We start from the raw sequence: 72,089 nt of genomic DNA, 5'->3' as shown, positions 1-72,089 counted from the left end.
ATATCAAAGTCCATTTATACACATGCATATTGTGCCTTAATCGAGCCTTCGAGGCTTTAGAAACACTTTAGAAACAGTTCGCGACTAAATTGGAAACATTTGAAACATTGAGGAAAAAGTTAGAAAAATTTAAACTGCAGGGGTCACACAGTCTTGTGACTCACATGGTTGAGACACATGCCCGTGTTTCAGGTTGTGTAACATTCGAAATAAGGACACACAGCCGTGTCCTAGCTCGTGTAACTCTCTGACTTAGGTTACACGGCCAAGCACGCCCGTGTGCCAGGCCGTGTAACACTTGAAATGCAGGCTTTGAAACCTACAAGGGACACACGGCCATGTCGCATGGCCGTGTGTCACACACGGCTGAGACACATGCCCATGTCTTAGGTCATGTGGACAAGAAATAGGCCAAATTCAAACCATTTCTTTAACCCATTCAAAGCATTCACTTACAAGCCATTTGCACTTTTAACCAAAGCATCAAATTTGCATATTAAGACAAATTCAATAGGTCATTTATCCATACAACCAATATCCGAAAGACACCTCAAACATAAATCATCAAATCAACCTAAACATGTGCAGATTTACCATTTATCAACTAATTTATTTCCATGCCAAAACATATCACAATTGATACATATCAACCATACCATATTAGATTCATGCCGTATCAAAATAACCTTACCATTTGAACCATTTCTCACATACATCAAAACCATCTAAATAACACAAATCTAGCCATTTCCAAATGGTACCAACAACCAACATATATTCATACCATATTTCAATCATGCACATCTATTCAAAAACTTTCTAAAGCATACCATAACTTGACCATGTTGAGGTCAATTCATCACCTGTCACTTTGGTCATTTAAATATGCATTAACACATTATCAAAATAACACATATCAACAAGGCATCAAAAGTACCAACTTTACATCAACCAAAATGACATATATATGCCAAACTCATCAATTACCATAAACCACAAGTCTACCTATACATGCCATTATAACCTTGATCAAGACATCAAAATCTACCAATATAATCACTGGATAGTGTGATAGATCTCCGGCGAGTTTCCAACTTGGTCGAGCTTTCGATAATCTGTAAAGTAAAAGAAAATAAATACGTAAGCAATGAATGCTTAGTAAGCTCGTATAAACTTTAAACATAACATTTCATTTTAACCATGAACTTTATAAATCATGAATAAACCTATATCAATGCTTTAAGATTTACCAAACTACATAACCATCATCTCACAAATGAATAGGTTCATTAACTTCCCGAATTTATTCCATTAAACTTAATAGGATCTTATAAGTTGAATTTCATAATCATCAACCTTTTCCTAAAACAATGAACCATCTCATTTACTTACTTGCTATTTCATTATTTAGCATAAACTTAATTACGTTATCAATTCACAAATTAATGTATTTATTCATGACATAAGTAAACTTGCGTATAGCATAAATAACTTTCTTCTTACAAGTAAGTCCTTTAACTCAACCTCCTTTTATTTCATCATTTTACATCTCTACTCTGAACTTACCATTTCATTATCTATCCTCACCCATTTCATTTGCGTAACACACAAGACATAAGCATGCACATCAACCATAGCCACAAGCTAGTGCGTTTAAGCATAACTCTTTAGAAATCAACTACATGATAAGCCATTTCATAAGAATTTATTACTTTGATCCTTACCACCCTTCCATGAACTTAAGCATATTACCATTTGAACACTTACCATTTCAATGCATAACTTTATAAGTAAACATAATACAATTCAACCAATAGCTTGGCACAAGCCTAAGCATCATCAACAACACATGTTAAAGCATCAACTCAAAATCACTTGAAATAACATAAGGTAAGTCATACACATGAACAACATCATTTGAAATCATCAATTTCATGAACATAAACATACTTGCATTGAACATTACCTTTTCATTCCTTTTCATAGTTTTCATGATATCAATCATTTGAATGCTTACCTTTCCTTCCCTTTTCATACCCATTGAACCACTTAGAATAATTTCGGATATACGAGAAAGCTCACACAAAGTGTGCTAAACATATGGTCGAAACCATTCCTTTTACTTTTCCTTTTCCTTTACATAAATGCTCATACGAGCCATAAATGGACCTCCTCACACAGGCTGACGATCGAAATGTAGCTACACGATGCTGCTCACAAAAGTTATCGAGGATTCACAATAAGTGTCAGAACTTAGCCACCGGTAGGATATTCAGGACCAACAACTGAAACATGGTAACCCTAATGGCATGTCATTTGTATCCTATATATTCCTAAGGTTTAAACGGGGCTCTATAGTCGTCGTAATGTCGTGGGATTTCCTTAGTTTTATGACATGATAAATTGCATAGTATTATATATATTGATTCATTTACATTATAACAACACATTAAACGTTCAATTTAATCAGCATTAAATGATAATAGTTCATACGAACTTACCTAGCTAAATTGAAAAAAAAGTCAAAGTATAGGGGTTTTTGGTAATTTTCCATTCTCCTCGATTTTTCCACTCGATCTTGATCTAAATTAATAATTTCATTCAATTTATTAATTTAGACAGTAAAACAATTTATTTTATTTAATTTAGTCATTTTTGACATTATTACAAAATTGCCCTCAATTTTTCATTTTTATTCAATTTAGTCCCTGAGCCTAAAACACATTGGAGTGTTTTTCGAAAACCATGTTTTCATTAAAAACCCTTCTTGAAATTTCAAACTTCTTACCATTTAAAACTTGTATGAAACCTCAGTTTGCGTTTGTTTATTTTCAATCGAGATTTATTAAAAAGTTATTACCTTCAAAACCTTATTGTTGTGGAAGCTTAAGTTAAATCAAATGATTTACAAAAACGTGATATTAAAAAAAATTGAGGTGCGGAAACGTAGTGTCAGAAAATAGTTATTGTTTTGGAAAATCGTGTTCTACTTCTAGCAGTTATAAATCACAATCACATCAAATCACAAATTTAAAATCTAGAAACTAAAGAGGCCTTATTACAACCCGAATCAAAATCAAAGTGCTTTAGTAAATGAGCAAAAGAGAATAAAACATGTGCAGTTGTGTGGCCCTCTCCGAGTCCCTCACAGCTTCGATCCGTCTAACGCTGGGGATTACTTGAAAGGTTAAAAACGGGTTGAGTTTACGAAAACTTAGTGTGTAATCCCCTTATTAAAGAAATAGAATCAATCTAAGCCTCAGCCATTTAACAGTAACCGAATCAGTGTGGGCCTTAGCCCATTACGGTAACAGCAGCAAATGGCTATAGCCCCCATCAGCCTCGGTTGGGCCTGAGCCCATATCAAATGGCACATATTACATATATCTGGGCCTAAGCCCATCTCAATATCAGAATCAGTATATGCAATGCATAAATACCCATACCAACCCTGCACTCCATTTCCTGTCCAACCCTACACTCCTGTAGGGATGAAATTAACCCACCAATCCCTACACTCCTTATGTAGCATCGGTTGTGGCACTAACCAATATTGCAGCAGAGCTACCAATCACATAATCGACTAAAAACCATCGGTGGGTCCACAGTCGTCTCATTCGACCCGTGTGACCTTCATATATCAATCAATTCCTCTAATACAAGATCCCAACCCCATGAAGTATGTCGTGTATGTAGAAAGCCATGCTCAGAATCAGTCATGCGAATCACAGACAAATCAATCATTTAACCACGAGGGGCAAAATAGTCTTTTACCCATCAGGGAATTACGATCATTTTATCCTACAGGGGTATTACGGACATTTTTCCTTACAGAGGTATTACGGTCATTTTACCCTACAAGGGTATTACGGTCATTTTCCCTACAGGGGTATTACGTTCATTTTACCCTACAGGGGTATTACGGTTATTATACCTATTTTAGGGTTTCAATACCAATAACGACCTTCCCAAAGGTCTACAGTCACCTCGAGCGACACAGATAATTCACACGGTCAAAATAATGTAAGTGGGCCTAAAGCCCAATATTCGGCCCAAGTGGGCCCACACGCTCGTGTGGCCCATTTGGCCCAAATTCAATCATGACTATGCTAACTACATAGCGAATCCAGTTCTTGCCACTCTCGTAGTTTTTATCCGTGTAGGACCAGCGAGCCTAGTGGGCCCACATGGTCCATTTTAACCCATCGAGACCCATAACGACCTAAGAGCACGAGAACACTCGTGCTGGCCTTTACATTCTAACACCCATATTTGTGGGCTCGGTTCACCACACGAGCGTTTGCCCACCCATGTGGCCTCAATCGCCGTATTTCTAGCTTTTCAGCTTTTACTGATTTGCAGTAGAGACAGTGTGAGTACACACACTCTTTCGGCTTTACGACAGTAATGTTTTACGGTATACAGTTACACACCTAATTACGTAGAGTACTGGAAATCCACACGCGCCAAAACCTTCACTAGATCGGTCAACTAAGATTTTCCTACTTGATCTAGAGCTCGGTATAGCCACCCTTCCACATCCTAGCGAAAAATCCCGAACAACCGACACCTTACGCCGCTTAAACTTGGGAGTGGAGGCTGTGCACTCAAACTCAGCCAGTACCTTTGCCATCACTTTATTACTAGCACCCTCTTCATCCATCTAAAGTTATGCGATTATTCCCCTTAGATCGCTGGTTGAAAACGATCACCCGTTGCTTGCCGAATATCTTTAGACGAATGACGATAGAAACGTTTCGAAATGCTTCAGTATTTATTGAGTACTCCTTTACTCCTCGCGGAATTCTATAACCCAAAGAACACAATCGGCAACAAGAAAATCAAGAGGAGAAATAAGTATTCGACTTAATACAAAAAGAAAAAGTGATGATAGAATCGATTAGAACGAAAAATAGGTGTATTCAACGAATCACAATAGAGAGAGGAGATGATAAAATGAAAGTACTTGAAAGGCCTAAGATGTGTTTGACAAGGATTGTGAAAGAATGAGAAGCAGAGAAGAAAGTGAAGAAAGGTGGGGAGAAGATTCGACTTAAAAGAGAGTCCGAAAGGAGAAGAATTAGAGAGGAAAGGGAGAAGCACTATTCAGTTTTGAGAAACAGAGAAGTAGAAAGAATGGAAGAAGAAAGATGATTTGAAAAATATGGAAAAGTGAATTCGACAATACTAACCATTTTTCCCCAAACGGCCAATTCGACAAAACTTCAACAACCAAAAACGGAGAACAGAAAACTATTTTCGGTACTTAAGAATTTAGAGCAACCGACCAAAAGAAAAATGACCAAAAATTAAACCAAAATGAGAGGAGAAAGCTCATAGTCGAGTTTCCCATACACCAACATACCAATCGGCACAACCTTCTACAACTCAAACTCCTCATTTCACTCCACAATCCACTCCTAAAAATCCTCCCTGATATCCTCCACATATCACTCCAACCTCTTATCTATCAGAATTTTATTGCAACACAACCACTAGTCGAAGTAAGCTACAAAATTAATACCCTATTGCGCAACCTAGGACTTGAAACCTCAGACCTCACAGTTACACAACACGTCACCTTGCCATTACACCACAAGCTCCTTTTTGTGTCACATTTTATCTTCAATTAACAAAAAAGTCTAAAGCCAAAGTCCAGGTTCCTTTAAAAGAAAACCTAAAATAAATTGTAAGAGCCAATACTTGAACCCAGGCTCCCTTGTAACCTTATTGACGCCACAACCACTAGACCACATGCTTCATTGTGTCATTTTTTTAACACAATAATTTAGAAGGCCTACAACCAAGCATCCAGGGTTTTATTCACTTAAAACCAAAATTTTTGCTAAAGCCCAAGTTTGAACCCAAGACTTTTCCAACTCCTTTGAGGACCCTTAACCATTAAAGCAAACATACTTTTGTGTCATTTCTTAGCTCACATAAACTTTTATGCTCAGCTTCCTAAACATTCCCTTGCTCAAGGCCCAATACTTCTAAGCCCAAATTCCAGGGCGCCACAAAATTAACCATTTTTATTACAAATCATTGTATTTTTACTATTTTAATAATTTAGTCCCTAATCAGTAAATTCATCAAAATTACTTAACAAAATACTTTTAAATATCAATCAACATTTCAAATTCATCATTTAACATTTAAAATCACAAATATTTATCAATGGAAACATTCAATATCTTTAACAATTTCAAAATTGAAGGTACAGGCTAGCTGGGCCTAGTTGCAACAATCTCAAAAACATAAAATTATTAGAAACCGGACTACAATGACATACCATGCTAGGTCTTCAAGTTGCCGAAATTCCAAGGTTTAAAAATGGCTTCTTTCTCCATTAACATTTGGTGAAGAAGAAATGTAAAAGATGATAAAGCATTTTGGTTTAATTTAATTTAATTTAAGTATCAAATTACCATTTTAACATTGGTTAATAATGAAATAAAACATCAAATTCATGTCCATTTTAGTCCACTAACTCCTTAAATGGTTCAATTACCATTTAAGTCCCCTTTACCTTTTTCATTAAGCCATTTAATCACTCAAATCAAATAGTGATCAAATTTTTATCTTTTACAATTTCGTCCTTAACTATCTAAACATTTAAATTTCTTAATGAAACTTTCATACAACCTTAATGACACTCCATAAATATTTATAAAAATATTTATGGCTAGGTTTATAAAAATGGTGTCCCGATGCCTCATTATCTAAAACCACTAGACTTTAGGGTCTTACCACTTGAACTTAATTCATCATTTGAATAGTACAAATTACCATATCAAAAACCTTTTAAAAATCATAATTGACTCATAAATATTCATAAATAATATTTATGAACTTATTCGTTGGATTTGTGGCCCCAAAACCACTGTTTTCGACACCATTAAAAAATGGGCTGTTACAATTTAGGTCGGGCCAGGCCGAGCTCGGGCTAAAAATGCCTTACCCGAGGACCAACCTATTTTTTAAGCGAGCTTTATTTTTTTGCTCAAACCCATTTTTTGAGCCTATGTTTTTGCCCAAACATTCCTACTTTTCGGGCAAGCCTTCAGGCCGGGCCATGAACAGGTCTACTTGTGAGCATGTGGCAAGAGTTATTATCTGGTAATAAAGGCTATGGCCTTCTTTTTTTAACAAAAAAAATCCTATTTTTTGGTTACTCAATTATGTTTTATTTTGATTACTTAATTTCAAAAAATTTTATTTTTATTATTAATGTTTTTAAAAATTAAAATTTTAGTGATCTACCGTTTAAATATTTAACAAAAAATTAACGTGGACTTTAATTTTAATTTCAATTTTTAAAAATTCAACAAATATTGTCTTCAATGTTTACAAATTGTCATTTAATTTTAATTCTAAAAATTCAATAAATTTAGTTATGAACATTTACAAGATTTGTCAATTTAGTTCTAATTTAAAAGTTAAAAAAATGGAAAATATTTAAAAATTTAGTTTTGGATAAAAATAATAATAAAATCAATATAAATTTACTTTAATTCAAAAGTTGATAATAAATTTTTTTGAAAGAAATTCAGATTGGGCTTATTATTAATAATAAAGCATAACAACCAAAACAAAGGACCAGAACCAAAACTAAGCAAACCGAAACCAAAGAAACCAAAAGTGTAAACGGAGAAACAAAACAAACCAAAACCAGAGTCCCAAACAAAATTAAAGGTCCAAAAAAAGAACAATCTAGAGTAAATGCCACCAACAATTTGCCCAATTAGAAGCTTTTGGCACTAGTCCCAACTATTTGTAGTAATTTTGCTTTGTTGATAGTTCCCATCCTGAAAGAAGAGTGTTAGACAAAACATATCTATCAATAGTGTTCCTTACTCTCCCCCTTCTCCCTCGTCACCTCGGAGAACCTTAGTCTGGTTCTCACTCCCTTTCCATAGCCATTGTCCACTCTACATAAGCAGGGACTCCCACCACTGGGTAAAATGGCTCGCCTCGCTTTAAAGTTTTCGTAGCTAAAATATGGGCTAAGACATTAGCCGATTTGGGTGCATATTTGAAATCGACGTGTCGGTATCTATATGCTAACATCTGAATATCTCTTATATGCGTTCCAATTTTTTATTTATTTACTCTTTGGAACTGACATATCTTTATAATTGCTTATACATCGCCATCCACTATTACCTCCGACCACCCATTTTCCAAACCCATTTGAGTTGCGTGGGCACATACGAGGGCTTTGGCAAAAAAAACGAAGAGTCCCCTTTGTGAATATCTGAATAAGAGAGCAATACATGTCCCTTGGCATTTTGCTCAACTATACTCGATGTCGACATAAAATGACAATTGCCGTCTGCTTCATCAAAATGAACTTTAATGACCAAACTAGAAGGACCACTCCATTTCACCTCTCTTAATCCCTGTGTAAGTTTCATTTTATCTCTTCCCTCTAGTTTAGTACAATACTGGGTAATGAACTGAGCAATATCCCGACCAGTACTAATTTTTCGATCATGAATTTTGACATTTCTGTCACTCTAGATTTCCTAAAGTGCAACACAGACTACTCACCTCTATTGATTCAAGCATACTCTGAATACCTAGGTGAGCCACTCAAAGAAATATATTTCTGGTTTATTCAAAAAAATTGATAATCCCAATTCTAAACAGACTTTGACCGATACAAGACAACCTCAAAATAAGTGGTCCAAATTCTCAACGCCTCTTCCACATTGGGGACAATTTACAATAGATACCAATTTCCTAACTTTCATATTTACTAGAATAGGTAAAAAGTTCCAAGAAATCCTCCACTGTGTAATTTTAATTTTAAAAGGGAGGTTTAGGCTCCACAGTTGTTTACAGAAGGTCCTTTAGTTGGTCTGTAAAGCATTAGCATTAGGATTACAAGGAAAATTTTGTAATAGTTTATAGGCACTACGTACCGAAAACTCCCCTAAGGCTCACCACGCCATACAACCAGATCATCGTGAACTTCCATCGCCAAAGGAATACGAAGGATCCTGGTAGCATCCACTTCCGGGAAGGTATTGACTACTAACTCATTTTTCCATGTTTTAGTATCAACATTTATAAGGTTTGCCACTTTCAAGTTTTGCATTCACGGAATCAAACAAGATAATCTATAGTTATCAACCCCCAGGACCCAAGCGTCCTCATTAATAGAAATTTTAGTACCTGAGCCTACCCTCTAATAAAGCCCCTCACACAGAGCTCCTTTCGCGGCCCAAATGCTTTTCCACGTATAAGAAGGCATATTACCTAAACTCGCATCAATGAAAATGGTATTAGAAAAATATTTAGCTTTACGAACATGAAAAATTCACAAATTCAGGGATTAAATGAACCTCCATCCTTGTTTTGCCAATAATGCAACATGAAAATAAGCCATACTCCGAAAACCCATCCCCTCTTCTTCTTTCAACTGATACATATGCTTCCATTTGGACCAATGTATCCCCCTCTTTCCATATCCTTTCTGCCACCAAAACCTCACCATTAAACTTTCAATTAGTCATGGAGGAGGGGCCATTTTAGTTAGTCAGGGAGGAGGGGCTCGAGAAGCCTTCTTCTAAGCTATGAATGATTGGTTTGCCGAGTTCATTCACACGAATCTGGTTGTTAGACCTCCACTCCCTCATGATTCTCAAGTTCTCCATGTATCTTTCTAGCCGCAGGTATAGTTATAAGAGAAAGACCACCAATTGATAAGATTAGAAAACAAGAGGCTAAAGAGTTTCAGGCTACTAAAGACGATGATACCGAGAAAGCTAAATTTTGGCTCAAAAATACTATCAGAGTTTTCGATGAATTATCTTGTACACTAGAAGAATGCATGAAGTGTGTTGTTTCACTTCTCAGAGACTCAGCTTATCATTGGTGGAAGACCCTCATGTCAATGGTACCGAGTGAGAGAATTACTTGGGATTTATTTCAGGAGGAGTTTCGTAAAAAGTATATTAGTCAGATGTTTATAGATCAAAAAAGAAAATAGTTTCTTGAGCTAAAACAAGGTAAGATGACCGTGACCGAGTATGAACATGAATTTGTTAGACTTAGTAAATATACTCGGGAATTTGTGTTCACCGAAGCCAATATGTGTAAGAGATTTGAAGATGGGCTTAATGATGATATCCGACTATTAGTGGGTGTTTTAGAAATCAGAGGGTTTGTTGTTCTGGTTGAAAAAGCCTGTAAGGCAAAAGATTTGTTAAAAGAAAAAGAGAAGGGCAAAGTTGAAATTGAAATGCAAGACACGAAAAAAAGGAAAATGAGCAGATCATTTCAGTCTACGTCCAAGAGGCCTAGAGAGTTCTCTAGTGGATCAAATTTTTCAGCTAGGTATTCTAGCAGAAACCGTGGCAGAAGATTTGAGGGTCCAAGAGCTCAGACTACTACAATCGGAAGTACGGGTAGTACTCGACCACCTAGGCCAGAATGTGCCCAATGCGGTAGACGTCATCCTGGAGAGTGCAGAGCAAATGAAAATGCTTGCTTTAGATGTGGTGCACCAGATCATTATATTCGGGATTGTCCCGAAATAGTTAAAAGAGAAGTAATACCGAGTGCGAGATTGAGAAATGCTCTTACTAGAGGCAGACCACAGAGGAATCTAGGAGTTGGAGCAAGTAACAGGGGTAGGCCCAGAGACTCAACTGCTAGACCAGATGTTAGAGCACCCGCAAGGACATACGCTATCCGTGCTCGTGAAGAGGCATCCTCCCCTGATGTGATTACGGGTACATTTTCTCTCTATGATACTAATGTTATTGCTTTTATTGATCCGGGTTTGACTCATTCTTATGTTTGTATGAGATTGATGCCTAGTATGAACATGCCTATAGAATCTATTGAATTTGTAATTAAAGTATCAAATCCATTAGGCTAGTATGTGTTAGTAGACAAAGTATGTAAGGGTTGCCCTTTGATGATTAAAGGTTACTGTTTTCCGGCCGATCTCATGCTATTGCCATTTGATGAGTCTGATGTGATTCTTATGGATTGATTGACTGCCCATGATGTGATAGTGAATTGCGGAAAGAAATACATTGAGTTGAAATGTGAAAATGGTGATATAGTCCGGGTTGATTCAGATGAGTCAGATGGTTCTTTTGCTATGATTTCTGTTATGTCTACTCAGAAATGTTTGAGAAAATGGTGTGAAGTTTATCTTTCTTTTGTATTGAACACTAGAGATCCAGAGTTAAAAATTGAGTCAGTGCCAGTGGTACGTGAATATTTAGATGTGTTTCCGGAAGAATTGTCAGGTTTGCCTCCTATTAGAGAAGTTGAATTTGGTATTGAGTTGATTCTAGGTACAACTCCTATTTCTATTGCTCCTTATAGAATGGCCCCGTTGGAATTGAAAGCTCAGTTGCAGGAATTAATTGATAAAGGTTTTGCGAGGCCTAGTTGCTCTTCGTGGGGTGCACCAATGCTTTTTGTGAAAAAGAAAGACAGTTCGATGAGATTATGCATAGATTATCAGCAACTTAACAAGGTAACCATAAAGAACAAATATCCACTACCTAGAATTAATGATTAGTTTGACCAATTGAAGGGAGCTACTGTGTTTTCCAAGATAGATTTGAGATCTGGTTATTATCAGTTGAGGGTTAAAGAGTCAGATGTTCTAAAGACTGCTTTCTAGACTAGGTATGGTCACTATGAGTTTCTTGTGATGCCATTTGGTTTGACTAATGCTCCTGCTGTTTTCATGGACTTAATGAATCAAATTTTCAGACCTTACTTGGATAAATTTGTAGTTGTGTTCATTGATGATATTCTAATTTATTCTCGTGATGAGATTGAATATGCCGAGCATTTGAGAACCGTTTTATAGATTTTGAGAGATAATAAGCTTTATGCCAAGTTTAATAAAAGTGAGTTCTGGCTTCAGGAAGTTGGATTCCTTGGACACATTGTCTCAGGTGATGGTATTAAAGTTGATCCGAGTAAAATTTCAGTAATTATTAATTGGAAACCTCCTAGAAATGTATCAGAGGTTAGAAGCTTACTTGTATTAGCTGGTTATTACAGACGATTTGTAAAGGGATTTGTAAAGAGATTTTCCATGATAGCTACCCCGTTGACAAGGTTGTTGCAGAAGAAAGATGTCTAGCTTGAATGGATTGAAAAGTGTCAGCAGAGTTTTGACAAGTTAAAGGCATTGTTGACTGAAGCTCCTATTTTAGTACAACCAGAACCGGGTAAAGAATTTGTGATTTATAGTGATGCATCCTTGAAGGGATTGGGTTGTGTACTTATGCAAGAAGATAAAGTCATTGCATATGCTTCCAGACAGTTAAAGCCAAATGAGAAAAACTATCCGACGCATGACTTAGAGCTGGATGCCATAGTATTTACGTTGAAGATTTGGAGACATCATTTGTATGGTGAGAACTGCTGAATATTTACTGATCATAAAAGCTTGAAATAATTAACGACTCAAAACGATTTGAACTTGAGGCAAAGAAGATGGCTAGATTTGATTAAAGATTATGAGTTAGTGATCAACTACCACCCGGGTAAGGAAAATGTTGTTGCTGATGCCTTAAGTAGAAAATCTTTATTTGCATTGAGAGCTTTGAATACCAGTTTGACTTTATCTAATGACGGTTCCATTTTAGCTGAGTTGATGGCTAAACCGATGTTTCTCGAAGAAATCTATGAAGCTCAAAAAAATGGCAGTGAGTTGCAAGCTAAAAGAGCTCAATGCGAGTCGGGTGTAGAGTTTGATTTTCAAATCGGTTCTGATGGTTGTTTGATGTTTAGAGATAGAGTATGTGTGCCAAAGAATGATGAGCTTATTCGAAAGATCTTACAAGAAGCACATAGCAGTTCTTGGTCTATTCATCTAGGTAGTACAAAGATGTATAATGATCTGAAGAAAATGTACTGGTGGGTAGGAAAGAAAAGAGATTTTTAGAATTTGTTTCTAGATGCTTGATCTATCAACAGGTGAAGGCTGAACATCAGGTACCTTCAGGTTTATTGCAGCCTGTGTTAGTTCCTGAGTGGAAATGGGACCGAGTTACCATGGATTTTGTAGTAGGGTTGCCATTGACACCAAAAAAGAAAGATGCAGTATGGGTTATGATTGATAAGTTAACGAAGTAAGCTCATTTTATTCCAGTTCTTATGGATTATTCACTTGACAAGTTGGGTGAATTGTATGTTTCAGAGATAGTCAGATTACATGGAGTACCGTTATCGATTATCTCAGGCAGAGATCCGAGATTTACTTTGCGGTTTTAGAGGAAATTACAGAAAACTTTGGGTACAAAATTGAACTTTAGTACATCTTTCCATCCTCAGACCGATGGTCAATCAAAGAGAGTTATTCAGCTACTTGAAGATATGCTCATATGTTGTGTTTTAGAATTTCAAGGCAGTTAGGAGAAATATTTGCCGTTGGTAAAGTTTGCCTATAATAATAGTTATCAGTCGAGTTTGAAGATAGCTCCTTATGAAGCTTTGTATGGACGTAAGTGTCGTACGCCTTTGTATTGGACAGAGTTTAAGGAAAATTAGATTTACGAGGTTGATTTAGTCAAAGAAACGTAAGAGAAAGTAAAAGCTATCAGAGATTGTTTAAACGCAGATTCAGATAGACAGAAGTCTTATGCAGATTTAAAAAGAAGAGATAGAGTATCAAGTTGGTGACAAAGTGTTTTTGAAAGTATCCCCGTGGAAGAAAACTTTCAGATTTGGCAAGAAAGGCAAACTAAGCCCACGTTTCATTGGACCATTCGAGGTGACTGAAAGAATCAGACCCTTAGCATAACGATTAGCTTTGCCAACTAAGTTAGAGAAGATTCATAATGTATTCCATGTGTCTATGTTACGCCATTATCGTTCTGATTCATCACATGTGATTTTATGGACAGAGGTTGAGATTCAGCCAAACATGACTTATGTTGAAGAACCGGTAAAAAATTTAGATAGAGAGATCAAGCAAATAAGAAACAAAATTATTGCACTTGTGATTGTGTTATGGAATAGGCATGGGGTTGATGAGTCTACATGGGAGCCCGAAGAGGCTATGCGAAAACAATACCCAAGTCTCTTCACAGGTAAGATTTTCGGGGACGAAAATCCCTAAAAGGGGGGAGAAATGTAACATCTCGATTTTAGGCCTAGGCAAAATAGTGGTTTCGAGACCACAAATCTGATGAGGAAAAAAATATTTTTACTATACTTTTATGGCCTACAATTTCACGGAATGATTTCGTGAAAATTTCGTTCAAAAATTTTGACGTTTGGGCACTCAATTTAGTCAAAAGGACTAAATTGTAAAAAGTGTAAAAGTTGAGTTCTACATGTTAGTGGTGTCCAATTGATATGAAATTTTAAATTGGAGGTCTTTATATGGTAATTAGACCATTGTTAAGTTATGGAAAAAAATGGACATGAGATAAGTGAAATATGATTTTTTTTAGTAATGGCATTTTAGTCATTTAGTAAATAAATGACTTAAAAAGGGAAAAAGATGTGAAAATTTTGTGTTCATCATCTTTGCTTGCTGCTGAAATTTGAAAGAAGCCATAGCTAGGGTTTCTTCACTTTCTCAAGCTCATAGTAAGTGATTCCAAGTCCCGCTTTTAATGTTCTTTACGTTTTTGGAATCCCGATAGCTTAATTTAGCTTATTCTAGCAATAATTTAACCTAGGGTTTATATTTGGAAAAATACCCATAGTTGAAATATGTTTATTTTGATGTTTTATGATAGAATATGAAGCTAGAAATTATGTTAAACAACTTTTGCTAGTCAATTTTAAGTGAAAATGAGTAAATTGACATAATCGGTAAAATACCTAATGTTCATAAGTGTTAGAGTAAGAATTTGATGTTGTCATAGAAGGGAAAAATGTTCAGCATGTTATAAAACATAAGAATAAAAGATGAAGTTTAATTTTCGAGTTTTGGGGCAAAAGTGTAATTATGTAAAAATTTAGGGGAAAAATCGTAATTTTACCAAAGTTAGAGTCAGGGCTGTTTTGGTAAATGTGAGTATTAAATAAACTAAATTTTCTATTATAGATCAAGAAGAACGGAATCCAAGGTTAGACAAAGGAAAGAATAAGGTTGAAGACTAAGTGGGTGGATTTGGCTATATTTTGTACCGAGGTAAGTTTACGGTAAATAAATGCAATATTTCAATAATTATTATTAATGCTGCTATTTTCCAGCAATTATGTATTTGTTTTAAGAAATTATTTAATGTTGACTCAAGTATGAGACGACAGAGAATTAGTATTAAAAAGTCCCGTTGAAACATTAGGAATGTAGCGGATACAAATGTCATGACATTTGGCTAAAGAGATCCCATGTAAGACCATGTCTGGGACATGGCATTGGCATCATTGAGGTTATGAGAGGTCCTATGTAAGACCATGTCTGGGACATGGCATTGGCACCAAGATGAGAGGTCCCCCGTAAGACCATGTCTGGGACATGGCTTTGGCATGTTATTATCAGAAAAGAGACCCAAGTATCCTTATTATTCCAATGTGGCTCAACGGGCTAGTAAACAAATTATGTTCCATGAAAGTTCAGGTAAAAGCATAAAAAGCAAATTCAGGTGAGTTATAAGATTTAAGAACATATTATGTTATCAATTGAGAACCAACATTTCAGCAAGAGAAGAGTAAGTTATAATCATGAGTTATCTAAGTAAACAAGCAAGAGAATGAGTAAGAGATTAAGTAAAGAGGAAATTAGGGATCATGTTACTTAAGTATAATTATTTGTGTTAAGTGTTGTTATTTATTTACTTGTAAACTTATTAAGCTTTATGCTTACTTCTTTTATTTTTCTTTCTTTTATAGTATTGCAAAGCTATTTCAGGGATCCTAAAGACGTCGAAGAGCGTCCACACTATCAACCACAACAACTCGGTATTTTATGATGATCAATGTTGAACTATGGCATGTATAGGGACTTAGTCATTTTGAATGTATGTCCTTATGATATTGCTAAAGGATGATGTGTAAATATGTGATAATGTTTAGCTATTAAAATGGCTAAGTAAGAATATGTTTGGTATTATGAATGCCTAAGTGATAGTTTATACCTAGAAATTGTGAAAGAGTAAAAATTTGCAATGAAACAAATTTCAGGCAGCAGCAGTGACGTGAATTTGAAAAATCACCAAGGATAGTATAAAATGAATTAGTGGGTGAATGATATATAGAGTTAAAGCTTATTGAGTCTATTTTCATAGAAAAATAACGTTGCAGAAAAAAGAATTTTATATTCTAAGATATGTGGATTTTAGTTATATATGGTCAGAAATGTTTTTGGAGTCCCCTGTTCTGATTTTAGAAAATCATTAAAAATTTTACAAAAATATTTATGAATTTTAATTTATATGTATAGATTCCTTAATGAGTCTTTTTTTTTTGTAAAAACAAGTGAGAACACCATATTAAAATCATAAAATGAGAAAATTGAATTTTAGTGACGAGAGGTCAGGACAGTTGAACAGTGAAACATGGAAGACTTTAACTAATAAACTATACTAATTGGCTGAATCAAAAATTCTGAAAAATTTATGGTAAGAAGATATATGAGTCTAGTTTCAGGGAAAATTTATGGATATAATTTCAAAATTTTTAGCTCGAGTTATAATTAATTTAGTAACTACTACGCGATTGGAAAGCTTTGTTGTAAATAGTGAAATTAATTTTAAAAGCAAATTTTTATGCCTCAAACTAGTAAGTTAAGTCAAGTAACGCCTCGTGCTCGACTCTGGCAACGGTCTCAGGTAAGGGGTGTTACAGTACTCCACCCTTCCATTTTCATTTTAACCCAGTCTTTAAGATTTTGGAACAATACTTTCTTCCTCCCCCCACCATATTAGGAAGCCATAAATATTTCTCCGGGTTTAGGGAAACCACATTCCAAACATGCCCAAAACTCTCGCCTTATCCTCTTCCGATGTGTTTGTACTAAAAAGACAATGGATTTATTATAATTCACACATTGACCTAAGCAGTTATCGTATTCTTTTAGAATGTCTTTCAAAATTGTTGCACATCAGTCGCTTCGCCAAATAAAATACAATCATCAACGAATAGCAAATGTGATATTTGGGGGCCCCTCCTACTAGCCTTAGCTCCTCTCAACAAACCCCATCCCATAGCCAATCTCATCAATGCCAAAAGCCCCTTACTACAAAAGAGAAAAAGAAAAAGGCTAAGTGGATCACCTTCTTGAAGGCCTCTTGTTGGCTAGAAAACTGTCCCACTACTCCCATTAATGTTTACCTAGACGAAACCTAAGATATACACTTTATTATAAGATCACCCAACCCTTGTCGAAACCCATTCGTAGCATTACTACCTTGAGAAGACCCCACTCCACCCTATTATATGCTTTGCACATATCCAACTTCAGAGCCATATAGCCTTTTTTACCCGTTCTCTTCTAGCGATAAGTGCGCAAAATCTCATAAGTAAGGAGCACATTCTCAGAAATAAATCACCCAGGCACAAATGCACTTTGGGCATTATTAATGCAATTTCTGATAACACTCTGAAGACGATTTGCTAATACTTTCGCCACAATTTTATAAATGACCGTGCATAAACTAATAGGTCTAAAATTCACAAGATTAGTAGGATTCAAAATTTTAGGAAGGAGAACAATATCAGTAATATTTGCCTGATCAAAATCCATACCATCATTCAAGATACTCAAGCTGAACTTAATAAACATTGCTCCCAACAACGTGCTAGTACCTTTGGAAGAACATGGCCAGAAAACCATCTATTCCTGGCACCTTGGTTGGATTGATATCCTTCACTACCTCATATACCTCCTTTTCTGTGTATTTGGCCGTTAGAGTCACATTAATTTTCAAAGAAATACTCGCCTCTATTCTAGACAAAATGTGAGAAGGATCACCAATCCCATCCGATGAGAACAAAGTTTGAAAATATCTAGTTACAATTCCCATTTTCTCCTTTTCATCGTAGACCTCCCTACCATCCCCACACTTCAACCTACTAATTGTATTCATGCTCCTACGAATAGAAGCAAATTTATGAAAGAAAGCTATATTTTTCTCCCCCAAACATAACTAGTTAGTACAAGCCCTTTGTTCCCAATAAGCTTCATCTTTATCAATCTTCATGTTAAGTTGAACCTTAGTATCTATAAAATCGGCCAAAATGTCGTCATCCCTGTCTAGCTCCATCATACTCTCCAACTTCCTCGTAAGATCCCATTTCATATCATTCGAACTATCCTTAATACCTTTTGCCCATTCCTTCAAACTATTTCGCAATCTATCTAGTTTTTCAAAATTTGATCCAAAAGAAGACTCCCATATCCTTTTAATTTCCCATTCTAATGATTCTTCCATCGTCCACTAGGCTTCAAACCTAAATCTCGATTCACCTAACAGATTCCTCTTATGATTCGTATTCAAAGTAACGGGCAATGGTTCAAGAAGGAATAAGGATGACGGATTCGACCATTTGGAAATAGAAACAACCATTTGTCATTTGGAACCTCTCTTTCTAATCTCTCATTATTGTTCATCTCTAGCAGGTTCCCTTTTTCCTATGTAATCCATGGCCCTGAATATCCAAAATCCATTAACTGACACTCTCAAAGAACATCTCGGAAGACCTCCATTTTCCTCTCCTTTCTTGGCATGCCTTTAACCTTTTCAAAATAGTACATGATTTCATTGAAATAGCCACACACCAACAAAGGAAAGTTTTTATTTTTCTCCAATCTCCAAAGTAAGTGCCATGAACCATTTCTGTCACTAGTGAAAGTTTATCCATAAAACCTAGTGAATCTCCATTCTTTTTCCTCACTATCTACGTTTACCAACACATTTGTATGATTCTTTGAAAAGCTTCTTAGATTGACTAAAATATCACCTTTCCACGCTAAGTAAAGGCCACCTCTAGAACCTTCTGCCCCAAATTCAATCCCACACATTAAGCCACACCTCCTCTTTATTTTTCCATACGCTTACCATCAAATTTTGTCTTCATAAAGAAAACCATCTATGAATTATATTGCTTCAACACATGTCGAAACCTTTGAAAGGCCCGTGAGCTCTCCAGACCACGAGCGTTCCAACATATGGTTTTCATTGCGCCCGGTTAACTTGCCTTTTCGCAGCCGCTGATCCTTATTGAGTAGGAGCTAAAATGTGCTCTAAAGTAACCATCACTACATCATAAGAATCAAACACATAGACCCCAATGAATCAAATCTCCTTTTTTCCATTACACTATAAACCTTACTTAGATTTTTCATAACATCGTTTCCCATTCTCTTCTGTTTACTCTTTCTAGGATTTTGAGACCTACCCTCCTTTGGACTATCAAACCATCATGGTCCATAGGCCCTAAATCAACATCCTGAAATTGGTGGAATTCTATGATCCCCAAAATCCCTAAAATTATGCCCAAAATTAGTAGCTTCAATATCTATCGAAACCTTCACAAATCCCCCCTCACATTTGTTTGACAATTTTCCACAATAACCTGGCTGGACGTAACATCCATACTAACCATGCCCTCCGTCCTATCCACCTTGTCGACATCTCCCACATATAAGCATTGCGTCATCGACTTCTTTGTAGAAGCACTAAATTCCAAACATTCTTTCCTTAACAAGTTTGATTCAGCTTTAAGCGCCAATGAATATGGGAGTTCATCTTCCGATTTATCCCTTGTACCAGTTGGAATCCTATCACATTCCTTTAAACCATGGCCCATTCGTCCACACCAAAAGTAAAAAGTCGGTAGATTCTCATATTTAAAAGAAACCAAAGTTTTTCTTGATTACTAGTTGAGATAAAGATCCCTCTTCGTAACGATTTCTGCACATCCAATTGAACACTCAGCCAACAAAAATCTCCTTTTACTTCCAATCTGATCACCCCTCCAAAAATCGACCTGATTGCATGTATGAGATATTTTTTTATCACATTTCAGCGGACACGACCTAATCTTAATCCAATACGGAGATAGAACAAGTCTGATCTTACTCCGTTCAATAGGATTTGCCAATCGGTCAAATATAACAAGTTGCATTTGAAAAATCTAAGGTCGACCCTCCAAAATTGTCTCCAAATCATCCTCGTTCTCAAACGAAATCAAGAATAAATTTTGACCAACCACTTGCATCTCAAACTTCTTCCTCGTCTTCCAAATACTCTTGAGTTAAGCATGAAAACTTTCTAGATTATAGGATTTCCTTGTCCATACAGTGCAAGTTAACGTCGGATTGTCACTCGACACCACCAATGAACTCTTCACAGTCAACTAAATAAGCTCTTCCTCCAGGAGGGAGATCTCATCCCTCCCCATTTCCGAAAAAGTCACCATCCTACTCCAACCTAATCACAACAATTATTGTTTCTTTAGGACACTAAAAGAGATCACTCTTGACTATAAGTTGATAATATTTTAATTCTCCTAATTCTCATTATAAAAGGTTGTTACTATAGTTGTTACCTGTTGGAAATAACAAGGTTTACTTTTTTTTTCAAAAAAAAAAGTTTATATATATTTAATTTTGGTTGTTAAATAAAATATAATTTAAAAATCAGTTTCAGACCAAATAAATTAAATTACACGTGGCATATCCTTTTGCACAGGACATAGATACAGAACACGACGAATTATTGGTTAAAAGTATCAAAATATATTTAATAAATTAAATTACAAAAATTATCCCACGTGTAATTTAATAATAAGGGTAGATATTTATTGATCAGGTAAATTTCCACGATTAAAAGAGCAAAAAAGGTTGAAAAAGATGAATGAACTAAGCTTTTAGAGAAACAAGTGGAAGAAAATAGTGGAAGTACACTTTTCTAGCTTTGACCAAATAATTAATACCGATTTCCACGTGCAATTTATTATATTATTTTTATCTAGAAATGAAAAATTTTAAATATATATTTTTTAATTTTTAGAATTAGAATTAAATTAATAAATTTTGTAAATATTCAGGATAATTTTTATTGATATTTTTTAGAATTAGAACAATATAACAAATTTTGTAAACATTGAAGGTAAATTTATTAAAATTTTAAATTTAATATTAAATTGATAAAATATGTAAATATTAAGGTGGTAAATTTATTATTAGGTAAATAGAAAAAAGGCCCAAATCAACTTTCTGTTAACTAAATAACTGTGAGGAATTAAAATTTTAAATTTTAAATTTATTAATGATGTTGAAAATTTTTAAAGTTAGGTGACTAAAATAGGTCATTTTTCAATATATATATAACTGTTATCATAAACATGAGATCGAAAATAAGTAAAAAATTAGAAAAAATTACGTTGCACCCTAGAAAGATATTTATCTTTCGCATAGATCTTAATTTGCACTCATAAGTCATTACCCATTCTTTTATTTGAAAGCAATAATCAGTACATAAAAACGACACAAGTAAGAGATGTTGTGGCTTATCCATTTAAATGAAATAAAGTCTTTATTGTGAATAGTGAGAGTGATTAAGCATCAGTGTTCCAAGAGTAACAAGTAACCTTCTTGTATTCAACCAAACATGGACCCTCGGGCTTAACATTCCACAAGCAATAAGTACAAGTATCTCTCTCTGATGTATAAATGTCGAACCAATGCATTCTTCCATCCCATTGCATGCTGTAGTAAAACAAAGTAGTCCCAAACAAGTTTGGGCGAAACTTGAACTCATAATAGTTGCGGAAAGCCAGAAGGTGAACACCGAGATCATCGTCCTTCGATTTGCAATGGACGGTGCACATTCACCAAATTGATACATGAAAGAATCTCTTTTTGGTCATATCTGTCTAGATATTCTACTAGAGGCGTCATTTTTAGTATTCTAGCAATTTGGCAAAATCAAATAACAACCAATTGAATCAAAATAAATCCCAATCAAATAATCGATTAATTAATCAATTACGTCATACAAGATATTAATGAAAGCACACAAACTCATTCTCATCACAAACAAACATTTCATCAAACAAATGACAAAAGAAAATATAAAAACGAGATAGAGTGGAGAAAATTCTCATTGATGGAATCTGGTTGGTTGTGAAGTCTTGAATTGTCTTCAAATGCAATGTTTGATCGAAAAAAAGGAATTTAATACGAAGACTAAAATAAAATAAAGAAAAAGAAACTAATACAAAATTATTTAAAAAGAAAACCTAACCTAAAACTAATCTACTTACTAACTACTAACTACTCTATTGAACTCTACTGAACATCTATTGAACTCCCCTTAATTTTGACTAAAATGTAGATTATATAGTTAGGAATTCAAGGGCCAAAGTGCCCCTCAATTTAATATAGAAACTAGGGTTTAGAGATGAAAAATGAACCCTAATTCCACTTAAAATTGAAGTCAACACGCACAGGAAATCGTCGTGACGTCAGGTGTTTCCTCGTTGCAATGTGGAGTCTTTTTTGCCTCTTCCTTACATCTTTCTTTAGTGTCGCAACTTCCATGGCCTATTCTCACCACATCAGTAGTAGTTTAATCCTAGAAGTTGCATCTTTATATCCTGATCCATCCTCCATAACCACATAATTCTTATTAGCTATAAAATACTATAAAAACTACTAAAAATTATACTTTGAGTACTTAGACTCTAAAAACATAAATTATTAATAAAATGACTCGATTTTACTTAGAAACATGCTAACATAAGTGTAAAAGGAATAGAAAAAATGATATATTGATCGCACCCTAGTGTGCGTACACCAAGGCTATAAATGTAACAATTCGATTTCCAAAGGTATAAAAAATTACAGGTTTGAGACATCACTTTCATAAATCGAGTCCGTAAATATTAAATAAAAAATATTTACGAAGTTTTTATATAAGTAAAGAGAAATTTGAATAGTCAATTTAGCTAAAATTGTGATTAATTAAGGCATAGGTACTAAATTGTAAAGTCCAATCGCTATAGATTTTTAATTAGGAAGTGACATGGAAACTTAAATTAAAATTAACCAAAGGTCCAAATAAAAAATTAAACCATGTTTAAATATAAAGTAGTGGATGGTAGTGTTAATAATTGATTAATTAAGAAAAATTTGATTTATTTAACATAAAACATGATTTATTAGTTACTTACAACTTAACCCATTTATAAAAGACAAAATTTTGGTGGAATGAGAGATAACTTCATCCCTTCCAACTGGACACCAGAACAAAATAAAGAGCTTGATGCCATTTTAGGTTTTTGGAAGCTTTTGGTTCTTTATTCAAGTAAGACTCTAGTCATTTTTATTTGATTTTTATAGATTTTTTTATATTGGAAGCTTGATTAAACTAACCCAAGGATCAATTTGAGGAATTAGTGAAGTTTTGATGAGATGAAATTTTTGAAAATTGAAAGTTTTAGGTGTTAAATTAATAGAAACTAAGTTTAGTTTAAGAAACTAACTATATTGTAAAGCATGATTGATAGTTTTGTATATTAGGGACAAAATTGAATAAAATGTAAATTTTATAGTAGGAATAAGAAATAGAATATCCCTAATGAGTAACTGTGAAATCAGATTTCAATCCAGAGAGTTAAATTGAAAGTTATGTTAGTCATAATTTTAGGGGCTAAGTTGAATAAATTGCAAAACTTGTATAAATTGTTAGTTGATCTCGAATTGGTTATTTGATAGAAATTGTTGATTGATAGAACTATATGTTTTGTAGTTATTTGTAGCAAACGTTGGTCTGAATCCGTTGAGAGGGAAAGGATAATCCAAAGTCGCTGATGACTAGCTCAAAATTCCGGTTTGTATTTCTATAATTCAGGAACCATTTATTTTCTGCATAATCATGACATCTTTGTACTATCTGGAATTTGAGGTGAGTTATTGATGATTTGCTGAGCTAATTTGATGTGATTAAGTTTGATTATCAAGATAGAGACTAAATTGAATAGAACCAAAATTTTATGATTTGATGGATATTTGAAAATTGGTATGATATTGAGTTAAAGCATATTGTGTTATATGATAAATTGAGAATAAAAAAATGTGAATTGATATAATTGTAATGGATCAAAAATTGGTTACCCTATTAGTTGTTCGGACCAAGTCAGATGTAGTTGGCATGTAATAGGGTCGGGATATTGATTGAAAATTGTAATGCGATTTGTGCAAGTGTACACAGTCGTTCAAGTAATAAGTAAGTACAATGAGATATTGTAATAACCCAAACCCATCTCCGTCGTCGGATTAGGGTTACGAAGTATTACAAAGCAATTAGAAACATTTGAGCATTTTATGAATCAATATAATAATCACATTACAAACCATTTGCACTCATGCACAACGTCCCTAAATCAAGCCCTCGAGGCTCTAAAAATAACCTAGAAAGAATTTGGGACAAATTTGAAATAATTTGGAAAGTTTAGTAAAAATATGCAAAATTTGTAAAACAGGGATTACACGGCCGTGTGGTCAGGCTGTGTGCCTCACACGGGTGAGACACACGCCCGTGTCTCAAGCCGTGTACCAATTGAACTAGGGATACACGGCCGTGTCCTAGCTTGCGTCTTCACCCGTGTAACTCTTTGAGTAGGGTCATACGCTCGTGTGCCAGGCCATGTAACTCTCTGAGTTACCCCATACGCCCGTATGCTAGGCCGTGTGTTAGGTCATATAACTCACTGACTTGTACCCTAAAGAACTCATCAGGTGACACACGGCCGTGTCGCCAAGCCGTATCTCTGTTGGATCGCCGACACCCCTACGGCGCAGCAGAAAAATTTAATAATCGGCGACCCTAACCACGGATCCATGTGTGAGGAACGAATCGGGGTGAAAAGGGTTACGAAATTACCTAATGCTATTCTGAGTATACAACAACTTCTCAACAACGTGTAGTCTGATCTACAGTCGAACTAAGCCGCAATCTATCGAGACTTCGACCTCTACGTGATCCACCCAGTTGACTACGAACGGAAGAAATCCCTAAAACAGTTTTGAGAGTGAATTTTCTTTGACGGGTGCTAGACCAAAACAAAGAAAAACGGGATACTTATATCCTTATTATTTATTTTTTAGGGTTTTTATTTATGAATTAAAATAAATATAATAATATTTTAAATCGAAAATTATAATTACATTAATTATAATATAATTTCGGTAAACCATATATTTATTTGAATTCATATGCTAACCTCATTATGTGTACAACAACCTTGTACATAATGTGTTGGAAATCGAATTAAATTAATTCTATAATTAATTTAATTCAAGTGACACCTAAAAACAATACCAACTATGGTTTATTCCGTTCATTTTAACTATAGGGTGTGACCCTGTAGGTTCTTGTAACGTTAGCAGTAATACTAGAACGATTCCAATGTTACAAACAATGAGTGGCATCTAGCAATGCATCATTGCTACCTAAGTCACAAGAGATCATGATTTGACATAACCTTTTATGATTAACCTTTTATGCAATAATCCTTAAGTCCTTTATCTCTGGATTGGACACAAGTCATGGAATAGTCACACTTGTATAGTCCATTCCATGTTCCTTGATATTTTAAGCAGACTACGATATACAAATAAGTATGACATCTCATATCAACTTATTTGAGCATGGCCATGCATTTTTAGTCTCACTTAATCAAGTGGCCTAAGATATTACTCCCATTATGTTGGAGGGACTTATTCTATATCGACCAACCATATCCCTCTACATCGATTGTGGTATATCCAACACCAGCCTTTATAGAACAACCAGTTACGGTGTACGTTTGACTGTATCAAAATATACTACTCACGATGTTGGGATTATGATGATCTCAAGTCTGAGGATCATATACATATTAATCACTATGAGTAATGTCGTGACAATTATATAATAATCCAAGAAACATACTCATAATGGGTCAGTCCAATATGTTGTTCTCTAACACACATATTCATGCATCGATTCTGATATTCCTTATCAATGATAACTCTTTATCATCAATCAACTACATGTTAGTCTTAATGCATTATTGTTGTCCTATCCAACAATAATACTTGACTAAGGATCTTTTAAGAATAATCATATTATTCTTAGGATATTATTAGAAAACAGTTTATTTATACACACAGAAAAGAAACTAAAATAATAATGGTAATGCCTTATATTAATAAACATGATAAATCAAGTATGTTATTACAACCATCTCATGATTGATCTTTGGGCATACTCTAACAATCTCCCACTAGCACTAAGACCAATCACTTATATATCTAATACCAAGTGACTTAGTGTGACGATCATGCTTCTGCTGTGTTAGAGGTTTGGTCAAGGGATCAGTAATGTTATCATCTGTAGGTACTCTACATATCTCTACATCCCCTCGATCGATAATCTCTCGAATAAGATGATAGCGCCTAAGTATATGTTTGGATCGCTGGTGAGATCTAGGTTCTTTAGCTTGTGCAATGGCTCCATTGCTATCACATCGGAGTTCTATAACATCTGATATGCTAGGCACAACACCTAGTTCAGTAATAAACTTTTTGATCCAAACTGCTTCTTTTGCTGCCTCACTGGCTGCAATATACTCGGCCTCTGTTGTAGAATCGGCTACTGTACTTTGCTTTGAACTCGTCCAGCTCACAGCACCACCATTAAGGCAAAACACAAAACCTGATTGTGATCGAGAATCGTCCTTATCGATTTGGAAGCTGGCATCAGTGTAACCTTTTACACTTAACTCTTCCTCACCTCTATATATTAGAAAAGTATCCTTAGTCATTCTCAAGTACTTAAGGATATTCTTGACTGTGGTCCAGTGACATTCACCGGGATCTACTTGGTATCTGCTCGTCATACTTAAGGCATATGAGACATCTGGACGGGTACATAACATGGCATATTTGATAGATCCAATAGCGGAAGCATATGGAATTTTACTCATGCGTTCTCTCTCTTGTAGAGTTGAAGGACACATTTTCTTCGAGAGTGAAATACCATGTCTCATAGGTAGGAATCCTCTCTTAGATTCTTCCATACTGAACCTTTTCAGTACTTTATCTATGTATGTACTTTGGCTTAGACCTAATAGTCGTCTTGATCTATCTCTATAGATCTTTACTCCTAAGATGTAAGTGGCTTCGCCCAAGTCCTTCATGGAAAAACAACTTCCCAACCAAGTCTTAATAGACTGCAGGGTAGGTATGTCATTTCCTATGATAAGTATGTCATCCACATACAGTACCAAGAACGTAATAGTGCTCCCACTAACTTTCTTGTAAACACATGGCTCATCTTCATTTTTAATAAAACCAAACTCTTTGATTGCATCATTAAAACGAAGATTCCAACTTCGAGAAGCTTGCTTTAATCCATAAATGGATCTTTGTAGCTTACATACCTTTCCAGCATCCTTTGGATTGTCAAAACCTTCAGGTTGTGTCATGTACACATCCTCTTCAAGTTTCCCATTAAGGAAAGCTGTTTTGACATCCATCTGCCAGATTTCATAGTCATGAAATGCAGCTATAGAAGCAAGATCCTGATGGATTTAAACATAGCTACAGGAGAAAAAGTTTCATCATAGTCAACACCATGAACTTGGCGAAACCCTTTAGCGACTAATCGCCCCTTGTATGTTTGTACATTACCATCCATGTCTGTTTTCTTTTTGAAAACCCACTTGCACCCTATGGGCTTAACCCCTTCGGGTGGGTCAACCAAAGTCCATACTTGGTTTTCATACATGGAATCCATCTCAGATCTCATGGCTTCAAGCCATTTCTTAGAGTACGGGCTCGTCACCGCTTCTTAATAAGTCCTAGGCTCATCTTGATCTATAAGTAGAACGTCACCATGCGTTGTAATGAGAAATCCATATCTCTCGGGTGCTTGGCGTTCTCTTAAAGATCTACGCGGTGGTTGTGTTTCTACAGCAATTACTTGTTCCTCAATCCCTTATGGAACTTGTTGTTGTTCTATCTCTGGTTCAGTGGTATTTTGCGATTCTTGAACTTCATCAAGTTCAATCTTTTTCCCACTTCCTTTTCTAGAAAAAAATTCTCTCTCGAGGAAGACACCAGTCCGAGCAACAAGTATTTTGTTCTCAGTGGGATTAAAGAAATAATATCCTTTGGTTTCTTTTGGATACCCCACAAAAACACATTTTTCAGATTTGGGTTCAAGCTTAGTAGACGTCTGACGTTTAACATAAGCTTCACAACCCAAATTTTCATAAAAGAAATACTGTGACATTTTCCAGTCCACATCTCATATGGTGTCTTTTGAACCGATTTAGATGGAACACGATTTAGTGTGAAAGCAGCTGTCTCAAGTGCATGTCCCCAAAAGGAAGTCAGCAGATCAGCATGACTCATCATGGATCGAACCATGTCTAACAAAGTTCGATTTCTTTTTTCAGAAACTCCATTCCATTGAGGAGTACTAGGAGGAGTAAGTTGTGAGACAATCCCACATTGCTTCAAAAGATCATCAAACTCTAAGCTCATATACTCCCCACCTCGATCAGATCGAAGTGTCTTGATAGTTTTTCCTAGTTGATTTTGTACTTCATTTTTGAATTCCTTGAACTTTTCAAGGGATTCAGACTTATGGCGCATGAGATAGACATACCCATATCTACTGAAATCATCAGTGAAAGTAATGAGGTAGTGAAATCCTCCTCTAGCCTGTGTATTTATTGGCCCACATACTTCAGAATGTATTAAGCCCAATAAATCACTAGCTCGTTCACTTTTACCAATAAAAGGAGATTTAGTCATTTTTCCCAATAAGCAAGATTCACATACATCAATTTGTTCAAAAACAAATGAATCTAAGAGGCCATCTTTATGGAGCTTGGATATGCTTTCCTCACTTATGTGGCCCAAACGACAATGCCATAGATAAGTTTGATTTGAGTCATTTATTTTTGGTCTTTTAGTATTTATGTTGTAGATGGGATTTGTTTGATCTAAAATATAGAGGCCATTAATCAATTGTGCCGAACCATAGTAAACATTATTGAGATAAAAGGAACAACAATTATTCTTAATAATTATCTCAAAACCAATTTTGTCTAAAAAAGAAATTGAAATAATGTTTTTAGTCAAACTGGGCACATAATAACAATCCTCTAAACATAAACCAAGTCCACTAGGCAAAGATAAATTATATGTTCCTACAGCTAATGCAGCAACTTTTGCTCCATTTCCAACTCGTAGGTCCACATCTCCTCTAGCCAAATTCTTACTCCTTTGCAGTCCCTGTACAGAAGTACAAATGTGAGAACCACAACCAATATCTAATACCCATGAAGTAGTAGTTGATAAATTAATATTAATAACATAAATACCTGAAGCAGACGTTCCGCTTATTTTGGCCTTCTTGACTTCCTCAAGATAGATAGGGCAGTTCCGCTTCCAATGTCCAGTCACACCACAATGAAAACAGTTTCCTTCCTTAGCCACCCCTCCTTTAGGTTTCAATGCAGCCTTAAATTTTCCAGGCTTGGGCCTACCTTTTCCCTTAGGCTTTGTCTGAACTTTGGCCTTTCCCTTGCCCTTATTATTACGGACCATCAGTATAGGCTTGGGTCCAACCTTTTTCATGTTGCCTTCAGCAATTCGTAACATACTGAGCAACTGTGGCAGAGTCTTATCAATTTCATTCATATTGAAATTGAGGACAAACTGGCTATAGCTATCCGGCAACGATTGCAGAATAACATCAGTGGCCAACTCTTGGCTCAATGGAAACCCAAGCTTAGACAGGCTTTTAATATAGCCAATCATTTTAAGGACATGAGGTCCTACTGGGCTTCCTTCAGCCAGCTTACATTAGAATAGGGCATTAGAGATATCGAACCTCTCTTGCCGTGCTTGCCTCTGATAAAGTTCTTTCAGGTGCTCAATCATTTCATAAGCAACCATGTCCTCATGTTGCTTCTGAAGCTCAGGATTCATAGTGGCAAGCATAAGACATCCAACGTCTACCATGTCATCGAGATGCTTCCTGTAAGCATCTCTATCAGCCCTCGAGGAATTAGCGGGTGGTTCGTTAGGAACTGGTTGTTCAATGAAATATAATTTTCGTTCTTGTTTGAGGACAATCCCCAAGTTACGGAACCAGTCAAGAAAATTTAAACCATTCAACTTGTCCTTCTCAAGGACCGATCGTAATGATAGTGTATTTGTGTTTGCAGCCATAATATATCTACAACAATGAAATTATGCGTGTAAAAATTTATCAAATTTATATCAAACATTAAAAGGATTTAATTAAATGATGTTCCCACTATTTTATTACAAAACTAATACCCTCATAGATTAGTTTCGGAAAGACTTTCTCGAAAAGTATTTCAAGTGGGTTAAGGATCCATATTTCACCTCCTCTTAAGTCAGCTTTGGCTTTACTCTCAAGATTACGGTTATCTAGGTAAGCAACACTTTGCTAATTACATCATATGTAATTCCTAAAATTTGGTAAACAACTCTTGTTCTAATCATCTTATGATTTATCCAAATTACTCGCCTCTGGGTTTCTAATCCTATTAGAATAACCTAGTTTAGTCATTAACCAATTTTAACTAGCAAATATCACTTGTTTATTCTTCGCGTTTAACCAAGATAAATACTAGTACTTCGCTTTAGCAGAACCTACACAGTATTGATCGAGGCCTTAACGAGGGCAAAATTGGAAGGCTATGTTGACTTAATATTTTAATAGAGGGATTTTATTAAGATCATTCCATCTTTCCAATTATGGTTTACTTTAGTCCATTTTGCCATTTAATTGATCTCATCAATTAATGTGATTCAATATTATCAAATTTTAACATGCTTAAAATTTGGCAGACTTTTAACATCCATAGCATCTCATACATGAATAAAGCAATAAATAAATGCGATAGTTATAGCCCATACTAAGGTGGCACAACCCAAGCCAATGGGTGAACCAAAAGGAAACCTAAAGGTGTAAGCTGGTTTTCAAGCTATCAATCCACACTTATTGGCCCATCTTCCTTCTCAGCTAGCCCACAGCAACTCTTGCAGATTACAATATGTAGAAACTCGTTTTACATACGAGGGAGTAAGATGAGAAGAGAAATACAAGAGAATAGTAGCAAGGCACTTCACGCAGGCCGTATTTATAAAATTACAACCTTTTATCAAATGGGCTGTCGGGCTATAACTATGCATTTCAAACACCGTGCATATCAAAAATAGCATACATAAATAAACACTTTTGTTAAGGTGTATTAAAACATATCCTTTCAACTTTTATGGCCCATCAAGTTTTATTTATTAAAAAAAACATACTTTAAGAAGATGCGGGCTGAGGTGGTGGAGGGAGCGGGTCGAAGGCTCGCAACCGAAACCCTTCAGATCCTTATCCCCAAAAAAACATACTGCCACGGTGGGAACAGGGGGTGCGGGGGCAGAGCCCCCGCTGTATGAACCAGGGGTGCGAGGGCGGAGCCCCGCGGTACGAACCGCATACCCCATTCAAACCTCACAATTCGATAACTATTACCGACAAAATCGTGTTTTCGGGATTTTAATCCCTGAGGTTTCATGCCAAAACAACCCTTGTTCCGCTAACCAGTTAACTCTTACTGGAAACTGTCAACACCACCGTCGCACCATCATAGACCTATTAACACTTAACAGTAATAACATAAAACCGATTAGGCCATAACACCATGATTAACAATTAATCCATTGTCAAAAGGAACGATTATCTGGTTACTGTTAAACGATTTAAACAGTCAGAAATTTAATAAAATTGAAGCATACATCTCATACAATTGCATCACCCAAGTATTTAAACCCGAGTCCGTGTCATACAACCTGGCTCTGATACCACTATTGGATCGCCGGCACCCCTACGGTGCAGTGGAAAAATTTAATAATCGGTGACCCTAACCACGGATCCATGTGTGAGGAACGAATCGGGGTGAAAAGGGTTACGAAATTACCTAATGCTGTTCTGAGTAGACAATAACTTCTCAACAACGTGTAGTCTGATCTACAGTCGAACTAAGCCGCAATCTATCGAGACTCCGACCTCTACGTGATCCACCCAGTTGATTACGAACGGAAGAAATCCCCAAAACAGTTTTGAGAGTGAATTTTCTTTGACAGCTGCTAGACCAAAACAAAGAAAAACGGGATACTTATATCCTTATTATTTATTTTTTACGGTTTTTATTTATGAATTAAAATAAATATAATAATATTTTAAACCGAAAATTATAATTACATTAATTATAATATAATTTCAGTAAACCATATATTTATTTGAATTCATATGCTAACCTCATTATGTGTACAACAACCTTGTACATATGAGTACATTGATATTACAACTGAACCACACCAAATGCTCATAAGAGCTAATCCATCCGGTAACATGCTAGATGCCCATATGAGCCAGTCCACCCAATAACACACTAATGGCTCTGAATAGCTAGTCCAACCAAAAACACACCAAAACAAGGAGTATAACATGAGAGTTCCCAACAAATGTTGAGCCTCAGTCTACTCAGGAAACATATATATATCGCTTCACAACAATCTCCACTCCAATCCCCTATAACACACCATATCTCGATTGTACTCTATCCTGCATTCTATCCGATCCAAGTATCAAATTTCAACAACTTTTCTCAAATAACTTTACATTATTTATACTCAAATATATCTATTATATCACATTATATCGTAAAGTATTTCATATAGTTGTTAAATTATAAACTGTATGAACTTACTTGGACTGAATTGTAGTAGTTGCAGAAATTTAGGGACTAATCTGTAAATTCTCCATTTCTACGTATATCAACAGGGTCTTTATCTAAAATGTAAATTTTATCAATTATTAGCTCACATTTCACCTTCCAATTCACTTTCATTTTATACCCTTTTATTTCTCAAATTTAAGCAATTACCCCAAATTTTTACAACTTTTGCAATTTAGTCCCTTAACCCAAAAATCATAAAATTAACCATTTTTCTCAAGTAAAAATTTCAGCAGAATATACTAGGCCTTTAAACAGTCCCTACCAAACATCAAATTCACAATCAAACCCTAAAAATTTTGAAATTTTCATAATTTAATCTTTAAATAAAAAACTAACAAAAATTACTTCACAAAATCACCAAACAACACAATCAAAACTTCAAATACATAGTTATCATTAAAAACATTCAAGATTCATCAATGAAAACTTCCAAAATTTTTAACAGAGTCAAAAACGAAGGTACGGGCTAGCTGGACCTAGTTGCAACGATCTCAAAAATATAAAAACTACAAGAAACGGTTAAAGAAATCACTCACATGAAAGAGGCTGAACTTGGTTGATTCTCCTAGCTTAAGCAACCATGAGTATTCGGCTATCGAATAAATAAAATGATGAAGAAGACTTATTTATTTACTTAATTTTGTTTTGATTTTGTTTTAATTACAATATTGCCAATTAAAAGTAATATTTTTATCATTTTTAATACTAACCAAACAAGTTAAATAGAGCTAAATTACCGCTTACATCCTTTCGCATTTAATTTTCAAGCTATTTAAATCATCCAAATTCTTGAATAACTATGTTTTACACCTTTTACAATTTAGTCATTTTTCTTTAGTTAACTATCTAAATGTTAAAAATTCTTAACCAAATTTTAATACTACTCTAATGACTCTATAAATATTCTAAAAATAATATTCACGAGTTGGCACAACAAAAATTTGTGGTCCCAAAACCACTGTTCGATCATCACTGAAAATTGGGTTGTTATAACTCTCCCCTCTATAGGAAATTTCGTCCTCTAAATTGTTACCTAAGAATAGATTTGGATACTGTAGTTTCATCAATTCCATGGTTTCATGTATGGTTTCTTCTATTCCATGACGTTGCCACAAGACTTTTACCAACGATACCTATTTATTTTGCAGTTCTTTAACTTCCCAAGCCAAAATTTTCACTGGTTCCTCAAAATACGTAAAATCTGGTTGCAATTCAATCTCTCTATGAGTAATTCCATGTGAAGGATCAGGTCTGTACTGTCTCAGCATTGAAACATGGAACACATTATGAAGTTTCTCGAGTTTAGACGGTAAAGCTAATTTGTACGCTACATGGCCGTTTATTTTAATAATCTTGTACGATACAATAATCTTGGGCTCAACTTTCCTTTCCTGCCAAAATGTAGAACTTTCTTCCACGAAGAAACTTTTAGAAATACTTGATCACCAAAAACAAATTCTATGTCTTTTCTTTTCAGGTCCGCGTACGATTTTTAACGATCAGATGTAGCTTTCAAGCAATCTCGAATTATTCGAACTTTTTCTTTAGTTTCTTGGATCAAATCAATTGCCATCATTTTGGATTCTCACAATTCAGACCAATACAACGGTGTTTTACACTTTCTTCTATAAAGAGCTTCAAGCAGTGGCATTTTTATACTAGATGGATAAATGTTATTATAAGTGAATTAAGATAATGGTAGGTACTTTTCCCAGTTACCTTGAAACTCGAGTATACAGCATCATCGTATATCTTCCAAAATCTGTATCACTCATTTTATTGCCCGTCTGCCTAAGGATGAATCGTTGTATTGAAATTGAGTTTAGTGCCCAAAGCCTCGTGAAATTTATTCCAAAATATCGATGTAAACCTCGAATCACGATAAAAAATAATAGATATCAGAACCTTTTGCAGCCTTACAATCTCTGGCACATATAATTTCGATAAATTTTCAAGTGAGAAATCTATTCTGACTAGAATAAAATGTGCTGACTTAGTCAATCTATCAACTATCACCCATATCAAATATTTATTTTTCGGAGTTATAGGCAAACTAGATATAAAATCCATCATGAGTCGCTTCCACTTCCACTTAGGAATCATGACAGGTTGTAGTAAACCCGAAAGTACCCGATGCTCTACTTTTACCTGCTGACAAATCAAACAAGTACCTACGAACTCACAAATTTCATGTCTCATGCTTGACCAACACTACATCTGTTTCAAATCACAATACATCTTCATGCTACCAGGACAAATAGAATATGTACTACTGTGAGCTTTAGAAAAATATCACGTTTCAAATCTAAATCATTCGGAATGCAAATCCTATCACGATAACGTAATGTACCATCATCATTAACACTATACTCAATAATCAAATTATTTTGAACCAATTGTTGTTTCATTATCAATTTCGGATCGTTGTTTTCCAACTCTCGAATTTGCTGTAGAAACAGGGGTTTAGTTCTCAATTCTACTAGTATCGAACCATCTTCATTCAGAACTAAATGAGCGTTCAACGCTCGAAGTTTAAACAATGATGACTTTCGACTGAGAGCATCCACAACCATAGTAGCCTTTCCTAGATGATAATCAATAAATCAAATTTAGTTATTTCTGAGTCATTAAATACTTTAAAATTTTGTGATTCGAAAACATGCGACATTTCTCTCCGTATAAATAATATCTTCAAATCTTCAAAGCGAATACAATTGCAGCAAATTCAAGATCATGAGTAGGACAGTTTCTTTCATGTGGCTTTAACTGTCGTGAAGAAGAATCTATCACTTTCCTTGCCTCCATCAATACACAACCCAAATCATTGAGAGACGCATCACTATAAACAATATATGCTACCCCAGATTCAAGTTGAGGCAACATTGGAGCTTCTGTCAACATGCTTTTCAGCTGATCAAAACTCTGTTGGCACTTATCAGACCAAACAAACTTGACATTTTTCTATAGTAACTTGGTCATCGGTGAAGCAATGATCGAGAAAATTTAACAAAATGATAGTATTAGCTTGCTAAACCCAGTAAACTTAGCACCTTAAAAACATTTTTTCGAGTTTTCCAATTCACCACAGCAAAAACTTTACTTGGATCAACTCAAATCCTATCAGCTGATACCATGTAACCCAAAAATCCAACCTCGCGAAGCCAGAATTCATATTTACTAAAGTTTGCATACAATTATTTTTCTCTCAAAGTTTGTAACACGATTCTGAAGTGTTGAGCATGCTTCGATTCTGTCTTGGAATAGATCAATATATCATCGATAAACACAACGAAAAATCTATCCAAATGAGGCTAAAAAACCCGATTCATTAAATCTATAAAAGCAAAAAGAGCATTTTTAATCCAAATGGCTTAACTAGAAACTCATAGTGACCGTAATGAGTTCTGAAAGTAGTCTTTGACACATCACAGTCTTTAACCCGCAATAGGTAATACCCAGATTCGAGATCTATCTTCGAGAAAACTGTGGCACCTTTTAATTGGTCAAACAAATCATCAATATGTTTCAAGGGGTACTTATTCTTTATTGTAACTTTATTCAACTGTCTCTAGCCTATACACAATCTTAAAAAGCCGTCTTGCTTTTTCACAAATAGGACATGTACACCCTAGGGAGATATGCTCGATCGAATAAACCCTATGTCTAACAACTCGCAATTGTACTTTCAACTCTTTTAATTCAGCTGGTGCCATACGATATGGTGATATTGATATCGATGCAATTCCAGAAACCAAATCAATCACAAATTCAACTTCTCAGTCAGAAGGCAAACTCGATAACTCTTTAGGATATACATCATAAACTCAATAACAATTAGTAACTGTTCTAACTTCGACTCTGAATCTTTGGTATAAAGGATGTATACTAGAAACACTTCACTACCTTTACGTATCAATCTCAGTGCAAAAAAAAACTAAAATGATTCTATCAATACTATTTGGCCTGTCTGATTAAATTGAAATCATTTCTCCCGTCTGACATTTCAAATTAATCTGTTTCTGTCTACAATTTACTATAGCACATGTAATTATAGCCAATCCATACCCATAATAACATCAAGTTCCCAAAACGGTAGTAACATCAAATCAATAGAGGATTCACAGCCTCTAACTTTCAGTGAACATTTACGACAAACTAAGTTAACTATCACACTCTGACCTGGTGGATTAGTAACTTGAATATCATATTCAGTTAATTCAATAGGTAGTTTCTTTTCCGTTACTAATGTAGTGCAAATATAAGAATGAGTTGGCCTAGGGTCAATCAGTGCGTACATAGTAACATCAAAGAGATAGAATGTACCAGTAATCACATTAACTGCAGCAGCTTCCTCTTTGGCTCGGATGGAATATGTGTGAGCATGTGCTCTAGTCTCTGACCGAACAATAGTGTCTTTTGCTCCCGTATGAGTAGTCCTAGCAATACTATTCTGGCCTGGGCGTCTACCTTTCTAAGATGTAGACATTTGCTTTTCAATATGTTCTTCACTTTCCTTTAACTATTTTGGACAATTTCGAAGGAAATGATCAGTTAATCCACATCTATAACATGCTCCAAACTTAGCTCTACACTCGCTAGGATCAAGTTTTCCACAATGTTTACAACTGAGCTTTGGAGTATACTGTACACTTCCCACCCTATCAATTGGTTTTGTAGGAGATTTAAAATCAAGCTGAATCGATTTATTTATGTTCGGATGCTCAGTCACTGAAGTAGCTCGATTAAATTCCTCTCTAGTCTTCTTTGTTAGTGGTACCAAAAACGACTTAGAAGAACTTCCCTTATTAAACTCTCGATTCCGTCTATCCCTTTGTATCTTGCGGTTGTACACTTCTTCCATTTTCTAAGAATGACCAGATAAAACAAAAAATTCTCAGATTTCATTACCTCTGATCATCATTCTAATTCCATCATTTGGGCCATCTTCAAACTGGATACACATCTCTTATTCAGTAACCACAATTTCTCAGGCATATTTACTAAGATACACAAACTTTCTCTTGTACTTAGCTACTGACTTATTTCCTTATCGTAACTTAAGAACTTCCCTTTTTTTCTTGTCCAGATATCGTTTTCTGACATACTTTTTTATAAACTCGATCTGAAAGAAATCCTAGGAAATTTTCTGTCTCAGTACCACAACTACCAACGTAGTCCACCAAGTGTATGCTTCCTCTTTTAACAATGAAACGTCACATCAAAGAAAACTTAATGGGAGAGCAAACCATTTATTCAAAAACTTGCAAGATTTTTTGAAGCCAATACTCAGTTTTAACCAAATCATCTTCCGATCTACCTCGAAATTCTTGAACACCATATTTCCTAAGCTTCTCTATCGGAATATGTCGACTAGATTTAGTGACATAAGGAGGTGGAGCTGCAACAGGAGGTATACTAGGGGGTGGAGGTCGTTGAGCCAAAGTATTCATTTGCATAAACTCATTGAACCACAACTTCATAAACTTGAAAAACATGTTTTTAAGTTCATGTTCAAGTACTTTTGGAATCGGAATATTACTACTCGTCCCTTGATCTGAGGTCGGTATATTACTATTATCCTCATCATTGTTAGCACGTCTACATCCGTCTGACATCTTTACAATCTAAAAGAAAAACACATGTTAGATCGGATCAACATGTCACACTATCACAAGTTTATATGACATGCAATTCTAGACATTTCACACTATATATTCAGTCTGAGAATCGACTAAATCGTAGCTCTGATACCATTAAATGTAACACCCTAACCCGTCTCAGTCGTCAAACTAGGGTTACAAAGTATTACAAAATAATCAGAACCATTTGAACATTTTATCAATCAATATAATAATCACATTACGAACGATTCATACTCATGCACAACGTCCCTAAATCTAGCCCTTGACGCTCTAAAAATATCCTAGAAACAATTTGGGACCAACTTGAAACAGTTTGGAAAGTTTAGTAAAAATATGCAAAATTTGCAAAATAGGGGTCACACGGCCATGTGGTCAAGCCGTGTAACAATCGAACTAGGGACACACGTCATGTCCCAACCTTCGTTCTCACCCATGTAACTCTCTGAGTAGGGTCACATGGTCGTGTCACACACCTGTGTGCCAGGCCGTGTAACTCACTGACTTGCACCCTAAAGAACTCATTAGGTGACACACGACCGTGTCGCCAGGCCGTGTGTCTCACAGGGTTGAGTCACACACCTGTGTCTCAGGCTGTGTGAACCCCAAATGAATTTTAAACAACAAATTTACCATTTCAAGCTAAAAAGAACTTTTCAAAGTGACATTAAACAAGCTAAAAACATGTTAAATCAACAATCCTAAGTGCCTAACCAATGTATCCTCATTGATACCACAAGTATATACAATTTTACTACAAAAAGTACTATCATTCAGAGTATGTTAAATCACACCATGTAACATTCAACCAATATGCCAAACTTAGGCACCTCAATCACAACATTCCATTAACTTGTTTAATGTTAAAGTACAATTTTAAGTACAACATTTCATATAGATGTTAAATTATAAACTGTACAAACTTACCTGGACGGAATTGTAGTAGTTGCATAGTTTAGGGACTAATCTGTAATTTTTCCATTTCTACGTATATCAACAGGGTATTTATCTAAAATGTAAATTTTCTCAATTATTAGCTTACATTTCAGCTTACAATTCACATTACATTTTATACCCTATTATTTATCATATTTACATAATTACCATTAACTTTTACAACTGTTGCAATTTAGTCCCTTAACCCAAAAATCATCAAAGTAACCATTTTGTCAAGTCACGATTTTAGCCGAATATACTAGACCCTTAAACAGTCCCTTCCAAACATCAAATTTTCTATCAAACCCTAAAATTTTGACATTTTCACAATTTAATCCTTAAATCAAAATCTAAAAAAAACTCTTCACAAAATCACCAAGCAACACAATCAAATATTAAAATACATAGTTATCATAAAAAAACGTTCAAAATTCATCAATGGAAACTTATAAAATTTTTAACAGATTCAAAAACAAAGGTACGGGCTAGTTGGGCCTAATTGCAATGATCTCAAAAATATAAAAATTACAAGAAATGCGTAAAGAAATCACTCACATGCAAGAGATTAAACTTGGACAATTCTCCTAGTGTAAGCAACCATGAATATTCAGCTATGGAAGAAATAAAATGACGAAGAAGACTTATTTCTTTACTTAATTTGTTTTGATTTTGTTTTAATTACAATATTGCCATTAAAAGTTTAATATTTTTATCATTTTGAATACTAATGTCGTCCAAACATGTTAAGTAGAGGTAAATTACCACATAGGTCCTTTCTCATTTAATTTTCAAGCTATTTAAATCATCCAAATTCTTTAATAACTAAGTTTTACACCTTTTACTATTTAGTCCTTTTTCTTTAATTAACTATCGAATCGTTAAAATTTCTTAACCAAATTTTAATACTACTCTAATGAATCTATAAATATTCTATAAATAATATTTACAAGTCAACACAAAAAAAAATTTGTGGTCCTGAAACCACTTTTCTGTCATCATTGAAAATTGGGCTGTTACAACTCTTCCCTCCATAAGAAATTTCGTTCTCTAAATTGTTACCTGAGAATAGATTTGGATACTGTAGTTTCACCAATTCCACAATTTCCTACATAGCTTCTTCTGTTCCATGGGGTTGCCAGAAGACTTTTACTAATGGTACATATTTATTCTATAGTTTTTTAACTTTGTGAGCCAAAATTTTCATTGGTTTCTCAGAATACGTCAAATCTGGCTGCAATTCAATCTCTCTATGAGGAATCACATGTGAAGGGTCAGATCCATATCGTCTCAGCACTGAAACGTGGACCACATTATGAATTTTCTTGAGTTCAGAGGACAAAGCTAATTTGTAGGCTACAGGGTCATTTCGTACGACACGATAAATCTCGAGCTCAACTTTCTTTTCCTACCAAAACATAGCACTTTCTTCCACGGAGAAACTTTTAGAAATACTTGATCGCCAATAAAAAATTCTTTATATTTTCTTTTCAGGTCCGCGTACGATTTCTGACGATCAGATGCAACTTTCAAACAATCTCGAATAATTCAAAATTTGTCTTTAGTTTCTTCGATCAAATCAATTCACACCATTTTGGATTCACTCAATTCAGACCAATACAACGGTGTTTTACACTTTCCTCCGTAAAGAGCTTCAAATGGTGTCATTTTTATACTGGATTGATAAATGTTATTATAAGTAAATTCAGATAACAGTATGTACTTTTCCCATCTACCTTCAAACTCGAGTATACAATATAGTCGCTTATCTATCAAAATCTGTATCACACATTCTGATTTCCCGTTTGCCTAAGAATGAAATGCTGTACTAAAATTTAGTTTAGTGCCAAAAGCCTTGTGAAGCTTATTCCAAAATATCGATGTAAACCTCGCATCACGATAAAAAATAATTGATATTGAAACCTCGTGCAACTTTACAATCTCTGACAGATATAATTTTGATAATTTTTTAGTGAGAAATCTATTCTGACTGGAATAAAGTGTGCCAACTTAATCTATCAACAATCACCCATATCGAATATTTCTTTTTTGGAGTTATAGGCAAACTAGATATAAAATCCATCGTACTCGCTCCCACTTCCACTTAGGAATTGTAACACCCTTAACCCGTATCTGTTGCCAAATTAGGGTAACGAGGCATTACCGAACAAAACATAGTTCATCATGATCATTTATAACATGATTAAAATAAATAACAAGAGGACAAACTAAACTCTATTCAGTTCAACAACCTTTTCGACCTATTCTGACTGATTTAGCTCAGCAGCCTTTTAGATTTTTTCTGAGTGATGCCCTCCTCCATTCTGCTCAATGCTTCTTTTGCTGTGGGGTTCCTAAGGTGGCCGACCAAAGAATTGCCTTGATAAAGCTTTTGCGGGTAAAGGATGGAACGGAAATGGGCGGCTATGTAAGGAAAAGAAAAGGGAAATGGAATGTAGAGAAAGTGCTAAATGAGAGAAGAGAAGTGGGTGTTGAAGGATGATTTAAGAATTGATAGGTGCATGGTATTTATAGGTGAAGGTAAAGGGTAGAGTTCGCTAAAAATAGCATTTGAATTCCTTCTTTTTCTATCACACATGGCCGGCCATATTTCAATGAGAAGTGGATGACTAAGTCTCCTCATTTTGAATTCAAACCAAGGCTATTAATAGCCATAGAGTAGATAGTTTCAACAACAAAATAGTTCGGTTGATATCTGATTATTTTCCAACTGTAAGAACCCCAATGAGTGCTTTTAGCCTGCCACCTACTTGTGCCAAAACTAGGCTTTATACCCCATTGTTGGACAGTTTATTAGTCTAATAATGTAGCAGACATGTCCATCTTTTAGCACCTCTTTTACTGGGGCAAACTATCAACCCATGACCCAAATTGCATGGTCTTGTCGTCCACATAAACTAATTTGTGCTTGTTCGTGTTTCATTCATATTAATCACATCTTAAATAGTCCTCCTACATAGTAAAAAAATCACATATTAATAAATTAAGATGAAATAATATATTATAAGTACAAAAATTATGTAATTAAGCACAATTTCACATACTTTATAAATTCATGCCCAATATTACTAATTAAGTAAAATTCACTTATTTTATTAACAATTACTCAAGATAAACATAATTATTAAGTAAAAATATGGTAAAAATACATAGAAAAACCTTATATAATTTTGAGTTTACAAAAACTATCATTGTCGGGCAATCCAGGGTGGTAGTATGTACTTGTATAGTGTCATCATTGCTGGGTAACCTGGGGTGATGAATCCGTGTATCCATTCTGAGTTTGTGTTTGGTTAATAGGGTTATAAATATACAAATTGATTGAATGATGAATAAAGTGAAATGTAATTGAAATGTGATATATATATATAACAACCTGTAAAAGAATTGAAAATGAGCACTGGAGGATGAATGCGTATGAAAGAGTTGTTAGCCCGTAAATGGTTGGAAAACATATATGGAATTGAATACAAGGTTGCAAATGTTGATGTTGACAAAAAACATAATTAATTACTTGAATGAAATGAATGGTTGGTGTCAAATTGATTTGTATATGGAGTAATTTAATGTGTTTAAAATGACTATATGTATGCTTACGTCTTATTGGAGATAATTGAAATTAAATTGCTTAAGGATTATCTAAGTATTGAATATAAGTTGAATGTGTGCATCTGTTTTTAGCTTATTTTATTTATTTTGGATATATATTTTCAACTAGGCGTATATGCTCAATGTATGGTTATTTTCTTCATGCGCAGGTATAGTTGACTCCTGAGAGTTCGAGCAGTAGATCCATAATCTAGAAATGATCCCCGACTCAATAAAGTTTGATATATTTGTTTGTTAATAGTGTGGTATGTGCCTAGTCGAGTCACTTTTGTTTTAAAACTATATCTATGCTGACTTTTGAATTGAATTGGGAATATGAAATTGTTCCATGTATGCAATGTGTAGGTGAACTATTTAATTGGTTTGACATGTGCTAAAATATGGTAATGTAAATATTATGGAAGAATAAGTATTTACATTTATATATGTATAAGATTTAGATGAAATGCATTAGGTAAAATTGATAATCTTAGTTCATTATAGGTTTGAATGTATAAGTTTGAATGAATTGCATTGCTTGTTTGAGTTTTTAATGGTAAGGCATTAGCCTAGTTTGCTTAAGGTTTTGATGTGTTTAGATTGGTGTTGGAATGTTTCTTATAATAGCTGACCATTAGGGTGAAAATGTGTGTGATGATTGTAATATTGCAGGATTTGGGCCACATAGAAATTGCAAAAACAGTAAATGATGTTGTGACTTCAAATGTATGTTATCATAACGAGATCAACACCCCAAGCCATGACATGACAAGAAACCCCATCACCGTTATAAGGCCAAGTAAGTATGTCACGTCGAGACATCAATCCTATAATTTGAATCATTTATAATTTGATCTTAATTTTATCTCAGCTTAAAATTAAAGCTTTCAAAAGCTCGTATAAGACTTGAGAATAGCTAATTATTTTATCATAAGCATATATTACTTGTATTTTAATATTAACTTGTATACATTATATTTAAAATGATCGTAATTACTTCGACAATAAATGTGACATCTTATAACTTGGACCTGATGATCAAGTCAAGTATGGGGTGCTACATTTAGTGATTTAGAGCTATAGGTTTAGCCGATCCTTAGACTAAATCAAGCTCAAAATTAAATCTAGAGGTACATGTCAAAGTCGAGTCGAGTTTGACTTAGGATTTGGATGCTAATTGAAATTTCTTTTATTTTATAGTTGAAAATGTCATAAGAATTGAGAAATGATACTAAGAATGATATTTATAGCACTGGTCGCTCTACTAGGAGTGAGAATAGGTTTGGAGTCAAGAAGTTTTCAATATAGAGTATGGAGTAAAAGTGAATGGCATCAAAATGAGTAGCTCAACTCAAAGCATTTCATCAATTCGAGCTAATAATCTCCTAAACAAAGGCTATGAAACATTTCTAGCCTATATTATTAACTCAAACTTGAATGAAAGTCATATAACTAATATACATACTGTGTGTGAGTTTCCTAACGTGTTTCATGATGAATTGTCGAGATTGCCTCGTAATCGAGAAGGTGAATTTGCAATCGAAGTTTTTCTTGCTACAACTCTTGTATTAGTTGCTCCATATCAGATGGCGTCGACAGATTTGAAAGAGTTGAAAGTCCAATTGCAAGATTTACTAGATTGCAATTCAGTTCTTTCCATTGAATAATAGCTTCAATCTTTTTAGGATCAAATCAAATCCCTTTAGCTGAAATTATGTGCCCCAAGAATACCACTTCCAACAACCAGAACTTGCATTTACTAAGTTTTTTGTAAAGTTTTTTTTCTCTTGTAACACTTGTGATACAATTTCTCATATGTTTATCGTGCTCAACTTCTAAATTTGAATATATTAGGATATCAACAATAAACACAACCATGAATTGATCCAAATAAGGTTGGAAAATGCAGTTCATGGGATCCATGAACGTTGCAGGACCATTTGTTAGCCTGAATGGCATCACCGAAAATTCATAATGATCGTACCATGTATGAAACACTATTTTTGGTACGTCACTATTCTTCACCTTCAACTGATAATATCTCGACCTCAAATATGTCAACATAAAGACGAAAGCACCATTTATGAGAAAATATGTCAACATGTGTGAGCAACTCTGATCATTGTTAGCTTGTGTGAACACTATAGTCCCGTGTGTCGAAACCATCTTTTGAAAAACAAAATTTTTAGGTTGTCGATTTCAAAAAATGAAAATTGGGAGTCGCCACCAATCTTTTATTAAAGTGTGATTGGGTCACCTAAAAAATGACTTTAGTCTACAAATTTTAGAAAAATGGGTCCGGGAGTTGGTTACGTATGAGGAAGGATTAACACCCTCATTATGCCCAAAAATTGGTACCTAGTTAAATAATTAATGTCTTAATGTCGAAAATTTGAAAAATGTAATCCTTAGCAAAAAACCTAAAACGTTACGTATTAAGACCCTTATCATTTCAGAGAAAGAAAATACCACACCCAATATGTTAGGCCACGACATTCTAATTTTCCCCAAAAATGAATTAGGGCGAAATACTAGTGCAATAAAAATTTAAAAGAATATTATCCATTTATTCAAGATTTAAGAAATTGCGGCCCAATACGTTAGGGCACAATTCCTTTAGAATCCCAAACTCGGAATATTTCCTTTATTATTTTTTTAAAAATATTCATTTCGAGAAATCAATGCGTCACATCCAATACGTTAGGACACAACGTGTTGAATTCCCAATAATGAGTTCTTATTTTTTGATTAAAGAGAAATGCTCGATTGTTAGATTTAACGAAGAAAATCGGAACCCAATACGTTAGGGCTCAATTTCCTTGAAAATCCTAAATACAAGCACTATCTCAATTTTGAAAAGTTTGAAATTGAGTAAAAAATGATGTGATGCTACATTAAATATACCATGCAATAATAAATATTACAGCGTCGTAGAAATAATATAAATAAATGAATAAATAGAATCAATATACATAATAAAAAATAATCACATACAAAATATCAAATGAATGATCAAAATAAAAAAAATGAATTTTAACATATAAACGAAAACATGAATTAATAATCGAATGAAGAAAATAAACAAAATATAAAGAATAAAAGGCACATAGTATATATGCATTGAAATTAAAAGTCATACACATAATTTACATATAAAATCTTGGGCTATGAAACTTATACATACATGATGCATTTATGAAAATAAAGGAAAAAAAATTATAAAGTATATAAAAAAATATATTTGCATTTTTAAAAAATAAATATGTTCATATATATAAAAATTAGTTAAAAATATTAATATGTGTACATACATATGTATACTAAAATAAATATATACATATAGATAAAAAAATAATTACATATAAAAAAATAATTATATTATACTTCAAAAAATAAATATGCGTATATGAAAATATATATACATATATATTTTTTAAAAAATAATTAAATATATAAAAAAAGAATAAAAAAACTAATTGATAAAAAATAAAGAAAATGAAAAAAAGACTAATTTGAATTGTAAATAGAAACTCTGAGGCAAATCTATACATAAATGGAAACTGAAGGACCAAATTGAACGCGCATATTACATGGAGGGACCGGAAGGGAAATTTTCCCTATTTCCCTAAACAGTGTCATCCAATCAGGATCGAATTGAAATCGAAAATAAATAAAGGGGTAAATTTAAAATAAAAAAATTAATTACAAAAACAATAAAAGGCGGAGGGGCTAACTAAAATAAATAAATAAAATTCGCAGTGGTATCACCTTCTCCCTTTTTTAAAGTCATAAATAAGTAAAAAATAATCGAAAGAAAAAAAAATAGTAAGCCACCTTTAAAAAACTGCCAATCGTTCTCTTTTTTTATTCCTCCTTCTTTCTCTCCTTTTTTTTTTACAATGAAGGGAGAGGCCTCTATTGATAGTTGAGCCTCCCCAAATCCAACGGTACAGATCAATTACATCAACGGCTGAGATTAAAGGGTATCTACTAATTAAATCTCTAAGATTACAAAATCATATCTTCTAAGATTGCATATCATATCTAAGATTATATATTATATCTAAGATTGCATATCATATCTAAGATTATATATCCCTGAAGATTATGTTTCCATAAGCTTGTAGATGGACCTTCAACCTTTTAAAGTAATGGGCAATTCCGATCGGGCCAAATGATATTACTTTGGTTTTTTTTTGTGAGCCCGGCCTAAAATTGGGTATTACAGCTGCCCCTCTTTGCTCATTGTCATGTAACAAGAATGGAGCAAAGACTTTAGAATTGGACAATTTTTGCCCAGTCACACTAGATCTTAGTGCTCTTCTTCTCCAAGCAGCCACATTCCATCCTACTGCATCTTCAAATGTATAAGAATTGGTGCTTCAATCTACTCCACTGTAATATCAAGGAGATAGGAGTTACAATCTTCAACCTATTCCACTGCTGACCAGGGAGATATGATTATTGGCTTCAATGACTCCACTGTAACCACAGGGAGGTAAAATCTACCATCTTCGATCTGCTCCACTACTGCTAGGGAGATAAGATCTGAAATCTTCAATCTATTCCACTTTTGTCCAGGGAAGTAGAATTACTGGCTTCAATGTACTCCACTGTAACCACAGGGAGGTAAAATCCGCCATCTTCGATCTGCTCCACTATTGCTTATGGAGATAAGACCTCAAATCTTCAATCTATTCCACTATTGTCCAGGGAAGTAGAATTACTGGCTTCAATGTACTCCACTTTAACCACAGGGAGGTAAAATCCGCCATCTTCGATCTGCTGCACTACTGCTTAGGGAGATAAGACCTGAAATCTTCAACCTATTCCACTGCTGACCAGGGAGATATGATTACTGGCTTCAATGTACTCCACTGTAACCACAGGGAGGTAAAATCCACCATCTTCGATTTGCTCCACTACTGCTTAGGGAGATAAGACCTGAAATCTTCAATCTATTCCACTGTTGTCCAGGGAAGTAGAATTACTGGCTTCAATGTACTCCACTATAACCACAGGGAGGTAAAATTCGCCATCTTCGATCTGCTCCACTACTGCTTAGGGAGATAAGATCTGAAATCTTCAATCTATTCCACTGTTGTTTAGGGAAGTAGAATTACTGGCTTAAATGTACTCCACTATAACCACAGGGAGGTAAAATCAGCCATCTTCGATCTGCTCCACTACTGCTAGGGAGATAAGATCTGAAATCTTCAATCTATTCCACTGTTGTCCAGGGAAGTAGAATTACTGGCTTCAATGTACTCCACTGTAACCACAAGGAGGTAAAATCCGCCATCTTTGATCTGCTCCATTACTGCTTAAGGAGATAAGATCTGAAATCTTCAATATATTCCACTGTTGCCCAGGGAAGTAGAATTACTGGCTTCAATGTACTCCACTATAACCACTGGGAGGTAAAATCTGCCATCTTCGATCTGCTCCACTACTGCTTAGGGAGATAAGATCTGAAATCTTCAATCTATTCCACTGTAACCACAGGGAGGTAAAATCTGCCATCTTCGATCTGATTCGCTGTTAATGCAGGAAGGCAAGATCTGTTATCCTTAACCTGCTCCACTACAACCGAGGAAGGCAAGGCTTTGTTTTCGATCTGCTTCGTTGTCGATGCAGGAAGGCAAGATCTGCTATTTTCACTGATCTATTCTCTGGGGAACATGACCTGTATAATGAACCTAATTATGCCTAATGATTAGGATGGCATGATCAAAATGCATCAAATGCTCCTAACTAGACATGTGTGAATGGTGTTTGCATGAATGCAAAATTTTATTTTTCCGAGAATGATCTCGCTTAGGTTGTCATTACTCGAAGTTTATTAAGGCTTTGTAACTAGTGTGCTACAACGCCTTCTTGCTTGACTGGCTTTTCTAAAGAAACATTTAGCCAGGTTGCCCCCCACTGTTAACCTCCAAGTTTAATCCATTGGGGCGCAAAAATTCATATCATCGTTCTCCCACTGTAACCTAAGAGTATATGGCTTTTCTTCAATCCTCTCCTATCACAATTTAAGGATACAGGATCTAAATCTTTCTAGTCTCTTACACCATTCCCAGGGTGTCGTACCAAAGGCTCATGTGCAAATGAAGGCTCTCTTCTTGAGGCAACCTCTTTCTATTGCCTGGTGATCATTAGTTGCTTGTTGATTTAGGCTTTGTCATCAACACGACATCTTATTATTTTGTTCAACCAATGTTTTTGACAATAAAATCCAAAGTGAAAGTCCTAGTTTAGACTCTTCCTTTTCAGATTTCCAACCTTTAAACCTGGTGCGTTCTAAATAATAGCCCTCTTTCAGGCTCCTGTATTATTTAGAAACTTTTAGAGTAATATGCAAAACTTCCCTTGTGAAAGTTTTGTTAGTCCATTGATCATTATTCCAATGCAACATGCTTACAAAAAGGTCATAACAAGGGATAAGAATAAATTATAGTAAAAAAGATAACAAAGAAATTGATTGGGAATGTGTATCTTTGAAAAGAATGAAGTATTCCAAGAATAACAAATTCAATAGAATGAAAATTGGGTGCCCCAAATATCGCAACTTGAACTTCTCTGTACAAACTTTTTGAAGATCCTTCTGAGTTTGACATGTGTTTAGGAGATCCACAATACTCTGCCAATGCCCCAAGATTTTGCCTACTCTTTCCTGTTGATTCAGATATAACTAGATCACCATATGCCCCAATCTGATCAAGATTCGAGTTGCTCTGATCACCTCATGCCCCATTTTGATCAATATTTGAGCCGCCCTTTTTAGGTTTTCAACTAAAATCCCCTTTGGTCTCAAGACGTCCTTTGCGAATTTTCACCTTGGCCTCTCCCTTTTTTTTGAAATATTTTTTATTGAATATGAACTCGTAAGATTAGGCATGTCCTTGTTATCCCTTCTGATTAAAGTCGATGCTTTTCCAGATAAGGCCTTCCATATAAGGTCCTTCCTAGCTTGGGATGAAGTTCTTTTTGTATGGGAAGGTTCTTCTTCAATACTAGGTCCCTCTCAAGGAATTCTTTAGGGCGGACCTTTTTTGTGAGCTCGCATCATTTACTTTTGGCACATTTGACCATGACGGATAACTTTGAATATTCTTCCTCAATCGGTATTGGATCCAAAAACTCAGAGAGAAAGAATCTTGTCTTTAATAGGCAAAACCGCAATGGACCCAAGAGAAAGACATTGCCCTGGTAGATTTTGTTTTTTTTGTTTTTTTTGTCATCCCCTTTTTGGCGATATGGCATTAATCATGAACAAACTGCAAACTTTTGATATTGTGCTTTTTTTTAGTACATTGTCAGATATGATCCTTATGGTGTTCCATACTAATTCTTCACGAATTTGCTAACTGTCGACTTTGTGACATTGACATATGAAGCAGCTTCCACCCATTTAGTAAAGTAATTGACGACCACAAAGATGAATCAATGATCGTCAGACTCTTTTGGCTAGATTGACCAAATGACCTTTATGCCTCACATATGGAGAAGTCAAGTATCCCAATGATTCTTTGTAGGGTAAGATCCGTTTCTCGACTTGTTCAATCATCTTTAACAGGTCCGAAAATAGGCTACAATCTATGTCATCTTCAAAGTCATGAGATCCCTCTAAACACATGTTTCACTCAAAAGGAAATTCTGAGCCTGTAACAGCGTCACTCATGTTATTGATATCTAGAGACCCATAATAAATATAAAAGAATATACAAAAGAATGTATTTATGAATAACTATAATGAAAGAATGATGTGGAAGAAAATCCAAAATAATGAAAGAACAATTGTTTCAAAAAGAATGAAAAAATATTGGCTCAAAAATGAATGCAAAGATGTATCTTATTAGAATAATGATGTTCAGACATAAGCCTATTTCATAAAGGAATTCTTATTGCCTCTAGGCTAAAAGCAACAAGTGTGTTCTGAACATTACTCTAAGTAAGCCCTAAATGCTACAGGAATTTCTTTCGCAGTTCAATTGCTTAGAACACTCTAGATTTATAAAGGCGGATATCTAACAAGGTCCCTTTTCATTTGTGTCCTCATATATGTCATTGATGTGAATGTTTCTTTTAACTCCTTCACAAAACTTCATTTTTTTTATTATCCATCATATTTTGTTGGACCTTAGCTAACGCTCTTGCAGCAGTAGCTGGTCCTACCTCTCCCTTTGGAGTTGTTCAGATCTTTCCAATCATTGGTCCATTACTTAGTTTTGGATCGAGTACCGTAGCGGTGTGTGGTGGGTTGGTTGGTTTCCAGATTAACTGAGGAATGATTTATATCAATTGGAGTCTTTTAGTGGACTTTAATGCTATGATATCATGTAATGCGAATGCATGAAATGAATGCATAAAGAGACTTTGATTCTGATTCAATTCCATTTAGAGAACTTTACTAGAAAACAAATCTCTTTACATAAAATGAATATTTATACGGCCTTTCCCTCATAGGCGAAGACAGTCGATCTCCTTCTTCATTCGAGCGTTAAGATAAATCTCACGAACTTTTCAAAAAGGACATCTCTTCTATCTCCTTTTTGCTCGATCCAGGCCGTAACTCATTGCTCACTTATCCTCGTGATGCTCGTTGGCTTCTCTTTAAGAAAGTTCAGCGGCTCTCGAATAATCTTTGTCATCTTAAATCTTTGGGCAACGAGCCATAATCGTGTAATCCTCCATTAAATTATCATCCTTCTCTTATCATGTGTTCTTGGACCATATTTAGACAACCATATTGTCATCCACTTTATCAAGAAACCCATTTCCTTATGACAAACTCTCTATTTAGCAGCTGAATGTGAATCAACACCTCTTTTTTTATGATGAAATGAAATGTCATGTCGTGTAATCAAAATAAAACACAAAAAGTCAGTATCATAAAATATAATCAAGAAATAGTAAAACAGCTAATCGGATATCTATTAGGGTTCAGTATAATTCTATCTAAGGTGGATTCCTAAGGTTCATTATATGAGGTTTGGCTTCTAGAGCAAGGGTACCCAAATTAGCAGATTCCTCAATCCTCACCCATTATAGGCTCATATGGACCGAGTTCAGTTCAGGGGAATACATTTCCCTATGGCTGCACGGAGATGAAAATCTCACGAAGACATAGGTACAGATGTATCCCGGAAGCAATCTACTATCCTGCACGGAGGTGAAAACCTCATGAAGGACTAGTTTCTCGCTCTTACTTAAAGGGTAAAATCATTCAACTCATGTAATGTGTAGTGCAAACAATACTTAAATACATTAAGCAAGAAGATAATGAATGCAAAAAAAAATCATGAATTTTAAAAAAAATACTTTCTCGACCATAAGACAAAAATTAATCAACTTTGTGGCTTGACTCTCTTATTTTTTTTTAAAAAAAAAGTCCCCAGTGGAGTCGCCAAGCTGTCGAAACCATTTTTCTGAAAAAAACAAAAATTTTAGGTTGTCGACTTCAAAAAATGAAAATTACGAGTCATCACCAATCTTTTATTAAGGTGTGATTGAGTCACCTAAAAAATGACTTTGGTCTACAAATTTTAGAAAAACGGGTTTGGGAGTCAGTTACATATGAGGAAAGATTAGCACCCTCATTACGCCCAAAAATTGGTACCTAGTTAAATAATTAATGTCTTAATGTCGAAAATTTGAAAAATGTAATCCTTTGCAAAAAACTTAAAACGTTACGTATTAAGACCCTTATCATTTCAGAGGAAGAAAATACCACACCCAATACGTTAGGGCATGACATTCTAATTTTCCCCAAAAATGAATTAGGGCAAAATACTAGTGCAATAAAAATTTAAAAGAATATCCATTTTTTCAAGATGTAAGAAATCACGGCCCAATACGTTAGGGCACAATACCTTTAGAATCCCAAACTCAGAATATTTCCTTTATTATTTTTTTAAAAATATTCATTTCGAGAAATCAATGCGTCACATCCAATACGTTAGGACACAACGTGTTGAATTCCCAATAATGAGTTCTTATTTTTTGATTAAAGAGAAACGCTTGATTGTTAGATTTAACGAAGAAAATCGGAACCCAATACGTTAGGGCTCAATTTCCTTGAAAATCCTAAATACAAGCACTATCTCAATTTTGAAAAGTTTGAAATCGAGTAAAAAATGATGTGATGCTACATTAAATATACCATGCAATAATAAATATTACGGCATCGTAGAAATAATATAAATAAATGAATAAATAGAATCAATATACATAATAAAAAATAATCACATACAAAATATCAAATGAATGATCAAAATAAAAAAAATGAATTTTAACATATAAACGAAAACATGAATTAATAATCGAATGAAGAAAGTAAACAAAATATAAAGAATAAAAGGCACATAATATATATGCATTGAAATTAAAAGTCATACACATAATTTACATATGAAATCTTGGGCTATGAAACTTATACATACATGATGCATTTATGAAAATAAAGGAAAAAAAATTATAAAGTATATAAAAAATATATTTGCATTTTTAAAAAATAAATATGTTCATATATATAAAAATTAGTTAAAAATACTAATATGTGTACATACATATGTATACTAAAATAAATATATACATATAGATAAAAAAAATAATTACATATAAAAAAATAATTATATTATACTACAAAAAATAAATATGCGTATATGAAAAATATATATACATATATATTTTTTAAAAAATAATTAAATATATAAAAAAGAATAAAAAACTTATTGATAAAAAATAAAGAAAATGAAAAAAAGACTAATTTGAACTGTAAATAAAAACTCTGAGGCAAATCTATACATAAATGGAAACTGAAGGACCAAATTGAACGCGCATATTACATGGAGGGACCGGAAGGGAAATTTTCCCTATTTCCCTAAACGGCGTCGTCCAATCAGGATTGAATTGAAATCGAAAATAAATAAAGGGGTAAATTTAAAAATAAAAAAAATTAATTACAAAAACATTAAAAAGCGGAGGGGCTAAATAAAATAAATAAATAAAATTCGCAGTGGTATCACCTTCTCCCTTTTTTAAAGTCGTAAATAAGTAAAAAATAATCGAAAGAAAAAAAATAGTAAGCCACCTTTAAAAAACTGCCAATCGTTCTCTTTTTTTATTCCTCTTTCTTTCTCTCCTTTTTTTTTACAATGAAGGGAGAGGCATCTATTTATAGTTGAGCCTCCCTAAATCTAACGGTACAGATCAATTACATCAACGGCTGAGATTAAAGGGTATCTACTAATTAAATCTCTAAGATTACAAAATCATATCTTCTAAGATTGCATATCATATCTAAAATTATATATCATATCTAAGATTGCATATCATATCTAAGATTATATATTATATCTAAGATTGCATATTATATCTAAGATTGCATATCCCTGAAGATTATGTTTCCATATGCTTGTAGATGGACCTTCAACCTTTTAAAGTAATGGGCAATTCCGATCGGGCCAAATGATATTACTTTGGGTTTTTTTTGTGAGCCCGGGCTAAAATTGAATATTACACCGTGTATCCAACTTCAGTTTACTACAGTTCTCTCAGGCAAGAAAATGATAACTTAACGTAAATGAAATAGTTGAAATGATTGAATATGATTTAAGTTTCATATGCTTTCAAATTGAATATGAATTGGATGATATATGATGCTATATTGGATTGTTGTATTTATATAAATAAGTGATATTTTAAGTTTTTGTTATATTAGAAAACTAACATATTGGTTGAATTGTTTTAATCTATATCAAAGTTTAAGGATGCCAAAGGATGTCATGTTATGTACCAATATGTTTTAAATGTTAATTTGTTGAAATGACAAGGTAAGTTAAGTAAATTTCATATAGATTTACTAAGCATTCAATATGCTTAATCTGTTGCCTCCCTTTTTCCTTGTAGATTACTTACTTGCAAAACATGTCAAGCAGATCAATGAGAAGCTCACGCTGTCCTGTTATTAATTTGATAGTCTTTTAATCGTTTTGAAGCTTGATTTTGTGGCATGTATATATGTGTTATGTAATTATTGAACCTTGAAAGTTGGTATAATTTGAAACCTTATAAATGCTTGAATTTGGTAAGGTTAATACTTCGTTGAATTGGTGTGTTTTTTATGAATGTATATGAGTAATTTCTAGTGATTAAAATGGCATGTTTGAACATGGATTGAATTGATTGGAAGATGATATTAAATTGTTAGATAGTTGAATAAATTATTTACAATGTGAACAAGTTGAAATGGGATGTTTTTATTTTGGATTGAATCAAACCAAATTGGTAAATTGATGTGTATTGTGAATAGGTTGTTTGGAAGTATTGAATTTGAACCAAGTGATGTTTTACCAAAAACAGGGGCTCAATGGAATATTTTCAGTATTGCGATACCGCGCCTTGGATATCTCGATATCAATCCCAAATTATTTTGTAAACTTTGTAATTTGGTCCTTAGGTTGGAAAGACTAGCTACTGCCTTTGAAATCATGATATCAAGCCCTAGATATTGCGATACCCACCTGATATATTTTGTTGTTTAGATACTTCTTTGGTATCATGACACCAAGCCCTGGACATTGTGATACCCTCTTTTCATATTTTAAAAATTTTTAGTTTAGTCTTATTCTATGGTCGGGTTAACAAAAGAGCTGTCGTAAGCTCGATTAAAGCTAGGAAATGATTGTATATTATGATGTGAAGGTCTTTATAATATGAATGCATATATGAATGATGTTTTTGTTGTATATTTGATCGTAGTTGCTCTGAAAACACATGTGGCATCCTGTAACTTGGACCCGGCGGTCGAGTCAAGCAAAATGTGTTATATTTAGTGGTATCAAAGCTATGGTTTAGTCAATTATATGACTTAAATGTAGAATGTATTGAGTCTAGAAGTACATTCCACAATAGCCTCTGATAGTGTGATGCCTTCTGATCTAAATTGACTATGTTTTCTTATAGATAAACCATGTTGGTCTAACCAAATCATACCATATCATATGAAATTGATAGTAACATTCCTACTTCTGATCAGGGAGCTACTAATAGTGTACTATAACACTGAGTTTGTGCAAGTGTAGATAGTCATTATCAAGTAATAAATAAGTAAAAGAGTTATCGTCTTCATAGGGACAATATATGTTAATCAGTATTTTGCAGAAATAATATTTTATAATTTGGTGATAAAACACAATAATTTTGAGTGCTTAAAGTAAAATAAATAACTAGATGCAAAATTATCCTAAATGGAAATTAAGATAACTATGATGAAAAATGGACAAGATGGATTTAGTAGCAAATTAACAAGATTTAATGACAATAACATGAATAAGCTAGAATAATTACAACAACTGACTTGGTTCATTTTCATCTTGTTCACAATGTTTCGAAAAATGTTCCATCGCAACTCGATTTTTCATAAACTTTTTGAAACCAATATTAAGTCCTTTTGGAATCTTTTACTTAGAAAAACATGCATACTACCATAATCATATTTAACTAAGAGTTTCTTAGAATTTATGTGAAGTAATAAAGATAGATTAGGTTTGAAACAATTTAATCTCACAAATCTAAAAGTTATGCAAGGTAACAGAGCTCTCTCTCATTATTACGAACCTTTAATTTAATCGGGCTAGGATCTAAATTAAGCATGAACCTTTTAATTATTGTGTCCATTAATCATCATCGGGCTAGGATTGATCAACTAATTGCATTCAATCACATTTTAATGAATGAAATACATGCATGATTGATTGAGGCACATAACATCATGAACATAAATCAAATGAATTTCATCAAATTAAAGTAATCATTCTTGCTAAATAAAATTAACCTATCATCGTTAATGAAAAACTACAAAGCAAATTGCAAACGTGTTGAACAATAATAAAGATTAAGGAAGAAAAAACTATGAAGTAATTTCAGCAATCCTCCAGAAATTGATCGTGGTGGCTTCTTTCGATCCGCGTAATTGCTCCTTTGTAAGATGCTCGTCAAAGTGGCCAACCAAAAGATAATTTTCTCATGAATTTCTAGCTAAATGGAGGAAAAATGGGTGGGTTCTGCGTTAGAGGGAAAAGAAAGATGTGAGTGAGGGATTGAGAGATTACTGAAAGATGATTACTGAGGGATGAGGGGTGTAAAAGGTGGTATTTATAGTAGAAGGATGGCTAAAAAGTTTACTAAAAATAGTTTGAATATCCGTGAAGGTTCTCTCACTCTTGGCTAGGCATTAATTGTGGAAAGGAGAAGTTGTTGGTTGCTTGATTATGCTTGATTTCATGCATGAATGAAGCAAGAAGGTGGAAAATTTGATAGGTAAAAGTTGTGTGCTGATTTTTAATTTTTTTACAAGTGTAAGGACCTCTGTATAAATCTCCCAAAAGCTTATTTTGGGGCTCATATGCCCTTTTTGAATTGGGCTTCTTTTCCCCAAGCTTGGATGGTTTTATGACCCAATTACTTGTCAGACTTGTCCTTCAATTAAACCAAATATAACTGGATCAAAGTGACCTTCTCTTGACCCAATTTTTCTTGTATTTTCAATCCAATGAAGGTAGAATAAAGCTCATGTCCATGTATAATTAAAATAAGCTTCACAAATTATTAACTCCATGGTCCTACTACAACAATTAAATACAAGAAATTATTATGTAGCACGAAATAATTAAATTTTGCAAATATTTAATACATAAAATTGCATATTTTACTAAATCATGCCCATTATCTCAATATAAACAAATTTCACCCAATTAACTATCAAATAGTCGGGAGTTAACATAATTTTTAAGTAAAAAGGTGCCATCAACAACTATAAAAAATCTATATAATTTAGAGTTTACACACCCCAAACTTAATCCATTGCTCATCCCAAGTAATGCAAAGTAAAAAAATTAGATGTTGCAATCTTGCAACAAGTTTAAGTATAATAAACTTTTGTGCATAAACATACATCAACAAAGTCATGCTCACAAACTCTTTTTTTTTTGATAAGTTGCTCATATGCAAGTATTATTTCAAAATTTTATACTAAATGCAAAAAAAAATGCTAATATAAGTCATAGAGTGCATGCTTTTCAAGGTCATATATAACATTTACCATTCAATCAAAGTTTCCTTATCAATTTGACAAAACAACCACAAGGTTTAATTAGTGGTCCTATATGTTGAAATTAGAAATTCCTCTATACTGATGTAGTCGGCATAATTATCAAAATCAATAGGTCTTTTATAAGGTTGTAATGGGGCTAGGCTTAAGGTAGGGATAAAGAGAACTGAATTTTTAGGTTCAATAATCTCAGTCCTAACTTGCCTTAGATCTTTTCGAGGTGCATCCTTCCTACTAATGGGTTTTAACTCCCCTAAACTTAATTTTGAAACATATATCCAACAATACTTCTCAATAATTGAGTATTTATTTTAACTCTTTGTTCTTGACAATTGAATAGGGATTTTTATCTCTCTCTTTTTCTTTCATGAACATGTGGATAACATGTACATCTTTCTAAATTTTTCCTCAAATTTTGATCATCAAGACAAGTAATGTTAAGATAGGTGCAAAAATGAGATACAACTTAAAAAGATCGTAATATGGCTCATAATGTAGGTGCATAGCAAAAATAGGATTTAAAGGATCAAACTAAGGTTTCAAGGGTTAAATTAATATGGTAGGGTTGAAAGGCTCAAACGATCGAAAGACTGCTTAAGTACCAAGTCTTTCCTAACAATTCAATCCTAGACATGTTATTCACATTACCGCGCTACTTTACTTTTTATTAGAGAAGAGGCATTGAGCTTAATTTATTCATGTTTGTAATTTCCTAATTATTATGTGAAAAAAATACTAACTAAAATATAAAGGCCTAAAAATAAATACGAAGAAAAATAAATTTCCCCCTTTTCAATTAGTGTCATCTTCCATGTCTTTCTCCTTTCCCTTCTTGGTTGCACTTCATTCCACAAGCTTTTCTTGCCATGTCTTGAAGATATGATGTGGAAACTCAGGAAAAAATATTTAGAGAAATTCTTAAAAGTATTTCGTAGGAATCATCTCTAATTTTTTGCATATCTCCAATAAGCCTGTTGTTGGATATGCATGAATTTCCACATATCCATCGTAGTTTAAAATTCAAATTTTTTCATAGTGTTTGAAGAAGTGGGCATTGGAATGGTCAACTCTGGATTAACCCTTGGCTCCACTGGTTCAACAACATTTGGTTCTATCCTTAATTTAGGGTTGTTTGGCTCTCCTTCAGTTTCTACTTCTTCTATTTTGTTTGCCGAGTCAGCTTTCGATTCAGATTTGGTTGACAACTCATCAGATTCTGGTTTGTTTGGCTCAATCTAGTTCAACAGTTCAACATTCTCCACTATTCTTTCAAGATCATGTTTTGTTATGCAACCTTGAACATAACGACCTTTCAATTTTGCTTTTGATTTAACTTGAGCCTTCAAGCAAAGTGAACTAATTAATGATGGAAAATAAACACTTTCTGCCTTTTTTTCTAGCATAATCTTGAGTTTCCTTGAGAATAATTTTCCTAGCATACAAAAAAAGAATTTTTTCCATCGATATGGTGGAACTATGTGAGATAGGCATGAAGCTATATCGAACAAAGTAAAAACATACCTTAGCCACTGGGTTGTTACGACCCATTTTCAGTGGTGTTAGAGACAGTGGTTTCGGGCCCACCAAATTTGACGAGTAAATTCGTAAATATTATTATTTAATATTTACGATTCAAATATAATTTTAAAACGATTTTTGATTTGATAATTTATGTTATATAAGCGAGTTATTAAGTTCAAATGGTATGACCCTAAGGTCAAGTGGTTTTAAAAAATGAGGTATCAGGACATCGTTTCTATAAAAACAAGCCGTAAATATTTTTATAAATATTTACGGAGTGCCATTAAGGTGGTATTAAAGTTTCGTTGAAAAATTTTAACGTTTCGATAGTTAATTAATTAAAAGGGACTAAATCGTAAAAGTTGAAAAAGTTAATCACTATTAGTTTAAAGGTGTTAAATTGATTAAAGAATTATAACTGGATGGCCTTAATGGGTAAATTACCCATTCTTTAGTTGGTGGACGGTTAAATATTCATTTTCTTTTAATTTTATGTGTTTTTATATGTTATTATATTATTATTAAATGATAAAAATAAAATAAAGGTTAATAAAATAAGAAAACATAATAGTTTTCTTCCCCATTTGGTTTTGTTCATCACTGAACAACCATGGGAGAGTTTGAAGTTTTGCAAACATGTTTCTTTACCGGTAAGTCCCTAAGCTACCCGTTTCTAATTATTTTGATATTTTTGAGATCGTTCCAGCTAGCTCGTATCTTCAATTTTGAATCTGTTAAAGATTTTGAGTGTTGCCATTGGTGAATATTGTGATTTTTTAATGTTAAATGATGAATTTTAAATGTTGGTTGATAATTAAAAGTGTTTTGTTAAGTGGTTTTTGATGAATTTATCGATTAGGGACTAACTTATTAAAATAGTAAAAATACATTGATTTGATGTGAAATTAAAACAAATGATGGCTGTTTTGGGTGCCATGAACATTTGACTAAGCTTAAATTTGGAAAAAAATGGTTAATTTGCATGTTTTAAGCTTAGGGACTAAATTGAATAAAAGTAAAACTTAAGAGGAAATTTTACAAAAATGTCAAAAATGACTAAATTGTATAAAATACATTGTTTTATTGCCTAAATATCGAGGAGAATGGAAAATTACCAAAATGCCTCTGTACTTAGACATTTCTGCAATTTAGCCAGGTAAGTTGTAGGAATTCTAAACACTTAAATGTGAGTTAATTTGACTGTTTAATGTGCTATTCTATTGTACATGAATTATCATATAGATGTTATTATCCAATTTATTATGTCATGAAATGATAGAAATTAAACAACGTACGACGACTACCGAGCCCCGTTTGAACCTTAGGAATTCGTAGGATACAAATGACATGTCATTAAGGTTTACATGATTCAGGTGCTTGTGCTAAATGTCCTACAATGATTGAGGTCTGGCATGTGTTACGGATACTCCACAGCTCGTGTGAGCAGCATCGTGTAGCTACGTTCCGACCCATAGCTCGTGTGAGTAGGCCCATTTTCACAGCTCATGTGAGCATATATGTACATGAATTGACAGATTACGGTTATATGAGTTAGCACACTTTGTGTGAGCTATCCCTATAACACCTCTAACCCGTATCCGTCGCCGGAATAAGGTTACAGAGCATTACCGAAAAAATATAACTTAAAACATTTGATTGCAATAATTTATAAAAAAATTATATTCCATTCAAACACATGCATAACGTCCCTTTATCAAGCCCTCGAGGCCATAGAAGCACTTTAAAAATGATTCGGGACTGAATCGAAAACATTTAAATCTTCATGGAAAAAGATAGAAAATTTTATACTATAGGGGTCAACAGCAGTGTTGCTTGGCCGTGTGACCCACACGCCTACGACACACGCTCGTGTCTCAGGCCGTGTAGGCATTTGAAGTAGGGACACACGGCCATATCCCAGCCTGTGTCTGTGCCCATGTAACTCTCTGACTTGGTTTACACGACCAAGGCACACGCCCGTGTGCCAGGCCGTGTAACTCTCGAAGTGCTACCTATAAAAACCAATGGGGTACACACGACCGTGTCGCGTGACTGTGTGTCACACACGGCTGAGACGCACGCCCGTGTCTCAGGTAGTCTGGACGAGAAATAGACCATTGCCAAGTCATTTCCTTCACCCTAAACTTGCTCACACATCCCAACCATTTGTACCTATTTCAAGTATTCAAAAATGTACCTAAAACATGCATAATGGAGCTAAATCAATATGGTATCTATCCATACATCCAATTCCCCCAAAGGTACCTCAATCACAAAAACCGAACATGTTTAAACATTTGCATAATTTTAACCATTAACCAACCACACATTTCTCATCTAATTTTCTTACCAAACTTACCACCATGACCACATGTCAAAATCATATACAAACATACCAAAATGGTCACTAAAACATACATCAATTTCACCATTCTAACATCAACAATTAAAGCACCAAAATGCTAAGATATCATTGATCATAAAAGTACTAATACATGTACATATTTAACCATTTATCAATTAACTTGTTTCTACATCAAACATATCAAAATGACCTTACCATTGGGACCACTTATCACATGCATTAAAATCATTCAAATGTCACCATTCTAGCCATTTCCAAATAGTTCCAACAACCAACATATATACATAACAAATTATGTCCAAATGGTCATAATTCAACCAAACACACTTGACTAAATTTCATATCAAAACATCCCCTAAATGATCACATTGCAAACATACCAACTCCTACCACTTTGGTCATAAAAACCATGCATCAATTTGATCACATGCACACCAACCATTAACCATAAAAGTGCGAAAAGCACATCATTCATCAAGGCATCAAAATAACATAAGTTTCACAAGTTCATAGTAACAATACATGCCATTCTCATCAACTAAACAATAGACATATTCCACCTATGCATGCCATTGTAACCACTACCAAAGCATCAAAATCTACCAATAAAATTGATGGATAGTGTGATGGATCTCCAACTAGCTTCTAAGCCGATCGAGTTTCCGGTAATCGATAAGGTAAAGAAAAATAACTCAGTAAGCAATGTATGCTTAGTAAGCACGTATAAACCTTAAGCATAAAATTCCATTTCGATAATAAACTTATTAAAATAGACATAACCCTATGCCAATGCCAAAATTCATAAATAGATATGATTATTGAATCGTAAATGAGTAAATTCATTAATATCAGATATACTTATAATTCAGAACATGAATTGTTTTATGGGACATAACGTATAACCATAAACCTTTCAATAAGATTATACACCATTCAATTTAGTTACTTTCCATTTTGTTCCCAATGCTTATTATAAGCCTAAACGACATTATTAATTCCATATTTAGTGTATTTATCCATGTTATAAGTATATCCATTCATAGTATACGTAAAATTTCTCATATATAAATACATCATAATACATTCCAATTATGTACTTACCGTTTCATTCCCTTTTCTCACCCGTTTCACATGCATAATACAAGCATAATCATAAACATCAATTATATCCACAAGCTTGGCATAAGCTTAAGCATATCAATAACACATGTTAGTTAATTTAAACATGATTCATCTGAACTTGACATGGATAACCATTATACTTGAGAATAATTCAATTAGAATTATCATCCATCTCATAACATAGCATGTTTTCCATGTATCACCATTCCAAGGAGTTTCATGCATACATACCTTAATTCATATTGAACACTTACCAATTCATTTAGGTAACACATATCACAAGTTAGTGATTAAACACATAACTTAGCAAAAATCACCACATAACAAAAATCACTTTCGTGGATATCGCATATAAGTATTCATACTTTTCATGAACATGGCTATACACACTTTAATCATCAACAATTCATACCTTTCTATACTTTCATAACATTGCCAATTAGAACACTTACTGTCCCTTCCTTTTGTATGCCTGTTGAACCACTTAAAATAACATCGGATGCAGGAATCTCACACACTGTGTGCTAACATATGGTCGAAACCATTTCTTTCCTTTTCCTTTACATAGATGCTCTCTGTCAAGCCATAAATTGGGCTGCTCACACAAGCTGTCAATCGGAACGTAGCTACACATTGCTGCTAACACAAGCTATCTAATATCCACAACACATGCCGAAACTCAGCCATCGGTAGGACGTTCAAGACCAAGACCCGAAACATGTTAACCCTAATGACATGTCATTTGTATCCTATATATTCCTAAGGTTGAAACGGGGCTCGATAATCGTCGTACGTCATTGAATTTCTTTCGATTCTTAACAAGATAAATTGCATAATAACATATATATATTGATTCAATCACAGTAGAATCAGATATTAACATTCAATTTAATCTATAGTATACAAAATTCAGTTCATACGAACTTACCAGACTAAATTGTAGAAATGTCAAAGTATAGGGGCATTTTGATAATTTTTCATTATCCTCGATTTTCCACCTGATCTTCATCTAAATTAATAATTTCATCCAATCTATTAATTTAGACAGTAAAAAATTGCATTTTATGCAATTCTGTCATTTTAGATAATAACTTTTATTTTTTAATTTAACTTAATTTATCAAGTTACCATTTTAACCTTCTTTAATAAATAAATAAAACAATAGTTTCATGCCCATAATTGTCCACTAACTCCTTGAATGGTCTAATTACCATTTAAGCGGCTTTTCCTTTATTCAATTAACCATTTAATCACTCAAGGGTTTTAGTGATTTTTTTATATAAATGATTTAAAGCCCTTGAAATACGATTTAGTCTGGGACCTTCGTTTATATAAAAACCACTTAACATTAGGGTCTTACCACTTGAACTTAATAAATCATTTATATAAAAAAATCACTAAATCAAAAACCTTTTTAAAATAATTTTTGACTCGTAAATATTAAATAATAATATTTACGAACTTACTCATCGAATTTGTTGGCCTCGAAACCACTATTTCCAACACCATTGAAAAACGAGCTATTACAACTCTCTCCCCTTACGAGAAATTTCGTCTTCGAAATTTCTCACCTGATAATCTTTGTTAGGTCAAATCTTTCTTTCTTCTTCTTAATGGTAGTCCATAAACAAATCAATCATAACTCGTCTCAATTTAGAACTCATATCAAAACTCATATTAAAACTTCATACTATACACGGACTTAACTGAACAACTTTGATGTTCTCCTGTCATAACTTTATCATTAGCAGTACAATAATCTAGAAATTGCAAACAATCATCTGTCAAAACATAACTGAAATAAAACCCAGATTATCAGATTCCAGGCTCATTAAACAATTCATAGCGTTTAGCTAAAGTGTGAAATTTTCACAATAGACTCTAACTGATGTTTCCGACGCATCTGCATCTGAAACTTTTAATCGATGAATGTTCCATTTCACAAAAAGCTTCAAACAATATCATCTGAATAACTATTATTACCAAGACGATTTTAACCCATAATGACATTTCCCAGTTATAATTGATCTAATAGATATATTTTAGTATCATGTCTTCTAGAATAGGAATCTCTCATTCTGACTGTCCGTCAATTTACCCGTGAATGCGCAAAAATTTATGCCCAGACTTGGAGATAAACTCAAATGCATATAACTCAATTAAATTTTCAAATGAATAACTCGTTCTGATTAAAACAAATGAGTCAATTTTATTTATCGGATAAAAACATTTTAGAACAATCCTTTCTTCTTATTGTCAAGACAACCCAAACATACCATCTATCATAATTCCGTCAGAATATTAATCAAATATCTTTACAAAATGCATTAACTCAAATGAAATGTAACATCCCATTTTAACTCGTTAACAAAAATCGAGATTACCTGAAGAATGAGAACCAATATACAAGTTTAAGCTCGATCTTCCACCGTCTACACTTTTGTCGTTACGTATCCCTTTCATGAAAGCTAGAAAAGGGATATATAATAAAACTATTTCAACTACTAACATAGAAGCTTTGAATTATTCTGAAGCTGCAATTGTCGAATGAATTAAAACCATAGTACTTTAATAAGACCAACGTTACAACTATATAGATAAAACAATACCCCAACCATGAATAATGCACTCCGAAATAGAAGAGGAAAACGAAATGTAATCCTAGTAACAACCAGTGCAAAAACACAAACTCTAAAAACCTGAGATCTGAATCAGTGTGCTCCCATGATCGAACCAGAAATTATAATCGTAATAGATGTAATTACCTTCGACCAATTAATATCCTTTACAGATGAACCATGTTCAATAGAATAGACTATACGAATGATAAGAAAATTGAGGTAATGAAATCCAAAATGTGGAGCTCTACTGAATTTCCAAGAATACAACCCATTTTGAATGATAAAGAGATTGATGATACCCTAGAGAAAATCTAGAACAATAATATCGTTCATATGCACTGGAATTAGTTATGACAAAGACAACATAAATTGCATATATATAATTCAGAGCATCAACTAGTAGAAGAAATAAAATAACATCATATGAGTCTTATCATTGAATCTTCTACCGAACATAATAGAATAGAATGTCACAGAAAAAATAGAGTAATGCCGATCATAATCAACCAGACTAACAATACTTCCGTCTAACATTATGATTAGCTAGCAGTCTTTTATGATAAGAATCACATCTGAAGATAAACAATTGCATATACCTCTAAGGATAAAAGAACATATAGAATACCCAGAAGAGATTATCGTAAGATACTCGACTATAACCGCTTCATTCAGATATCTTTGCAATTCAAATATTATTCCACTAACTATTAAAGTCATCAATAATCCTACATTATCCCGTTTCACTAAAGAAATCGACTCAAAAGAAATTTTGATTAACTCGTTCTTTAGATACCATACCTGAATAAGTCAATTACTTGTGATTAAATTCGTCTTTAATAGCGACATTGCATATCGCGAATGATATTCATGAAAGAGCTTTAATAACTCTTTTAGAGCCCCCATTACTTACTAACCGATTCTTGGCTCTGACCACAATATTACTAATTCAACCGCTGAACTCTTCAACTTCTCTTTTGCAGACTTAATCAACATATTTCTTGTAAATTCCTTTGTATAAGACTTTGGAAGGTGAGGGGTGGAGATCGTAAAGCCTCTAAATTTGACTCTCACATATATACACATAACATAACATTTATTATTAACATAATATTATGAACTTTTATTCATACCTTTATGAGTTCTGACTCATCATAAGCAACTTTTTACTTATGCACAAGAATATCGCTTCCAGCATTATCATAATTAACTTGGTTGGAAAGCATCTCTGATAAAAATGAAACAAATCTCATAAGAGTTGGGAGATATCACACTATCACAAGTTAAATAATGGCATGTATTTCTAGACTTCACACATGCTACGTTTAGTCTGAGAACCGACTAAACTATTGCTCTGATACCAAAGGTAACAACCTTAACCTGTATCCATCGCTGGAAAAGGGTTACGGAGTATTACTGAAAACTTTTAACTTAAAACATTCGATAACAATCATTTATAAAACACATTATATTCCATTCAAACACATGCATAACGTCTTATTTTTGAGCCCTTGAGGCCTTAGAAGCACTTTAGAAACGATACTGAATCGAAAATATTTAGAACTTCATGGCAAAAGATAGAAAAATTCATACTATAGGGGTCATATAGCTGAGGTACACGCCCGTGTCTCAGGTCATATGGGCATTCGAATTAGGAACACACAGCTATATCTCGGCCTGTGTCCGTGCCCGTGTAACTCTCTAACTTGGTTCACATGGCCAAGCCATTCGCCCCATGTGCCAGGCCATGTAACTTTCGAAATGCTACCTATAAAAACATATAGTGGACACACGGTCGTGTTGCGTGACCGTGTGTCACACACGGCTGATACACATGCCCATGTCTTAGGCTGTGTGCACGAGAAATAGACACTTTTCAGACCATTTCCTTCACCCTAAACATGCTCATACATACCAACCATTTGTACCTATTTCAAGCATTCAAAAATTTACCTAAAACATGCATAATGGAGCTAAATCAATATGGTACCTATCCATACAACCAATATGCCCAAAGGCACCTCAATCACAAATACAAAGCATGTTTAAACATTTCCATAATTTTAACCATTAACCAACTACACATTTGTCATCTAATTTTCTTACAAAACTTACCACCATGACCACATGTCAAAATCATATACAAACATACCAAAATTCTCACTAAAACATACATCAGTTTCACGATTTGAACATCAACCAGGAAAGCACCAAAATGCTAAGATATCATTAATCATAAAAATACTTATACATGTGCATATTTAACCATTTATAAATTAATTTGTTTCTATATCAAACATATCAAAATGACCTTACCATTGGGACCATTACTCATATGCATTAAAAAAATTTAAATGTCACCATTCTAGCCATTTCCAAATACTTCCAACAACCAACATATATACATACCAAATTATGTCCAAATGGTCATAATTCAACCAAACATACTTGACTAAATTTCATATCAAAACATGCCCTAAATGATCACATTGCAAAGATGCCAACTCGTACCACTTTGATCATAAAAACCATGCATCAATTTGATCACATACACAGCAACCATTAAGCATCAAAGTCCCGAAAACACATCAATCATCAAGGCATCAAAATAACATAAGTTTCATAAGTTCATAGTAACATTACATGCCATTATCATCAACTAAACAATAGAGATATTTCACCTATACATGCCATTATAAGCACTACCAAAGCATCAAAATATATCGATAAAATTGATGGATAGTGTGATGGATCTCTGACTAGCTTCCAACCTGATCGAGTTTCTGATAATTTGTAAGGTAAAGTAAAATAAGTACATAAACAATGTATGCTTAGTAAGCTCGTATAAACTTTAAGCGTAAAATTCCATTTCGAGAATAAGCTTAGTAAAATAGACATAACCCTATGCGAATGCCAAAATTCATAAATATATATATGATTATTGAATAGCAAATGAGTAAATTCATTAATATCCCATATACTTATAATTCATAACATGAATGGATTTTATGGGATATAATGTATAACCATCAACTTTCTATTAGATTATACACCTTTCAGTTTAGTTACTTTTCATTCTGTTCCCAATGCTTATCATAAGCCTAAAAAACATTATCAATTCTCAACTTAGTGTATTTATCCATTTTATAAGTATATTCATTTATAGTATATGTAAAATTTCTCACATATAAATACATCATAATACATTCAAATTACATACTTACCGTTTCATTCTTTTTTTCTTACACATTTCATATGCATAATACAAGCATAATCATAAAAATCAATTATATCCAAAAGCTTGGCATAAGCTTAAGAACATTAATAACACATGTTAGTTCATTTAAACATGATTCATATGAACTTGACATGGATAACCATTATACTTGAGCATAATTCAATTACATTTATCATCCATCTCCTAACATATCTTGTTTTCTATGTATCACCATTCCAAGGAGTTTCATGCATTCATACCTTAATTCATATTGAACACTTACTAATTCGTTTGCGTAACACATAATACTTAAACATAGCATTAACCACAGTCACAAGTTAGTGGTTAAACACATAACTTAGCAGAAATCACCACATAATAAAATAACTTTCACGAATATAGCATATAAGTATTCATACTTTTCATGAACATGACCATACATACTTTAATCATCAACAATGCATACCTTTCCATACTTTCATAACATTTCCAATCGGAACACTTACCGTTCCTTCCCTTTGTTTGCTCGTTGAACCATTTAGAATAATATCGAATACGTGAGAATCACACACACTATGTGCTAACATATGGTTGAAACCATTTCTTTCCTTTTCCTTTACATAGACATTCTTTCTTGATCCATAAATGGGTCTGCTCACATAAGCTATCAGTCGGAAGGTGGCTACACAGTGCTGCTCACACAAGCTGTCAAGTATCCGCAGCACATACCGAAACTCAGCCACCGATAAGACGTTTAGGACTAGCACCGGAAACATGGTAAGCCTAATGACATATCATTTGTATCCCATATATTTCTAAGGTTCAAACAGGGCTCGATAATTATCGTACGTCGTTAAATTTCCTTCGTTTCTTAACTTAATAAATTGCATAATAACATATATATATTGATTTAATCACAATAAAACCACATGCTAACATTCAATTTAATCAACAGTATCCAAAATTCAGTTCATACGAACTTACCTGACGAAATTGTAGAAATGTCAAAGTATAGTGACATTTTGGTAATTTTCCATTCTTCTCGATTTTCGACCCGATCTTGATCTAAATTAATAATTTCATTAAATATATTAATTTAGACAGTGCAACAATGTATTTTATGCAAATTTTTCATTTTAGACATTTTTACAAAATTTTCCCTAAAGTTTTACTTTTATTCAATTAGACCCTGAGCCTAAAACATGCAAATTAATCATTTTTACCCAAAATTAAGCCTATATGAATACTTATTCTATCCAATACAGCCAATTATTTCAACAATTTCACATTAAATCTTTGTATTTTTACTAATTCAACAATTTAGTACCTAATCAGAAAATTCATCAAAATCACTTAACAAAATACTTTTAAATGTCAACTAACATTTAAAATTCATCATTTAACATAAAAAATCACAAGATTCATCAATGGAAACATTTGCAATCTTTAACAGTTTCAAAATCGAAGGTACGGGTTAGTTGAACCTAGTTGCAACGATTTCAAAAACATAAAAATTATTAGAAACTGTCAAAAATCACTTACCAAATTAACTTGTGAAGTTGCTGAAACCTCAAGGTCTAAAAGTGGTGATTTTTTCCTTGCCATTCGGTGAAGAAGACATGAAAATGATGATAATAAATTTTTTTTATTTAATTTAATTTAATTGATCAAATTACCATTTTAACCTTGGTTAATAAATATATAAAACACCATTTTAATTCCCATAATTGTCCAATAACTCCTTGAATGGTCTAATTACCATTTAAGTCCATTTTCCTTTATTCAATTAACCATTTAATCAATCAAATCAAATAGTGATCAAATTTTGCATCTTTTACGATTTAGTACTTTTAATTAATTAACTACCGAAATGTTAAAATTTTTCAATGAAAATTTAATACCACCTTAATGACACTCCGTAAATGTTTATAAAAATATTTACGACTAAGTTATAGAAACGAGGTCTCGATACCTCATTCTCTAAAACCACTTGACTTTAGGGTCTTACCACTTCAACTTAATAAATCATTTATATAAAAAATAACTAAATAAAAAACTTTTTAAAACTATTTTTAACTCGTAAGTATTAAATAATAATATTTATAAACTTACTTGTCAGATTCGGTGGTCCTGAAACCATTATTTTTTACACCTCTGAAAAATGGGCTATTACAATCTCTAGTATCCAACGATATTCTATTCGGTTCAATGGGCATGAATTGGAAAGGAAATGATAAATTTTGAATGTGACAAAATATAGGTATGCATGAAATACATTGAAATGATGAGATACATGGAAAACATGTTATGTTATGAAGGATGTTATATCCAAATTGAATCATATTCAAGAATAATGGTTATCCATGTTGAATTCATGTGAAATATGTTCAAGTATGCTAACATGTGTTGTTGTTTGATGCTTAGGAATGTGTCAAGCTATTGGTCGGATTGTATTATGTTTACTTATAAGTTATGCATTGAAATGGTAAGTACCCAAATGGAAATATGCTTGTGTTCATGAAAGAGTGGTATTGTTTAAATCATGTAATTTCTTATGAAATGGTTTATCATGTGTTTAATTCCAAAAGAGCTATGTTTAAATGTACTAAGTTGTGGCTATGGTTGATGATATGCTTATGTCCTATGTGTTACGCATATAGAATGAGTGTGGAAAGGTAATGAAATAGTAAGTTCTTACTTGAAGTGTAAAATAATGAAAAAGAGAATGATGAGTTGAACTAATGTTGTTGTTTAAGCTAAAGAAAGTAAATGCAATGGAAAGTAATGAATTGCAAATGAAAATATCAAAATTTGAAAGGGTTTAAAGTTTTATAAAATCCTACTATGATAGGGATGATATTTATATACAATGATATGGATTTATTCACTTTGTGTGTTATTGAATATAGTTTCATGAATCTTGCAGTATTGGAATAGGATTATTCTTGATATGTATAAATTTACTATTTGAAATGGATTGAAATGACTAAAGTTTATACGAGCTTACTAAGCATACATTTCTTATGTAGTTCTTTTTCCTTTAGTTTTCAGATTATCAGAAGCTCAATCAAGTTGGAAGCTAGTCAGAGATCCATCACACTATCCACCGATTATATCTGTAGATTGTGATGTATTGGTTAAGGTTATAATGGTAAGTATAGGTGGACTATGTCTAATG

The sequence above is a fragment of the Gossypium hirsutum genome, chromosome D05 (assembly GCF_007990345.1).
Source record: "Gossypium hirsutum isolate 1008001.06 chromosome D05, Gossypium_hirsutum_v2.1, whole genome shotgun sequence".
NCBI lineage: Eukaryota > Viridiplantae > Streptophyta > Magnoliopsida > Malvales > Malvaceae > Gossypium > Gossypium hirsutum.
Note: the sequence above shows the minus strand (reverse complement) of the source record.